Below are 65,153 nucleotides of genomic sequence, written 5' to 3'. Positions count from 1 at the left end.
GTAGCTGAGTGATTGAAGGTAGTTAAGAGACTCCGTAAAGTTTAAGAGCAATTAAAAATTAATTTTTTGTTTGTAAACTCTACATTCACAGTTATTAATGATGCAAAATTTGTTTTTGTTTGGTTAATGGGTATGAATTACCAAAATTTCAGTGTTGATACAAAACTGGACTCAATGTATCTTCAGTCACCTAATGAGAGAGGTACTCATGTAAACGTGCGTGTGTGTGTGAGAGAGAGAATATTTATACAATTCTAGGTTTGACTTAATCAGTTAACAAAGAACATTATGTCACAAATCAGCTTTACAAAAATCCCAAATACGGCTTTAATTTTAGATCACTATTGTGCTTATTGACCCTTTATAATCTGATCTATACTACATGATTAAATATTACATCAGTAATTAAGAACACTATTTCTCCACCTTCACTCATGTGTTTCCAGCTGCTGCCACCTGCAGGACATTCCAAACAACTGGAACTGACTGAGAAACATACATAGAAAGTTGAATTGTATGCTGTAGACTTGATGTAAATGTTTCTGACTTTAAACAATCTTTCTTACTTTATTTACCTGAACTTGTTGTCGGTTTACTCCATTTGATTCTACTGGCAGAAAACCTAAAACAGGAACCATCTAGCAATGTAACCAAAAAAGAGGCTTAATATAAAAGTTATGTTTAATGGTATACAATATAGTAAATTGTTCACCAGCAGATTGACCTGTGGCTGATGCTTAGGAGCTCCAGACTGCTGCTGCTGCTGAACAACATTATAAACCACAGGAAGTCCCACTCCCTCTATTTTATTTGCACCAGTAAGTGCAGGGACTTGCTGAATAAGCACTAACTGAAATCAAGCATAAGGACAATATATTTTAAAAAATCAACTGAGATGTGTTAGAGTATTGTTTCATTTAGTACATCTGAAGAGTACTATGCACACAAGTTAAAAACCAAATCATTAAGTACTTACACTAAGTACTGTTTATCAGGAGAATTGTTTAATGTCAGGTATCCTGACAACATTCTCCTGGTTACCATGAACACATTTACAAAAAAACACATTCTGCTTTAGTGTTAATTATTTATTTATAAAATCTTTTTAAATAAAAAAAAGTGTCTTCTGATGCAGTCCACACACACACACACACACACACACACACACACACACACACCTGTGAAAGAACCATGCTGTTCATTGCTCCAGCTGCATTTTGTCCTGCAGCACTATTCAGACTTGCAGCCTGAATTCACACACAATAATTAAACACTGTAGAATTCCTTAGATGCTTCTTTTTTAGAATAGAAAAAAAAAATAAATCAGGAAAAACATAATAAAGAAGCTATTAACAAATCTTTAACATGGTTCAACTAATATTAATACACCTTACTGCTCTCAGACTCAGTGCTCAAAGCCAAGGAGAACACACAATATTGTTAATGGCCAAGTAAAAGACACAATCCTACTCTCAGCCACTCAGAACATCCCATAGTCTTTATTAGTGTTTAATAAAACAGCACACTCGGACTGGAATTATCATTATTTTTTTACCTCTGCACTTTCAGATGAAGCACCTCCTCTCACCTAAACACAAACAAAAGTCATTAAGATGAAAACAAATAAACTGAAAAAACAGAGAGAGAGAGAGAAATCACTACAATGATTATATATATCATACAGAATTTCAGGATATAATGTAAACAAAAATGTAAATACTTCACCTACTGTGTGTATGTATCAGTCCTTAGAGCAGACTAACGGCTGTGAGTATGAGTTTGTGTATTTCTGTTTATGGCGGAGCTGCTTGAGGTTTATAAAGAATAACGCACACTGACGTTATCTTATGGCTTTAAGTAATTACATACCTTAACACAGGATGTGGTAAGTGACGACACTTAACTACCAATAGACAAAACAAAACAACAAGAACAGACCCAATCACAGACACACAAATATTTTGCAGATAGAGTATAAAATGCTTTAATAAATTACTGAGGATTTAATTCATGTAGCAAGTATAGGTTTCAATGGAGAGGTATTCACATATGAGCTTGGTGTGTAAATTGGCAAAGGTGATGTCAAATGCAAGAATAAGAAGAAAACAGCATGGTATTCAGGTTTTATTCATATTTTTATTCATATTTTTATTTTATTCATATTGATAGACTTCCACTTGATAGATTAGAACGGGGTGGGCAAACTTTTTGACTCGCGGGCCACAATGGTTTCTAAAATTTGACAGAGGGGCCAGGCCAGAATAGGAGATTGGTGTGTTTGTGTGAACTAATACAAATTAAATGTAAAAACCATTACATGAAAAGATGTGGCCTTTAACAGGCAGCAAAACACCATTGTGCTTAGTTTATTGTAAAAATTGTTTTACAAATGTATTGATTTAATAACGTAGTAATAAACTCCCATTTAGTTTCAGTGGGAACAGTGTTGTTGGTCTCCTTTTTTTTTGCAAGTGCATCAATGTCTGGTGTTATATTTGTTGTGGCAATTCTCAAGATAGATCCGAGGTGTTCGTCAGTTAACTTGGATCTGTGACGGGCTTTGTTGATGTTCATGAATGTCTTTCATCATGTTCATGATGACGCTGAATGTCTGTTCGCACACATAGGTTGAGCCAAACAACGTCAGCATCTTCTGTGCCATCCTCCGGAGGTTTGGAAAAGTGGCTTCGTTAAGTGAAGCATAAAAGTCGTTCAGTTTAAGAGAGTTGACCTTCTCCTTCAATACAGAGTCAGACTGAAGAAAACTTAGTACTTAGTACTTAGCCTTAGTACTTGACTCTTGAATCGCAGTTTGTCTGTGAAAAAGGTATTGCTGAGTCTGTAAATTAGCCGTCAATCTCTGAGCTGTAGCCGCCCGTTCTTGTGGAGACTGTTTACTAGCGTAGTTAGCATGTTTTTTGGCAAAATGACGGCTGATGTTGTATTCTTTAAAAACTGCTACAGTTTCTTGGTATATCAGACATACAGCTGTTGATCGGACTTCAGTGAAAAAATATTTTGTTGTCCACTCTTTATTGAACACTCGGCACTCAATGTCTACTTTTCTTTTCTTTGGTCCACTCATTTTTACTGAAGGGCTGAAAGTGCAAAGCGACAAAATAAAGTAGAGAGTAACCGTAATGCATCACACTCAAGGGTCAATGTCTTCGGGGTGCGACATCTGCTGGGGAAAGATGGGAATTACAGCTAGGTAAAATGATTGTGGTGTCTTTATAATAAAATTTAATTTAATAATATAACGTGGACGAGTTCAGCGGACCGGATTAAAAAGCCCAACGGGCCGTATATGGCCCGCGGGCCGTAGTTTGCCCATGTCTGGACTAGAACATGTTGTTGGTATTAAAGGGCCAGTCGTCTCCAGGCTCATGTCTTATTTGACTGATCGTTATCAGTTTGTGTGTATATAAATGGTGACCTCTATAAACAAAGTTATATTTGTTGTACCACAAGGTTTTAAACCCACTACTTTTATCCTTCTATATGCTACCTCTTGGTGTAATTATTTGTAAACATGGTATTAGCTTCCACTGTTATGCTGATGACACTGCTATATGTTTCAGCCAAGTCAAATGAAAGACACCAGCTTAATAAGATTGAAGAATGTGTGAAGGATATTAGACTGTGGAGGCTTACTAACTTCCTGCTTAACCTGTTCAAACCAAGCTCTATTTATGAGCCACTTGCTTGAAAAAGACATGATCGATGATTATCTCAAAAACTACAAGGTGTATTTGAATAACACATTTGAGATTGTATATTGTATAACATATCACCATTAACTGTTCTTCATTCTATTATGTATCAGAGTTATTAATCTTTTGTATCAGAGGTATTATAGAGAGGTTTTTGAAGAGGAACATTTAGGCAGACTCTCCAGTGCCAGGTTAGCACACCTGTGTATCTGAATTTTCTCAGGTACCAAAAATTATTTGTTTTATATGTCACTATAATTGTTCATTGCAACCAAATATAGCTATTTAGGATATATTTTGGAATCTCACTAAGGTTGTGAAAAATGTTAGGTATTCAAATTCATATTCAATTTATTTGTATAGCGTTTTTAACAATTCCCAGTCTCAAAGCAGCTTTACAAAAGTATGGAAACAAAAGAGAGAGAAAAAAGAAACAAATATATAATAATAATAAGAAGAAGAAAAAATAAGGATAAAAATAAAAAAATTAATATATACAATTAAATTTTAAAATGAATTTAAAAATATTAATTTATAATACAATATATCTATCCCTATCCCTAATGAGCAAGCCGGATGCGATGGCGGCAAGGGAAAAAACTCCCTGATATGATATGAGGAAGAAACCTTGAGAGGAACCAGGCTCAGAAGGGAACCCATCCTCATTTGGGTGACACTCTACAGAAAGCTGATTTTATCTCTGCTTTAACTTCCCATTACTCCTTTGATTTTATTGTGCTAACAGAAACCTGGATATCCCCACAGAACACTACTACTCCTGGTCCCCTAGGAAACTTCCTGGAAGAAATGGACACACTACTTAGTGTTTTCCCTTCCGATAGCTCCCCTCTGATGGTGCTTGGTGACTTCAACCTCTGCTCTGAAAGGCTTCCCTCCTGACTCTTCTCGACTCATTCGCCCTGACACTCAACAGCTACATCCCCACACACAAAGGAGGCAATGTCCTGGACCTGGTTTTCACCCGTCCTTCCCCAGATACAGACGTGACTGTTACCCCACTACACATCTCTGATCATCACCTGGTATCCTTCACCATCACTCTCCCTACCCTACCTAAAACTACCTCTCATCCCCTCGCTCTTACCTGCCGCAACCTTCACTCTGTCTCCCCTTCTTCTGTAGCTTCTGCCACTCTTTCTTCTCTTCCTGATCCTGAGTCTTTTTCCTCACTACCCTTGGACTCAGCCACAGATACTAAAAAAGTAGGAGACTAAAAACCTGGAGAGATGGTGCCAGGAGAACAATCTTCTCCTGAACGTCAGCAAGACTAAAGATAGTGGACTTCAGCGGTCATACCACCCTCTAAACATCAACAGGACCCCAGTGGAGAGAGTGGACAGTTTCCGGTACCTAGGTGTTCACATCATACAGGACCTGTCGGTCCTGTCACATTAACACCCTGGTGAAGAAGGCATGGCATCTGTACCATCTGAGATTCTTGAGGGACTTCAGACTACCCTCTCACGTGCTAAAGACCTTTTACACCTGCCTGCACCATTGAGAGCGTCCTGACGGGTAGCATCACTTCCTGGTATGGGAACAGCACCATGCATGACAGGTGAGCCCTCCAGAGGGTGGTGCGGTCAGCTGAGCATACCATCCACACTGAGCTCCCTGACCTGCAGGACATCTACAACACGCGGTGCCAGACCAGATCCAGGAAGATTGTAAAAGATCTCAGACATCCCAACAATGGACTCTTTTCTTTGTTGCGTTCAGGGAAACGCTTCCGCTCCCTGAAAGCAAACACAGAGAGGATGAGGAGAAGCTTCTTCCCACAGTCCATTCGGATCTTAAACCAGGAGACACCCAGGATCTAGCACTGGACCGCTCTCTCCATCCCCACTGTTCTATGCACCCCCCCCCCCCCTTTTTTTTTTTTTTTTGCAATGACACTTTAATTCTTGGCTGTCACTGTCACTTTAACTCTGGACTTGCACAGCACAGTGCCACTTTATACACTCCACATATTATTTACACACCATACTTCACCTGAACATTCTAAGGACACTTTAACTCTGGACTTGCACAGCACAGTGCCACTTTATACACTATTTACACACCATACTGCACCTGGTCACTTTAAGGACAATCTTTAAATACCATGCACATTTATGTATATGTATATTTATGCATATGTATATACTAGGGATGCCACAATTCTCAATATAATATTGAACTGTTTGGTACGACATCCACGGTTCAATACGTGCTTGTGAATTGCGTTTTTTTCGGTTTTACGTTTAAATAATTTATGTGCTTCAATTCTCTCCGAATTGACTGTTTGTGTGTGCCTGTAAGTCTACGAGCTGAGATGAGGAAACTCCTCCCCGCGAGTAAATGTTCAATCACTATGCTCTAAAGTTAGGGGGCGCTGAACCATCATTCCACACTTTAACCTGGCGAGCGGTGGTGAAGTGAGGCTACAGTACGATGAGGCGCCGGTGTCTTTTAAATCTGTGGTTTGGAGACATTTCGGTTTTGCTGTTGAGTATAATGCAGAGGAAGAAAAAAACGGTAAACAAAAAAAATGACTGTCTGCAAGCATTGTTTTACACGTGTAGCAACGGAAACACTTCCAATATGATTGCACATCTGCGGCGCCATCACCCAGCAATATCAATGTCTGAAGGCAGGATAGTAGAGCAGGTAATAAAGTCCTCCAAAAAACAACAGTCCCTCACTGAATACTTCCATCATACATACCCAACTGGTTCCGAGAGACACATGAAAATAACAAAGGCAGTGGGGGTGTTCTTTGCCAAAGATTTGCAGCTGTTTTCGGTGATTGGAGAGCCAGGCTTTTGTCATCTTATAAAAACACTCGATCCGCGTTACAGACTACCGTCTCGCACTTTTTTCAGCACCGAGATAATTCCCGACCTCTATGAAAAGACATGCAACAGTATTGTGTACGAATTGGCTCAAGCACAGATCCTTGCTCTGACCACAGATGGTTGGACCTCGCGGGCAACCGTGAGTTACCTCACTGTACTCCAAACCCATCCCCTGTATGAAAGTCATACAAGCGCTCATTTGGCAGAAGAGTTGACAAACGCAGGGAATATATGGAAGTTGAGAAGGCCAAATATGTTACTCCCAGTCACCACAGATAACGCTTACATTTTTTTTTAAATAAACATACATGTGAAGTTAGCAACCATTGTTTACTAGCTTCACATGTATGTTTATTTTCAAAATTTAGGAATTTATGTGTTCCCCAGTTTGTACATGGGCTACCAGCAGCTGTGAGATGTCAGTGTTAATTTGAAAATAAAAAATGTTTATATTATACAAGACACTAGGAACCAGTGGACTTTTCTTTGCTTTTAAGAAAAATAAAGGAGTATTGCAATAAATCGTTTTTATTTGTTTCTTCTTAACCTCTTACTGTTCCTATTGCCTAAGCATAGAATAACAAAAAAACACTTTTATGTGTTAAGCCTTCAGAACCGAACCGAAAACCGTGGTTAAAAAACCGAGGTATGTATTGAACCTTGGGTTATCTGTATTGTTGCATCCCTAGTATATACATTATTTTTTCATGTATATTTTCATATTTTTATATAGTGTTCTTATATAGATTTCTTATATAGTTCATACTTTTTATTATTTTATTCTTATTTTATTTCTTGCTTTTTTTATACTTTTTATATTTTTTCTATTCTTATACCGGACAGTTGCATAAAGCATTTTACTGCATATTGTACCCTGTATGTATGTGTATGTGACAAATAAACTAAGATTTGTTTTGTGATTCCTTCCTTATTGTCCTTTAGGACAAACTACCTGAGTAAAAATTACATTTTAGTTTAAATCAACACATATCTTAGAGTACTTAAAAAGTATCCTTCATCTGTTTGTGAATTACAGTCAAAGCAGAAGACAGATTTGGAGAGTAAATCAACATTTAATCTTCACATTCTCCAGTCAGCTTTCTCAGGATTCCTGGTGGACCTATAACTGTGTTCAATGGTCTGCCAAACATTATCTCAAGTGGGCTCAAATTTGCCCTTTCCCTTACTCTAGTTCTCAGGAGCATTAGCACAATATGAGGTGCTTTGCCCCATGACAAATCTGTCCCATCATAATATTTGGCCAATTTGTTTTTTAAAGTGGCATTTTTCCTTTCTACAGCTGTTTTAGATCAAATCCTAGATATATAATGTAATGACAGAGCATGCACCGCTGCCCAAGGCAGCCAAAATACGGCACCTTACCCCTGAAAGGCTAAAGCCGGACAAATAAGTTGGCGGTTCAGCACCAGAGTGAGCACTGCTTGTATGGAGTGCAAGGTGGGGCGGGTAATTCCTGCCGAATGCAGGAAACCAATCAGCAGTGCAGGATGTGGCACTTACACTTTGGCTAGGAGACACATCAAAGAGCCAGGTTCAGTAGCTAAAGGGAAGTAAGACGGATTAGGATGGGATTACTAATGTCTGGTCTTTGCCTCCATTTTTACCTCAGATTCACCAGAGGTGGAGATGAGTGGACCTATTTTTTGGGCTGCGCTGTTTCCTTCACTCCCCCTCTCACACTCTATACCACAAATTTTTTCAAATAAACCCTTAATATTGAGTTTTTCACCAAACTCCCGTCTCTTTCTGCCTCTTTCCTTGTCTGATTCCCTAGAGTGCCCTACTGTGGTGGAGAATGCGGGCATTCTCAGAAATGGAAGCTGTGCCGGCCCCGAGCATGTAGCAAATTCTGCAGCATTTGCTGCAATCCAGCCTACAACAGTCAATCCTTTCCCCAATCTCGGCCTTGACCCCCTCTCCAAGTTAATAGTGGACAATGGTGTTGAGGCCTTCTTAGACACCTTCAAGTACACCGCAGTCCACGAGGGCTGGTCCAAGCAGGATTGAGCCGATGCACTGATGACGCTACTCAGCGGGGAAGTGCAGCTGGCCTATTATGCCCTGGAAGCCAAGGAGGATGTGGATTATGAGCTCGTGAAGCAGGAGATTTTTATCCGGTGCAGCGCATCCCCTGTCAACACCACCAGCGACTTCCACAAGTGGCAATACTTCTGCAGCCCCAAGAGCACCACGACTCACTGTGGAGGTGAAGGGAGAGCCTGTTTCTGCACTGGTCATGCTTGCACGGCCGGGGCGCTAGTGGTAGGCTGTATCCATAGCGATGCCTGCTCCATCCTTGCCACACAGATCTGCAAGACAGCTCCCTGTCCCCCTTCTCCTTGGGTGCGACTGGCCAGGTTTCACCAGCATAAAGGCTTGGGCATAATGTCCAGGTGCAACAGGCATTTATAGCTCAGCTGGAACAGGACACCGATGGCTCCTCCAGAGAGGAGTTTAGACTGCTGTATCAGGAGAGCCTTGGGAGTTACTGGTTGTCCCCCGGTGACGCATCCCCTCCTTATACATCTGGCCAACATGCACACACTGGGGGGACACTTAGGCCCCCGGAATACCTTGGAGGAACTGCAGGATTGATTTATCTGGCCCGGCATGAACGCTGAGGTCCTGTCCTTCTGCAGAACCTGTGAGAAATGCCAGCGGACGTCCCCTGAAAAAACGGCTCAGGCTCCCCTCATCCCCCTTCTCGTCATCAGAGCATGCCCTGGTTAGAAGGGGAAAGGATCTCACACCGGCCCGACAGGACATGATGGAGATGTTTGTTCCTCTGTGCTGGGCCTCACACAGCTGTAGCGTCAGGAGATCAAAACCCCTCTGGGGATGCTGGCCGAATGGCGGCCATACCGGGTCCCAGAAGCCCACTCTCAGGCTATTGGTAGGTTGCTCTTGCACCAGATGCCAAGCCAAAAATGGCCACTAGCAGTACCAGGTTCTTCCTTTTGGCCTGCATGGGGTGCCGACTACCTTCCAGCGGGTCATGGACATCGTACTCCGCCACCCCACCGATCCTTCGCTGTGGCTTATTTGGACCTATTTGGATCATCATCCACTCCTCCACAGTAAGAGGCACAGTACCTGGGCTATTGCATCGGCCGGGGCCTCCTGAAAGTACAGGAGAAGAAGATTGAGGCAGTCAAGGAATATCCCCGGCCCACTACAAAAAACAGGTACATGCCTTTCTGGGTTTGGCAGGCTATTACAGAAGATTCATCCCTAACTTCTCCTCTGTAGCTTCCCCACTCTCATATTTAACAAAGAAGGGCCAGCCGGACCGGGTACAGTGGACAGATGACACCAAGGGCTCATTCCTTGAGCTCAAGGATGCCGATCTCCCACCCCATCCTGAGGAACCCTGATATCCCTGCAGACTGATGGAGGCCCCTTTGGGAACAATTGTTGCCAGGCGTGGGGGTCAGAGGTAAGGGTGGGGCCAGCCAAACAACCTGCTTCTCACCCCTGTAAGTCTAAAGCCCGAGAGAAAAGGCAGCAGTTCAGCACCACGGACAGCGTTGCTGACAGCTCCCCAAAAAGCTTCAGCACCAGAGTCAGCACCACTTGTTCAGAGTGCAAAGCAGGGTGGCTGAATTCTCACCGAAAGTGGGAAACCAATCAGCAGCACTGATGTGGCACTCACCCTCTAGCTAGGAGACACAGCAGAGAGCCAGACTCAGCAGCTAAAGGGTAGTAAAACAGATTAGGATGGGATTACTAATGTGCTATCTTTGCCTCCCTTTTTCCCACAGATTCACTAAAAGAGGATGTGCCGCCTGGCTGCTGAGCCTGAGCCACGCTCCTGGGTCTAAATCCTTCTCTTCTTTTATGCTATCCCCACCTGGGGATAATTTCGGTCAGCAGTCCCTTTGATACCACATCTTGTTTTGAGGATGGGAAAGTCTCTATCCATTTTGAAAACATGTTAATTTTAACCAAACCAGTAGCATTTCCCTTCACTAGATTTCAGTTCAATGAAGTCCATCTGTAGATGTTGAAATGGTCTTTCAGCTGGTGGATGTGCACTCTGGTGGGTTTTAACACCCCTGCATTTGTTGTTTGTAACACAGAATACACAGACACAAGCCTTTTGTCTGGTTTGAAAGTTGTTTGAAATACTTTTATGGCAACTGTGGGAATAGAAAGACACGTTAAATGTTTCAGGTATTGAACACTTTATCATTGCCTTTGCTGCAGCATCTGCTTTGGCATTTCCCTGTAAAATCAGAATGATTAGTTTGAGCTTCACATTTACAAATAGCAATAGTTTTTAGTAAGAGAATAGCATCCAAGAGATCAGATATCAGACCATGGTGCATGATGGGTCTGCCAGAAGATGTTAAAAACCCTCTGTGTTTCCACAGTGTACCACTGTCAGTGTAAATGTTGACTGATTTACCCCTTGCTATTCTACACACCTCAGTTAAGGCTACGGGTTAGGGTTCTGCTGCTTTAACAGGCCTAATTAATCAGTGACAATCTGGAGCCAGGTCCAGGGTGCAGACAAGCAGTCTACCCTGACCGTCTGCTAGCTGCATTGAGTTGTCACCCAGGGTTCACAATATAGAGCCTGTGTCTGTTTCCCGAGCTAAACAAAAAACTATAAACACTCAGAAAATTAGTTTTTTAAAAATTAATAAAATTAGATCAAAGTGAATGCACAGCCAGCACCTTTCAAGGGCTGCTTAATATAAGATCTCTTGCATCTAAAGCTCTTATGGTTAATGAAATGTTTACTGATCAGAAGTTTAGTGCTCTGTGTTTAACAGAAACATGGGTCAACAAGCTTGTCTGCCCGGTTATAGTTATATACTACAGATGTGGCCTTTAAAAAAGCCCGTCTCGGAGAGACGGCATTCTGCATTCTGGCATTCTGCGGCAGTCTATCGAAGGGGAGGTCGAATGTTCAGCGCAGGAAATACAAAACCTGTAGAGGGCAGTTGTGTTTCATGTAGGCTGTATGTAGGCTAGGCTTCATGTAGGCTGACTGCAACCTGCACGGTGCAGATCGATTGACACATGAGATCAATTTAACGTGCGAGTGATAAGCTTTTGATATTTGATGTCATAGATTGATTTGTCTGCACAGTGCTGCATGCAGTCAAATACATGTAAACAATACGCCTGTTTCATTACGTTCAGGCCGAATACAGATGCTAGGGGCTTGTAATATATTCATTTATAAAAAATTCAAAAAAAACAAACCACCGACTGTCGATGCTTGATTACAACTATTCATCTGTTCAAGAATCGGCTTCTACTATGTCCAACACATCACAGCAATGTCCCTCAGCAATGTCATCATTTTGTTTGAGCGATTAAGAAGCGATTAAGTTTTCCTCTTTTTAAAATGCTGTAAATATCTTTTTTAACTTGTGTGATACAACGTTGAACCAAATGGTGAATGGTAAACGGTTGGAAAGGGTCAATAAAATAAATGTTTTATGACATTGTAATTTGTGAATCATTCAGAAAAACATTTAAAAACTAATTTTATGAAAATACTTATATTTAAAATTTTAAAAATGTAATTGATTGAGTTAAATAGACACATGCAATTAAATCATCTTCGTACCTTCTTTCCCTTTTTCAAAACAAATGCCCTTTTGGTAAATATTTTAAACAGTCAGTGATATAATCAGAACAGAGAAACAAAAATGAAAATATGACAAATTAAGAGATTTTATTAAGTTACTTTAATCATTTATTCTAGAGATATTTATAGAAATATCTCTAAAATCATTTATTTTAGAGATATTTATTTTATATCATTTTTACATTTTTATATCATTTTTACAGCTGTTTATGATAATCAAAAAACAAACAGTATATCTCTATCTGTTGTATTAATGAAAAGCCTAAGATCAAAACTGTAGGTGTGTAGGTGTGTTTATATATATGTATATTAATATATACATATTACAAATATAATTTGGTATATACCAAATTAATGCAAGTTATACATGGTAGGGGAGACCGGGGCTGGTTGTCTCACGGGTTGGTTGTCACATTGCTTATTCCAGACACACTAGATGGCACTGTGGTAAAATTTTGATATCAATCTATCAGCCTTTGATAGCTTACTCATTTGCACTTGTAATTTTGCTGAGTAGACACAAAACATTGAGGTGAAGAGACAATTTTTTATTTTCATGGGTCAGAGTAAATTTTCATGTTGGTGTTGCTTTTGTGTTGAGAGCTTGTAGGATATTAGTCATTCAAAAACAAAACACTCATTAAAAAGCCAAAAGTATTAGCTTTATTTTGAGTCATATTTTAGCTATCAAGTAAAAGCCATTTGGCAGCTAGTTTAGCATGTTTGTCAAGAAGTCAGTTGGGGATGGTTGTCTCATAGCTTGCAGGGTTGGTTGTCACATGTGACAACCAACCCCTCAAGTATTAGAATTTTTTTTTTTTTTTCAACTGACAATGTGCAGACAGTGATATATTGTGTCTTTGTTGGTAGAATGGTCAGGAACAAGGGCAGAACACCAGCAGACATTATGCTTTTGGCTGTGAGGCATGTGAAGCTAGAAGGCAAAAGCATACGTAGCACAGCTAAAGAATTTGATATTAACTACAGGACATTGACCCGTTACTGCCAGAAAATGTCAAATGATGACATCCAGGGTGGAGCTACCACTTCCTCAGTGCCAGTTGGCTATAGAAAAAATCGCCAGATTTTCAACGGTCAGCAAGAACAGCAGCTGAGAGATTACATAATAAAGGCCTCTGAGATCTATTATGGTCTTGCTCCCAAAGAAGTGCGCAGTCTGGCTTACCAGTTTTCAGTGTCACAGCAAATTAAAATTCCACAGTCCTGGAGTGACACTAGTCAAGCCAGTGCTGACTGGTTCAGTGGCTTTATCAAGCGCCACCCTTCTCTCTCCATCCGATCACCTATGGCCACAAGCTTGGCACGGGCCTCAAGCTTCAACAGGGAGAATGTTGGCATGTTCTTCGACAATTTGGAGAGGGTCATGCAGAAGTACAAATTTGGGCCTAATGATATTTGGAACATGGATGAGACCGGTGTTACCACTGTACATAGGCCAAATAAAGTTGTGGCTCGGAAGGGCCACAAACAAGTGGGCAGCCTCACATCCGCTGAAAGGGGAACACTTGTCACAATCGCCGCTGCTGTTTCTGCCACTGGAAACAGCATCCCCCCCTTACTTTGTTTTCCCCAGAGTCTATTACAGGGATTATATGGAAGAAATGTTAATTTAAAAAATCCCATAGCCAACGGTGTTTCATACGTCTTTATAATTATATTTTATTGTGGATGTTTTCTCACAATTCTTATGTAATGTGAAGTAAAATAAAAAATCTAAATTTTTTTAAATGTAAATTAATAATATAAACATATTATACAATCTTAAAAAACCTTTGAGTGTTTAAGAGAAAAAGTGTTCTTATGCGTGGATATTCTGTGAAGCGAAACACATTAAGGTGATTGCTAAGATAGTCCCCCGAACAGAAGTGCAGAAAGCCGCGGCACGAATTGCCGAATGCCGCGGGAGAAGACGTTCGTTCTTAAAGGCCACATCTGTATATATAACTCAGTGTCAGGGTCAGTGCAAACTCTGAGTTCACCACAGATCAAACACTAAACGCTTCCTGTCAAAGTCTTCAAGTGATTGCTGATAAATACCAGACCATATAGCTGACGGATGCAACAAATAGTTTGACAACATAGCAGATTGTTTGTGTTGACATTGTACCAGGGTGCTAGTTTGTTCTCTTTAATTACTTTTCATTTAGGTGGAGCTACAATATCTGATTGGAATGTTATCCACACTCATGGTTAATGTTGGAAGGTTTGCAAAAACCTTGACTGTGTATGTATCTTATGTATCTTCAGGAAAATATCTTTATTGTAAAAATTCAATAGCAGAGTTAACTGTGTCTATATCTATCATTTTTGGGGCAGTCTTTGGCCCAGTCATTGTTTGCTCCACATGTAAAACACATCCTCGCTCTTGTTCTCCTCAATCTTTTCCTTTGCCTCTTCCTTGACCTCATCCGCGACCACAATAGAAACCACCACGACCAGATGAGCTCTAAATTGCCACCATTTGCAACAGTGCTTTCTGGGCAGCGTGTGTTTTGTCCTCGTGCTTCTTACATATTTTTGCTTTTCCAGATTCAGCAGTTTCTCGGTGTAGATTGCATGTTGCTTAATGAGGCTCAATTTTGCAAGTTTATCATTGAATCTGGGATGAGAATGCTTACTTCTAACATAACATATGAGAACATTTCTCATATGCAGACCAGTTCTTGTTCTTTACTTTACATCCTCTATCCTTCAATTTAATTTGTAAAACTTTCATTTGTATTTCACTAAAGCTTCCTTTCTCTGGAAACCCACACTCTTCCACCCATATAACAAACTGACAGAGAATCGTCACCATAATAAGATAAGTCTTCTTTTTGTGATACACATGGAAATTCAACTTACTCAGATTTTTTAGACTTCTGCACTGAACAGTATCAAGTCATCCAAGCTCCGTGGCATCAAATGCCAATCTAATTTCATATCAAATCAAGTGGTTTCTCTTTTCCTAACAGAAGGTGCTGAAATGCATTCCTTACAGAAGAAAAAATGACTACACAATTTATTAAGATTCTATATACAAGAATTACTGGTCTGTCATTTTTTTCTTTTGTGTAATTTGCACTCTGATTTAGCAGTGTGTTTAGTCTATCTACTTTAGTCTTTTTGCTTGCAATTTTATTCCCTAACACTCACAAATAATAAACAAAGATCATAAAAACAAACTGCTTTTTTTATTGATCTTTAACAGTTAGGAAGTAGTCCAACAGAAAGGAAACTAAATCAGTGTTTGTGTCTTTCTGGAGTCTGACATCATCACACCACAGAATGACATAGTGTCAGTGTGGTGGTCACATGATTTCACAGATAGTCTGAGGTCAGAAATTGTCTGTAATGATGTATCTGCAGTTATTTATATAGTCCTATTGGCTTATAGTCTCATAGTCCTGTAGTAGATTTACAGCATTTAGCAGACACCCCTTTCCAGAGTGACCTAGAACATAGTATTATTTCTTGTAGTTTTTATAAACATACAGTTTCATTTACAGTACCAGAGTGTACTTATGTTATTGATGATAAAACGCACTGATAAATGAATGAGTGTTTCAATGAGAACCAAGATAAATTGTTCACAGATATGTAACTGATCATCTCTCTGAATGTTCTGGAGTTTCCCCATAGAAGTAGACCCCCCTTATTATCACTAAGATAACTTGAGTCTTTAAACAGCTGATGTACTTAATTAAATACAAATTGCAGAACTTGACAAACAGCATTCCAGGTAACAATAGTACCCTTCTGAAAGTAAAGGCTTAGACATCTTTTTCTAACATTGTTACACATCAGATTTAAGGTTCTGCTCTTTCACTTGGATTAACAATAACATCTCTGTGGAATATTTTTGTTGTATGAATGACTGTCAGGCATTTATTTAACACCAATAACAGCACATGGGGGTACAGATGAAAGTCAACCTAACTGAGTTTGATAATCACAAAGCTTCAGACTTCTATCCAAATGTCACGCTAAAACAATGAAATAAGGAAAGTCCCATGTGTTTGCTCGGCTGAGTATTTGGATTTAGTTTTAGTTTTAATTTGAATTATCTTTGAGATTATACTTGAACTTTTTCCTTCTTACAAGGGGTGAACACACCGGTGATAGCATCTTAAAAAATATTTGCTCAAAATGCTTTTTGATATCACTATTTATTTTTTGTTTTCCTGAGCATTTGCTTCTAGTTGGTTAGCCTGTTACCATCACTAGCCTGCTAGCCCGGGTACTGCTAGTTCTTTACACCCTCTCACACCAATTAGCTTTGTTGTACTTGCCCTTAAACACTATGTCGGCCTGGCTGAGAACAGGTATACAACAGGTATCTCTTCTATGCAACAGGGGAACCCCAGGAGAAGAGGGACTGGAGTCGGGTGGGGTTTTGTCAGTGTGGGAGAGCCCTAAACTCCTGACGATGGTAATGGCTAAACTTCAGTGTTGCTAAGGGGTATTCAAAGGCTTGCAGCAGCTCACGGGGGCTTGTGTCATTCTTCAGCCCAAAAGCCCAGTGCTCTTTGGCTGTGAAGGCACAGATGAAGCAATCCATGGCCCCTTGCTCCAGCACCTCCTTTATGCTCAGCAGCTCAGGCTGTAGCCAGCTTCAGAGGATCTGGTACAGTTTCTCGAACTGGGACCATCCACTATGATCTGGCAAATATCTCCTATTGTGGAAGTCACTGGTGGCATGAAAAGGGGAATGGCTACTGTGAGAGAGGATTGCCCAACTCACATGTAAGTAGTCTGTAATATCGTCCTCCTCCATGGAGTGATACACCAGCTGAGATTTCCCCATGAGCAGTGGGGCCAGGATGTTAGCCCACTCAACCCTTTGCCTCGCTCAAACATCAGCAGAAACACTTCCACGTTGACATTGGCTGTTATCTTAGATAGCAAGTGCTGCATCATGGCCGGGGTATGGGAGAGGGACGGTGTCCACAATGGAGACCTTCTTCAGATCCAGCAGTTCCTCTGTGGCCACCTGGAGACCCTTGGCCATCTCCTGACTGATGGGCTGCTGGTGCAGTCTGGATGACATGACAGTGATCAAAATAATTAATTTAAAGTGACCTGTGAGAGAAGGGCCCCAAAGTGAATTGTGCGATGTGCAATGTATAGTGTGAAAAAGGTCCGTCTGAGGTAGTGTGTCCTGTGTGAGTGGGTGAGTCTACCACGCTATAGGTGTTCTGCCAATTGAGGGCTTGGATGTAGAATCCTCATTCTATCTGTGTTTGCCTTCAGGGAATGGAAATGCTTTCCTGACTGCAACAGAAAAAGAGTCCACTTTTGGGATGGCTGAGGTCCTTCACGATCTTCCTGGCTTTGGTCCAGCACCACTTGCTGTAGATAGACACCAGGACAGGGAGCTCAGTGCAGATGGTGGGTTCAACTTGACCACACCACCCTCTGGATAGCTCGTCTGACCGGCTTGGTGCTGTTCCCAAACAAGGCTGTGAGAATGCTCTCAATCCTGCAAGTGTAGAAGGTCCTTAGTACCTTAGATGGCAGTTTAAAGTAATTTAATCACACAATCATGAGTGTATAGTGAGAGTATAGCGGGGGCTCAGTACACAACCCTGGGGGGCTCCAGTGCTGAGCATGAGGGGAGTGAGACGTTTGCTCACCTGAACTGATTGTGGTCTGTCTGACAGGAAGTGTCAACTTCATCCAGTGAAACTATGACGGGGTGAGTCCCAGGACCTCCAACTTTGAGGTGAGTGTGATGGGAATTACAGTGTTAAATGCTGACCTGTAGTCAATAAAAAGCAGTTTCACATAATTCCCATTTCTGCTGTCCTTTTGCTGAAATTTTTCTGCACCTTCATAGGTTTTTGTGCATAGAGCAGTCTCTTTTGTATGTTTTGTTATGTTATGTTTTGGAGGTCTGGCTTTTTGGCCACAATTTTTCTATAAAGACCAATTCTGACCTCTGGACAGTAGATGGGTGTACTTGGTTTCCACTGGTTTCTACCTGATGGCACTTCTGGACATCTTCCTATGTGGAAGGGAAGTAAGCATGAAGTGACTTTTATTGGCTGCATTAAGTTTCCTTGGCCCACTGTATCTACAGTCCTCAACATTAGCTGTTTCTTTGTCCTTCTTCAAAATGGCTGCTTTGAATTATTGGGCTGGGATAGACCATGCTGTCGCAAGGTAACTATTTTGTTTATTGTTGCTGTGTTCAGTCTTGCCATGGTGTATGCCCTGTGAACATCCTCACTGTAGTAGCAGAGTTTAGCTGTTCCTCACCTAGATTTAAGCTCCTACACAGCTGTTTCTGTTTAGGTTAATGACTGTGTTTCAACCTACATATGAAATTCATGATTATTAGCACCTGCTGGTACTGTATAAATGGTTAATCATACACCTCACTCTGATCCTACATATACATATAATCCTACATATAATATAATAATACAGAATACAATACAATGCAGTTCAATACAATACATTAAAATATACTAAATTTGTACAAGGAAGACATTAATATATGTATAATGCCAATACAGCATAAATGTTGAAGATCTAAGCCCTTTGTCTGAGTGGTGCCAATATGTTCAATTCCGAGATGTCAATTTTTTTCATTGCTATTTAAATTTATTACAGGATCCTCCCACTTGGAGAGATCACCTAGTATTCATAAGTTGTCTCTTATGCCTTATTTCAGCCTGTTGTATCTTGTCCAGCATCGGTCAATAATTAATTGGAAATAAGAATTTCAATGCATGGAGAATCAGTCAGTTCCACTGCATGTCTCATTAGCTCTGCTCATTATTTAAAACCATTTTCTTCTTTTTAATCCTCATAATTAAACAAAATATTTAGTTTGGTGATTGTATAGTGAATGTTTTTCAAATTTAGCCGTTATAATAAATATTTTCAGTGAAATATTAATAATTCAATCAAATTCAAATGTTAAGGGAAAACATTCCACCTAGTGGTGAACTTGCACAATTCGACACTAATAAAACAATTAATTCATTAAACATTGTCCTATTCAACCTGCATAACTCAAAACCCTAGAGATGATGAGTAAGCTACCAGGGTGTGGTTTTTGGCACCTGTAGTTAATGCAATGCAGCAGTTTGGGAGTGGTGGTGTATCATCTCACTTCTATGCAACTATTTTATAACAAGGCTTTAATATAAAAGTTGTTTTGCTTGCTGTGGAACTTTGGCTGACACTCCCATGTCAGATGCTCAAATGCTGATGTGTGTACAAGCTCAAAGTACTGTAAATGGATTATCAGTAAGTGCTTAATAAACTACAGTATGTATAATATGTGTCGTTCTTCTTCATTATACCTAGTCTCAAGTATGGCAATATAAATCCTGCTTTTAAATCTCTGATAAGATTACTTAAAGTACGAGTCTGTCAAATTGACCCGGTGACTTAAAATCAAAACAAATGAAATGACTTTTATTTGAGCATTGTTTTTAAACCAAAAATGAACACAACAGCCAACCACAATATAATATTGACAATATGAACACATATAGTTATATGTGGGTCGCCACAGCGCACATGTGATGTGTCTTTACACTGTCACCATACACACTATGCACATGACACATGTACATAAATACAAACATTTATAGATAGAAATGAAGAAGGTGCATATGTGGGCATCTACACAGTATATGAGGGACATGGTATCACAGTGTGGTCCCTGTGAATGGTCATTTGTACAGACCACACTGTGATGTGGTTCACATGTTAGTCTTGCCATCATCAGATGGCTGCAGACCTGGCTGCTTCTTCCTCTTTCTTTTCCCCCAGTAACAACCTGGAAAGAAGAGGATGATGATTAGTGTGTTTTATTGCTGATCCCAAGACACAAACAACATACATTCATAAACGTACTCCACTGTACACATGCTCAGAGATGCTTACCTGGCATGCTGGCACACAAGGTGACATCCTGTCCTGGATCCCTCACTGTACAGCAGCTGGGTCCTTGGTACATGTTCCATGTACATGTGGTATCACATGTGTCTTCCCCAGATCCTTAGAGAAGATGTGGCTCTTGTACCGCTTTGACACGTTGAACTTACAGTAGGAAACATCTCCGTCCAACAAACCTCAGTTTCTGGTTCTCGCATGTGCTGCTTTCAGCATTTTTGTGCAAAGTGCTCATGAGAATAAAGTTTTTCCCTTGTTGGGGCAGTAAGACATTATTGTTACTGGCTGTTCTGAACAGTACTGTATGTGAAGACAAACATGGGCTGTCTCTTTAGAAGCTCCTGGCCCAGGTTGTAGTTTGTGAACAAATTGTTACAGGTTATGTTGTCATAACAAAAGTCATAACAAAACTGCATTTTTGCACCTTTTAGATGATGTCAAGACAATATAGGAGAGTGTGAGACTTAAATATGTCTCACAGCTGCAAACAAAAAAGTCCTACAGTATATGACATTTAACCCTACAGTACTCTAACCCTACGACTGTAGGGAGGGTTGCAAATATGTGATGTTCACCAATTTTATTTTACATGCTGAGGAAGTTTTAAGCAGAAAAAATACTTTTAAATATTTGTTTAATTTTTTTAAAAACTTTTAGGTCAATTTGACCTGCAACATACTGTAATAAGAGGGTTAAAGTCTAAACAGGTCCTAGATGCATGTCCTGAAAATATCTTGTCCTCGGTTCAAATCACGCTCTTGGCATACATTATATTTGTCTTAGTTTTCATTTTGGTAAGTAAAAATGAAATGAAAAATGAAAAAAAAAATCTGAGGATTCCTATTAAAACTGATGTCTCTAATAGTGCTTGGTGATGCATGTTTTAATACTGTATATATATATATAATAAAAACTGACTTTAATTTGCACAGGTTCAAAACCCACAGTGTCACCAAATACAACATCCATCTGTCTGTCTGTCTCTCGCCGGTGTGTGATAATGACATTAAAGTTTCAGGTCCTTCCTATTATCTTCCTGCTGGACAGGTAAATGTGAAAGAGAAAACTGCTTCTATACTCTTAAAAAATGTTGTCTCTGACCTGTAAAGTCAGGGTCAGAAAGTGTTTGTGAGCAAAGCCCCATCTTCTGGTTTTGCCCTGGAATTGCATTACAACAGCTAAAAATGGGGGTGGCTACATTAGAATATTCACACATCCTTAATTGCCTGTAGAGAAGGGGGCTCATGACAACCGCCTGATAACCGTGTGATAAACATGTGATGAATGCCTGACTAGCGCCTGTCACACGTTGCAAAAGAACAATTTTGAGCCACTACATCCGTATGTTATTCTTTAGGATTTACTCTAATTCAGCTTATTATGCAGGTGTGATTTGTTTCTCAAATCAAATTCCATGAAGGAAGATACATTATCTTCCTATTAAGAATGGTTTTAGCACCAGTCCATGCTGATCAATTTACTTAATTGATCAGATGCAGTTGTAAAGTTACTTTAAAAATGCTTTATTTTATGTTAAGAGATAGAAAACTAGATATAGTTTGAGTCACAATAATGTGCTGATCTCAAATGACCTTCATATTATATAATATTTCAATTCACTTCAAATTTATTTGTATAGCTCTTTTGACAATAAATATAGTAGCAAAAGTGTAATAATATACAAAGTTTAACATTATACAAAAGTTAAAGATTAATAATAGACATTTAAATGTATTTATGTAATTTATATTCATCCCAATGAACAAGCCTGAGGCGTGAGTGTGTGATTATAAAATGTTATAAACACAGGTGAGTGATATTATGAATAATGTACTTTCTACAGTAATAAACATTTCAACAATTGTGTATTGACTGATAATAGTTGCATAGAACTATTAAACAAAATACTTTCATAAATAATTAAGGATATGTCACTTATATCTGTTAAAAATATAAAACTCTATATTTATTTCAACGCATATTTTGGTTTGTTTTAGATTTCATGGTCTTCCCTAAAATATTTCTGTACTTTATCCATCCATCCATTCAACCTTGGAATTTACATTCATGGCATTTAGTCCTTATATAGAGCAGTCTACAGAGGTTCTCTGAAATCTTTGTCAGTAAATACATTGATACTGGTTCCTTAGGTCAAAAACTAAAAATACAGACTAAGAATTAACTGCTAGTTCTTCAGGAAGTGGTAGGTCTTTAGACTTCATTTGAAGACAGTCAGTGACTCAGCACTTCAGACATCCTGAATGAAGTTCTGCCGTCATTACAGTTGACAAATATAGCCACAAGGCAACATTAGGTTTCCACCATCATGTTTCACATGTTTAGGTGATGGGCCACATTTTCTAAATTTAGTAGAATCTACTGATTACTGAATCTACTGATTCTACTGTAGTTTCGTCTGATCACAAATCCTATTGCTATCTTCTTGAACATAATTGAGTTGTTTTGTTCAAACAAGATCACTGGAGTAGAATGTCTATCTTGACAGTAAGATAGAAAGAGAGAGAGAATATTAGGATTAGTCTTGAAAATCTTTTTATATCAACACCTAATTTGTTGCAAGGTTGTTTTGTGTGGAGCTGTACTTTCATATGAGTGCTTTTATTAAGTCAATTGCTATGATTTTACTAAGATATTAAAAATTACTATATTTCCTTGAAGGGATGTTATTGGTTATGGATAGTAAAGAGAATATATGCGTATTAAACCAGATTCTGATTCTACAGTATTTGCCAAGGTTGTGTAATGCATTTTCTTTTCTGTAGCTGTTACTTCATGTAGAAGATCATATTTGTCTTTTTGTAAAGGTGTGCGTATGTGATATGCATAGTTATTCTCAGACTCACCTTCAAATATTAATAAACCCACGTCCCTGTACTGGATGAATCATACTCAGCTTTGTTGTAATCTTTTTACCATAGTAATGTAAACACGATTAGTGAAATAGTGACGCGGTTGAATAACATTTACATGAACATGGACATTTTTGGATATACCAAAGGTTTTAATAACTATTCTTTTGGTATTTCTTATTTTCTTTCATGTTGCTAATTGTCATCACATTTGTCACCATTGGTACTGAATACAGTTAATCAAAATCTGTTACTACATTTTCATAACAATTATTTTTTTTGTAAATTATCAATAATTTTTCTTTTTTATTAAAAATGAAAAAGGAAAATATTTCTATTTCTATATGACCAAAAGGTGCAGGTTTGGTAGGCTTAGTCATTAAGGATACATTTATAAATGAATGACATATCTAGAATTTATAAACACATTTCTGCTAAGGTGCTTAAATTTGCCAATGTTTACTGAATTGAGCTGAGTTTGTGACATATTTCACAATAAAAACCTTTTACAGAATTTAAATTGCTATAAAACATAAATTTTATTGGTATCAAGCTTTTAAATATTTTCATTGTCAAAAAGAATTAATGCGTAACAAAATACAGTCTATGAATAATTTAAAATAGCATCCACTGATGGACATTTGTAAAAGTTGCACATTAAATAAAACTCATATATCACTATGCTGTAGCACTTTAGAGATGGAGGAATCACCAGCTACTATCCTACACACACACACACACACACACACACACACACACAGTTCCCTAATTAGTGCACTGGACTAAAATACCTGTAAAGTAAACACAAGTAGTGCACAGTAGAGTACACTACATATAATTTAACATTAGAATACATCAAATGTGTTCTCTTAAGATTTATGCCAATGTTGAAAAACTGATGACCCTTTTCCCTAATTCTATTTCTGATAATCAGGAATATGAGTATGAGCATGAGTATGAAGAAACACCCATTATTGTTAAGATGTGTAAAAATAGACATGTCATTCATGTGGCAATTCCACTTGTGTTACACCTTCTTATAAAGGCACTCGTTATAAAGCCAACCTTTAAGTCAATTGTCTTCCAGGACAGCCCCAAATGTCATTTAGGGGAATTGCTCAGAGTTACAGGGAAAAGACAATTTTCAATCATATGGTTATGGCTTTGACAAATAAAATAAGGTAATGACATCTTTTTATTCTCAGTTTAAAGTTTAGCTTTTTATAATCTTACTTATCAGTGTTAATTTGTTCTTTATTTGACCACATGCAGTGCATTACAACAGTAGTTACATTAAAAAATAGACAATGTTAAGTTCTTTTCAAAGTATCAAATGCATTAATGTATCAATAGCATTTGAATGCATGTATTATTATTATTATTATTATTATTTTGTTGTTGTTGTTTGTTTTTGTAGACTTAACAATAGCAATAATTGCAACAGATGAAAAAAGGTTAAGCCCATTTAATTTATTCAATATCACTGAATATCAACAGGTTTGCTTTTTTAAAAAATGATGGCACCAGAAGCACTACTCGGTTCACAATATGTAAGTAACAGTTTACATTACAGTGTTATTGTTATACGTATTACAGTGATACCTCAAGATACGAGTGCTTTGACATACAAATTTTTTGAGATACAAGCTGTGGTTAGACCAAATTTTTGCCGTGAGATGCGAGCAAATTTTTGAGATACGAGCATCCGAGCCACTGCCGCTGAAACAAAGATCCCCAACAACCACGTGTGCTCTGTTTCCCCCGCCTCAGCTTCCCGAGTCTCACTCAGTTAAAGCCGCATTTCCACTGCACACGACAAATGACGGTCGATAAACCGGAAGTCATTCATTTCCTATGGAGAGTCGCAAAGGTGCTGCGTGAGGTGCCGACCATCTGCGGATCCATAATTTTTGGATCCGTTAAAAAATTTTAATTTGTGCGACTACACCGCATCTGATATGCCGACTGGACAGGTTTTTATTAAAATGACCGGCAGATGTTAGTGAGGAAAGAGTGACAAAAAAGGCAAAAACAAGTGAAGAGAAAAGCAATGAAGAAAATTAAGCAAAATTAATGTAAAGAAAACAGAAATTGTAGCAATTAAGTTCGGTTAAGTTAAGAGAATTTCAGTTAAGTTTGTTAATTTTAGAGAAGTTTAGTTAAGTTCCATTTAAGTGTAAAGTAGCATTAAGAGTGTACAGTAGTGAGTAAGTGAACAAGTGAAAGTGTAATTCCTCCTAAATCCTCCGCCTGTTTACTCCTCCCTCAACCTCCGTGCGCATCTTCTGTAAAGTAAAACCAGTTTATTTTTTTTAACATTCTCTTTTATTACTGTATGTTTTTATACAATATTTGTCATTTATAAATACAGGTACTGTACATTTATCATATTTAAAACACAAACAAAACAACTGGAGTGGAATTTTGTGAGCTGGAACGGATTAATGTGATTTCAATTAATTTAAATGGGGAAAATTGCTTTGAGATACGAGCAATTTGAGATACGAGCAAGGTCACGGAACGAATTAAAACTCATATCTCGAGGTATTACTGTACATGTATTATTGTCTGCACAAAAAAAATCTATCTGGCTTTTATGCTATAATGATAAATAAATTACATTTGAATGACATTTAACCACACACAGTAAAATAATATATAAATGGCTTCCTTTTTGAATTTTAATGTACGTAAGTTTTGATCTGAATGTATTAGAAGGGAATCTTCTTTCAAAATTTTACATATGATTTAATGACTGCCAGAGAGACCCAAGAGAATGATCAAAAATTGTATGTAAATAATAGTCTGTGTTTGTAACAGTGTGTCTGTGGCTGGTGCTTATTGGAACTGGAGCCAATATTACACCAACATTTGCAACAGCTACTACAGCTCCAACAACTTCAAATGACAATATAACAGAGGGCACAACAAAAACTTCAACTGTACCATCAACTCCAACTCCAACAATGGGCCCAACCAGTACCACTGTATACACAACTGTGCCATCAACTACAGCAACAGAAGTTACTATTAACAGTGTATCAACATCACAAGCTTCAACAACCACAGCACCAGAAACAGCTAGTTCTGTAGCTACTACAGCTCCAACGAATACAAATGGGGAAATAACAACAGAGGGCACAACAAAAACTTCAACTGTACCATCAACTCCAATTCCAACAATGGGCCCATCCAGTACCACTGTATACACAACTGTACCATCAACTACAGCAACAGAAGTTACTATTAACAGTGTATCAACATCACAAGCTTCAACAACCACAGCACCACCAACAGCAGAATCATCTGCCTCTGCAGCTACTACAGCTCTAGCAACTGCAAATGAGGAAATAACAACAACAGGCACAACAAAAAATTCAACTGTACCATCAACTCCAACTCCAGCAATGGGACCAACCAGTACCACTGTATACACAACACAGGCTACAAAAACCACAGAGCCAACAACAGGTGGAACATCTGAATCTAATTCTACTCCAGGTCCAAGTATTACAACTAAAGAAACAGCAAGCACAATTGTAGCATCAACTACTACTGCAACAAGAACCATGAACACTATATCCACAACGCAGGCTACAACAATCACAATGACAATAACAGCAGAATCAACCACATCTTCTTCTGCTTTAGCTTCAACTATTACAACTGAGGAGCAAACAACCACAGTTACAACCATACCATCAACTACAGCATCAGAAGATACTATTACAAGTATATCAGCATCACAAGCTTCAACAACAACAGCTGCCTCTGAAGCTACTACAGCTCCAATGACTACAAATCAGGAAATGACAACAAAGGGAACAACCACAACAACGGAAACAGAACCAACAAATTTCACTGACTCATCAACACAGACTTCAATTACGGCACCATCAAATGTAGAAACAACTACATCTACACCAAGTTCAGGCTTACCTATTGCAACCATTGCAACTGAGGAGCCAACAACTACAGAAGAAGCAACCAAAGGTACAACTTTACCACAAACTACAGCAACAGAAGTGAGCACCAACAATGTGTCAACACAACAAACTTCAACATCAACAGAAGCAAACATAGAAAAACAAATTGTTTCCACAACAACTTTAGCTCCAACCACTACATTTGAGCAAAAAACAACTACAAATGAAATAACAAGAGCTACAATTTTGTTGTCAACTACAAAACCAACAGAATCAAGCAGTACCAGTGAATTCACAACACAGCTACCAGTAACCACAGAACAAGCAACAGCACAGACAATTGTGCTCAACACTACTCCAGCTCTGACCACTATAAGTGCACCATCAGCAACCATAATGCAAACAATCAAACTTTTAACTTTACAATCAATTACACTGCCAACAGAACTTACTCCAGCTACAAACAGTACAAATGAAGCATCAAAAACTACAGAGGATACTTCAACACCACCTGCGTCTGTACTAACTACAGCAGAACCAGAACTGACCATTAACACTGTATCAAAATCACAGGGTTTAACAACCACAGATGTAACAACAGGAAACTACTCATTTGTAAATACTCCGGCTTCAAATATAGGGGAAACAACCACACCTATATCTTCAGATTCCATACATTCAACTTCTACTGAAGATCTAAGCAATTCCACAATGCTAACATTGTCCACAACTGTGCCATCAACTACAGCAACAGAAGTTACTATTAACAGTGTATCAACATCACAAGCTTCAACAACCACAGCACCAGAAACAGCTAGTTCTGTAGCTACTACAGCGCCAACGAATACAAATGGGGAAATAACAACAGAGGGCACAACAAAAACTTCAACTGTACCATCAACTCCAATTCCAACAATTGGCCCATCCAGTACCACTGTATACACAACTGTACCATCAACTGCAGCAACAGAAGTTACTATTAACAGTGTATCAACATCACAAGCTTCAACAACCACAGCACCACCAACAGCAGAATCATCTGCCTCTGCAGCTACTACAGCTCTAGCAACTGCAAATGAGGAAATAACAACAACAGGCACAACAAAAAATTCAACTGTACTATCAACTCCAACTCCAGCAATGGGACCAACCAGTACCACTGTATACACAACACAGGCTACAAAAAACACAGAACCAACAACAGATGGAACATCTGAATCTAATTCTACTCCAGTTCCAAGTACTACAACTAAAGAAACAGCAAATACAATTGTAGCATTAACTACTACTGCAAGAGAACTGACCACCAACACGGTATCCACAACACAGGCTACCACAACCACAATGACAATAACAGCAGAATCAACCACACCTTATTCTGCTTTAGCTTCAAACATTACAGCTGAGAAACCAGCAACCACAGGTACAACCGTACCAACAACCACAGCACCACAAACAGCAGAAACAGCTACTACTGCAGCTACTACAGCTCCAACAACTTCAAATGACAATATAACAGAGGGCACAACAAAAACTTCAACTGTACCATCAACTCCAACTCCAGCAATGGGACCAACCAGTACCACTGTATACACAACACAGGCTACAAAAACCACAGAGCCAACAACAGGTGGAACATCTGAATCTAATTCTACTCCAGGTCCAAGTATTACAACTAAAGAAACAGCAAGCACAATTGTAGCATCAACTACTACTGCAACAAGAACCATGAACACTATATCCACAACGCAGGCTACAACAATCACAATGACAATAACAGCAGAATCAACCACAACAACGGAAACAGAACCAACAAATTTCATTGACTCATCAACACAGACTTCAATTACGGCACCATCAAATGTAGAAACAACTACATCTACACCAAGTTCAGGCTTACCTATTGCAACCATTGCAACTGAGGAGCCAACAACTACAGAAGAAGCAACCAAAGGTACAACTTTACCACAAACTACAGCAACAGAAGTGAGCACCAGCAATGTGTCAACACAACAAACTTCAACATCAACAGAAGCAAACATAGAAAAACAAATTGTTTCCACAACAACTTTAGCACCAACCACTACATTTGAGCAAAAAACAACTACAAATGAAATAACAAGAGCTACAATTTTGTTGTCAACTACAAAACCAACAGAATCAAGCAGTACCAGTGAATTCACAACACAGCTACCAGTAACCACAGAACAAGCAACAGCACAGACAATTGTGCTCAACACTACTCCAGCTCTGACCACTATAAGTGCACCATCAGCAACCATAATGCAAACAATCAAACTTTTAACTTTACAATCAATTACACTGCCAACAGAACTTACTCCAGCTACAAACAGTACAAATGAAGCATCAAAAACTACAGAGGATACTTCAACACCACCTGCGTCTGTACTAACTACAGCAGAACCAGAACTGACCATTAACACTGTATCAAAATCACAGGGTTTAACAACCACAGATGTAACAACAGGAAACTACTCATTTGTAAATACTCCGGCTTCAAATATAGGGGAAACAACCACACCTATATCTTCAGATTCCATACATTCAACTTCTACTGAAGATCTAAGCAATTCCACAATGCTAACATTGTCAACTACCTCTCCAATTTCTACAACAGAATTAAATACAAGTACAGATCTACCACAAATGACTACACAGATATTAACACCATCAACAGCCCCCACATTATATTTAAATTCCACAGCTGGTTCCATGCATGAGGCATATAATATAGCAGGGTCCTACACTACAACTAAAGCACCAACAACTGAGTTTATTAAAAAAAATACAATTTCAAATGTAACCACAGGAAAGACAGTAGAAGTAGTTGAATTCGCTGCAATTACATACCCAACTGCAAGTTTATCAACCACAGAATCAAGAGCTATGAACCCAGAAACACCCACTGTACCTATGGCTGCACTACCATCAACAATGTATGTTATCTGACATATAAAAAAGCTATATTTATTATTAATAAGAATAATAGAATAATAATAAATTCTATATTTCTATAGAATTTATTATTAATTCTAATAGCAAATAAATATTGATTGCTTTATTTCTCCAGATCAGTTGAGTTATGGTTCTGTATTGGATGTCTGAACATTTATGTAAAATCTATGATATAGTTGCTAACAGTTATATTTAATGGAGAATTCTATTTTCATTTGTATTGTAAAAAATATTCACCATAATGCTTTATTTCATCAGATCCGGTTCAGTTCTGGTTCAGACCACAATGTTCTTCAATACCTCCTCCCCTGTTCCCAGTGAGAGTTTGGTCCTCAGTGTAATCCAGACTCTTCTGAGTGCTCGACTCACAAACCTCACTGACTCTGTAAAAGTGCTGAACTTCACCTATGAGAGTATGATTGTTTTACCTATAACACAATTACGTACTACACAAATCATTGTCACATCTCTATGACTTCTTTATCAGCATTTCAAAGTTATCTGATTTGTTCCACAGAAATTTCAGACACTTGCTATGCTGTAAAATTAAGATTCAATGTCAGTAATATCAGCATGTCACAGAACCCTGATATCAGGAATGATACCTACAACACAGTGATAAGCATCATCAACAATGCTGTAAGTGTACACCACCATGTGCTTAATGATATTCTCACAAATGTCCAGAAATAATGTTCGATCCTGTTGCACAGATTAATAAAAACAGTTTAAAAATCAAATAGACTAAAAGTCAACAGATCAACCCAGGGTTATCTGAGGAAGTACAGAATCACAGTGGGGTAAATCAAGGAAAGGTCAAAATACAACAAAATGTAGATACAATAATTAAAACTGCACAGAAATCTGCAACAGGATCATAAACAATGAATTCCCTCATCGGTGCAAAGCAGTTCAGAACTCAGGTGACAGTGACTCCTGTGGTCAGTGGGAGAAGTACAGGTAGTGACTCTAACCTTTCTGTGTTTAAAATGTATGGTGTATGAAAGAGACAGGGAGGTGTTGGTCTCTCTGCTCACTCTGGTGATGGATCACGCAGTTTAGTTAATGAAGGGATGGTTAGATCATGTCTGTATATTCAGTTGAAAAAAAAAAGGAAAAATTTTCATCTAAAACAATACATAGTTACAGAAACAGTACAAAGGAATCTTCTCTGATGACATAAAAACTGATAAATTATCTTTCCTTCTCCAGTCAAACACACTTCTAAATGAACCTGGTGCAGAACCATTCGTACCCCACAGCTCTTTATGCACGTAAGATCATCGCAATGTTCTTTCCATTCCTAAATTACTGTGTTTTAATTCTTATTGTACAGTCATTTTCATTCTGTCTTTTGTCTTCTACTAACAGGAGTTCAGGAAATCAGGTTAATGGTGACATGACATACCACTTCCAAGATGGAGACACTAAAACACCAGCATCTTTCCTGAATGAGCTTAAAGCACAAAACACACCTATGTAAGTGTCCTGATATTAATTTCAGAAGTTTGCATTTGGTCAGTGTGTTCTTACCCTCTGTTTGTGAAGTCTGTTCATTTATAAATAATTAATAATATTCTTTCGAACATTTGAATTTAACAGAGAATTAAATTTGCAGTCTGACTGTAAAAAATAATCACCATAATGCTTTATTTTTATCAGATCTGGTTCAGCTGTGGTTCAGACCACGATGGTCTTCAATTCCTCCTCTCCTGTTCCCAGTGAGAGTTTGGTCCTCAGTGTAATCCAGACTCTTCTGAGTGCTCGACTCACAAACCTCACTGACTCTGTAAAAGTGCTGAACTTCACCTATGAGAGTATGATTGTTTCACCTATAACACAAATATGTACTACACAAATCATGGTCACATCTCTATGACTTCTTTATCAGCATTTCAAAGTTATCTGATTTGTTCCACAGAAATTTCAGACACTTGCTATGCTGTAAAATTCAGATTCAATGTCAGTAACATCAGCATGTCACAGAACCCTGATATCAGGAATGATACCTACAACACAGTGATAAGCATCATCAACAATGCTGTAAGTGTACATCACCATGTGCTTAATGACATTCTGACATATGTCTAGAAATAATGTTTGATCCTGTTGCACAGAAATCCATGACACGAGAATCACAGTGGTGTAAATCAAGGAAAGGTCAAAATACAACAAAATGTAGATACAATAATTAAAACTGCACAGAAATCTGCAACAGGATCATAAACAATAATCGAAAAGAGGACTGCAATGGGGGAATTTAAAAGCATCAGATATGTCTCACAGAAATATTAGAAAGACTTTGCAATAGCAGACGTCAAACATATTCCATAAGTACTGTAGGGACATAAATGAAGTGAATTCCCTCATCGGTGCAAAGCAGTTCAGAACTCAGGTGACAGTGACTCCTGTGGTCAGTGGGAGAAGTACAGGTAGTGACTCTAACCTTTCTGTGTTTAAAATGTATGGTGTATGAAAGAGACAGGGAGGTGTTGGTCTCTCTGCTCACTCTGGTGATGGATCACGCAGTTTAGTTAATGAAGGGATGGTTAGATCATGTCTGTATATTCAGTTGAAAAAAAAAAGGAAAAATTTTCATCTAAAACAATACATAGTTACAGAAACAGTACAAAGGAATCTTCTCTGATGACATAAAAACTGATAAATTATCTTTCCTTCTCCAGTCAAACACACTTCTAAATGAACCTGGTGCAGAACCATTCGTACCCCACAGCTCTTTATGCACGTAAGATCATCGCAATGTTCTTTCCATTCCTAAATTACTGTGTTTTAATTCTTATTGTACAGTCATTTTCATTCTGTCTTTTGTCTTCTACTAACAGGAGTTCAGGAAATCAGGTTAATGGTGACATGACATACCACTTCCAAGATGGAGACACTAAAACACCAGCATCTTTCCTGAATGAGCTTAAAGCACAAAACACACCTATGTAAGTGTCCTGATATTAATTTCAGAAGTTTGCATTTGGTCAGTGTGTTCTTACCCTCTGTTTGTGAAGTCTGTTCATTTATAAATAATTAATAATATTCTTTCGAACATTTGAATTTAACAGAGAATTAAATTTGCAGTCTGACTGTAAAAAATAATCACCATAATGCTTTATTTTTATCAGATCTGGTTCAGCTGTGGTTCAGACCACGATGGTCTTCAATTCCTCCTCTCCTGTTCCCAGTGAGAGTTTGGTCCTCAGTGTAATCCAGACTCTTCTGAGTGCTCGACTCACAAACCTCACTGACTCTGTAAAAGTGCTGAACTTCACCTATGAGAGTATGATTGTTTCACCTATAACACAAATATGTACTACACAAATCATGGTCACATCTCTATGACTTCTTTATCAGCATTTCAAAGTTATCTGATTTGTTCCACAGAAATTTCAGACACTTGCTATGCTGTAAAATTCAGATTCAATGTCAGTAACATCAGCATGTCACAGAACCCTGATATCAGGAATGATACCTACAACACAGTGATAAGCATCATCAACAATGCTGTAAGTGTACATCACCATGTGCTTAATGACATTCTGACATATGTCTAGAAATAATGTTTGATCCTGTTGCACAGAAATCCATGACACGAGAATCACAGTGGTGTAAATCAAGGAAAGGTCAAAATACAACAAAATGTAGATACAATAATTAAAACTGCACAGAAATCTGCAACAGGATCATAAACAATAATCGAAAAGAGGACTGCAATGGGGGAATTTAAAAGCATCAGATATGTCTCACAGAAATATTAGAAAGACTTTGCAATAGCAGACGTCAAACATATTCCATAAGTACTGTAGGGACATAAATGAAGTGAATTCCCTCATCGGTGCAAAGCAGTTCAGAACTCAGGTGACAGTGACTCCTGTGGTCAGTGGGAGAAGTACAGGTAGTGACTCTAACCTTTCTGTGTTTAAAATGTATGGTGTATGAAAGAGACAGGGAGGTGTTGGTCTCTCTGCTCACTCTGGTGATGGATCACGCAGTTTAGTTAATGAAGGGATGGTTAGATCATGTCTGTATATTCAGTTGAAAAAAAAAAGGAAAAATTTTCATCTAAAACAATACATAGTTACAGAAACAGTACAAAGGAATCTTCTCTGATGACATAAAAACTGATAAATTATCTTTCCTTCTCCAGTCAAACACACTTCTAAATGAACCTGGTGCAGAACCATTCGTACCCCACAGCTCTTTATGCACGTAAGATCATCGCAATGTTCTTTCCATTCCTAAATTACTGTGTTTTAATTCTTATTGTACAGTCATTTTCATTCTGTCTTTTGTCTTCTACTAACAGGAGTTCAGGAAATCAGGTTAATGGTGACATGACATACCACTTCCAAGATGGAGACACTAAAACACCAGCATCTTTCCTGAATGAGCTTAAAGCACAAAACACACCTATGTAAGTGTCCTGATATTAATTTCAGAAGTTTGCATTTGGTCAGTGTGTTCTTACCCTCTGTTTGTGAAGTCTGTTCATTTATAAATAATTAATAATATTCTTTCGAACATTTGAATTTAACAGAGAATTAAATTTGCAGTCTGACTGTAAAAAATAATCACCATAATGCTTTATTTTTATCAGATCTGGTTCAGCTGTGGTTCAGACCACGATGGTCTTCAATTCCTCCTCTCCTGTTCCCAGTGAGAGTTTGGTCCTCAGTGTAATCCAGACTCTTCTGAGTGCTCGACTCACAAACCTCACTGACTCTGTAAAAGTGCTGAACTTCACCTATGAGAGTATGATTGTTTCACCTATAACACAAATATGTACTACACAAATCATGGTCACATCTCTATGACTTCTTTATCAGCATTTCAAAGTTATCTGATTTGTTCCACAGAAATTTCAGACACTTGCTATGCTGTAAAATTCAGATTCAATGTCAGTAACATCAGCATGTCACAGAACCCTGATATCAGGAATGATACCTACAACACAGTGATAAGCATCATCAACAATGCTGTAAGTGTACATCACCATGTGCTTAATGACATTCTGACATATGTCTAGAAATAATGTTTGATCCTGTTGCACAGAAATCCATGACACGAGAATCACAGTGGTGTAAATCAAGGAAAGGTCAAAATACAACAAAATGTAGATACAATAATTAAAACTGCACAGAAATCTGCAACAGGATCATAAACAATAATCGAAAAGAGGACTGCAATGGGGGAATTTAAAAGCATCAGATATGTCTCACAGAAATATTAGAAAGACTTTGCAATAGCAGACGTCAAACATATTCCATAAGTACTGTAGGGACATAAATGAAGTGAATTCCCTCATCGGTGCAAAGCAGTTCAGAACTCAGGTGACAGTGACTCCTGTGGTCAGTGGGAGAAGTACAGGTAGTGACTCTAACCTTTCTGTGTTTAAAATGTATGGTGTATGAAAGAGACAGGGAGGTGTTGGTCTCTCTGCTCACTCTGGTGATGGATCACGCAGTTTAGTTAATGAAGGGATGGTTAGATCATGTCTGTATATTCAGTTGAAAAAAAAAAGGAAAAATTTTCATCTAAAACAATACATAGTTACAGAAACAGTACAAAGGAATCTTCTCTGATGACATAAAAACTGATAAATTATCTTTCCTTCTCCAGTCAAACACACTTCTAAATGAACCTGGTGCAGAACCATTCGTACCCCACAGCTCTTTATGCACGTAAGATCATCGCAATGTTCTTTCCATTCCTAAATTACTGTGTTTTAATTCTTATTGTACAGTCATTTTCATTCTGTCTTTTGTCTTCTACTAACAGGAGTTCAGGAAATCAGGTTAATGGTGACATGACATACCACTTCCAAGATGGAGACACTAAAACACCAGCATCTTTCCTGAATGAGCTTAAAGCACAAAACACACCTATGTAAGTGTCCTGATATTAATTTCAGAAGTTTGCATTTGGTCAGTGTGTTCTTACCCTCTGTTTGTGAAGTCTGTTCATTTATAAATAATTAATAATATTCTTTCGAACATTTGAATTTAACAGAGAATTAAATTTGCAGTCTGACTGTAAAAAATAATCACCATAATGCTTTATTTTTATCAGATCTGGTTCAGCTGTGGTTCAGACCACGATGGTCTTCAATTCCTCCTCTCCTGTTCCCAGTGAGAGTTTGGTCCTCAGTGTAATCCAGACTCTTCTGAGTGCTCGACTCACAAACCTCACTGACTCTGTAAAAGTGCTGAACTTCACCTATGAGAGTATGATTGTTTCACCTATAACACAAATATGTACTACACAAATCATGGTCACATCTCTATGACTTCTTTATCAGCATTTCAAAGTTATCTGATTTGTTCCACAGAAATTTCAGACACTTGCTATGCTGTAAAATTCAGATTCAATGTCAGTAACATCAGCATGTCACAGAACCCTGATATCAGGAATGATACCTACAACACAGTGATAAGCATCATCAACAATGCTGTAAGTGTACATCACCATGTGCTTAATGACATTCTGACATATGTCTAGAAATAATGTTTGATCCTGTTGCACAGAAATCCATGACACGAGAATCACAGTGGTGTAAATCAAGGAAAGGTCAAAATACAACAAAATGTAGATACAATAATTAAAACTGCACAGAAATCTGCAACAGGATCATAAACAATAATCGAAAAGAGGACTGCAATGGGGGAATTTAAAAGCATCAGATATGTCTCACAGAAATATTAGAAAGACTTTGCAATAGCAGACGTCAAACATATTCCATAAGTACTGTAGGGACATAAATGAAGTGAATTCCCTCATCGGTGCAAAGCAGTTCAGAACTCAGGTGACAGTGACTCCTGTGGTCAGTGGGAGAAGTACAGGTAGTGACTCTAACCTTTCTGTGTTTAAAATGTATGGTGTATGAAAGAGACAGGGAGGTGTTGGTCTCTCTGCTCACTCTGGTGATGGATCACGCAGTTTAGTTAATGAAGGGATGGTTAGATCATGTCTGTATATTCAGTTGAAAAAAAAAAGGAAAAATTTTCATCTAAAACAATACATAGTTACAGAAACAGTACAAAGGAATCTTCTCTGATGACATAAAAACTGATAAATTATCTTTCCTTCTCCAGTCAAACACACTTCTAAATGAACCTGGTGCAGAACCATTCGTACCCCACAGCTCTTTATGCACGTAAGATCATCGCAATGTTCTTTCCATTCCTAAATTACTGTGTTTTAATTCTTATTGTACAGTCATTTTCATTCTGTCTTTTGTCTTCTACTAACAGGAGTTCAGGAAATCAGGTTAATGGTGACATGACATACCACTTCCAAGATGGAGACACTAAAACACCAGCATCTTTCCTGAATGAGCTTAAAGCACAAAACACACCTATGTAAGTGTCCTGATATTAATTTCAGAAGTTTGCATTTGGTCAGTGTGTTCTTACCCTCTGTTTGTGAAGTCTGTTCATTTATAAATAATTAATAATATTCTTTCGAACATTTGAATTTAACAGAGAATTAAATTTGCAGTCTGACTGTAAAAAATAATCACCATAATGCTTTATTTTTATCAGATCTGGTTCAGCTGTGGTTCAGACCACGATGGTCTTCAATTCCTCCTCTCCTGTTCCCAGTGAGAGTTTGGTCCTCAGTGTAATCCAGACTCTTCTGAGTGCTCGACTCACAAACCTCACTGACTCTGTAAAAGTGCTGAACTTCACCTATGAGAGTATGATTGTTTCACCTATAACACAAATATGTACTACACAAATCATGGTCACATCTCTATGACTTCTTTATCAGCATTTCAAAGTTATCTGATTTGTTCCACAGAAATTTCAGACACTTGCTATGCTGTAAAATTCAGATTCAATGTCAGTAACATCAGCATGTCACAGAACCCTGATATCAGGAATGATACCTACAACACAGTGATAAGCATCATCAACAATGCTGTAAGTGTACATCACCATGTGCTTAATGACATTCTGACATATGTCTAGAAATAATGTTTGATCCTGTTGCACAGAAATCCATGACACGAGAATCACAGTGGTGTAAATCAAGGAAAGGTCAAAATACAACAAAATGTAGATACAATAATTAAAACTGCACAGAAATCTGCAACAGGATCATAAACAATAATCGAAAAGAGGACTGCAATGGGGGAATTTAAAAGCATCAGATATGTCTCACAGAAATATTAGAAAGACTTTGCAATAGCAGACGTCAAACATATTCCATAAGTACTGTAGGGACATAAATGAAGTGAATTCCCTCATCGGTGCAAAGCAGTTCAGAACTCAGGTGACAGTGACTCCTGTGGTCAGTGGGAGAAGTACAGGTAGTGACTCTAACCTTTCTGTGTTTAAAATGTATGGTGTATGAAAGAGACAGGGAGGTGTTGGTCTCTCTGCTCACTCTGGTGATGGATCACGCAGTTTAGTTAATGAAGGGATGGTTAGATCATGTCTGTATATTCAGTTGAAAAAAAAAAGGAAAAATTTTCATCTAAAACAATACATAGTTACAGAAACAGTACAAAGGAATCTTCTCTGATGACATAAAAACTGATAAATTATCTTTCCTTCTCCAGTCAAACACACTTCTAAATGAACCTGGTGCAGAACCATTCGTACCCCACAGCTCTTTATGCACGTAAGATCATCGCAATGTTCTTTCCATTCCTAAATTACTGTGTTTTAATTCTTATTGTACAGTCATTTTCATTCTGTCTTTTGTCTTCTACTAACAGGAGTTCAGGAAATCAGGTTAATGGTGACATGACATACCACTTCCAAGATGGAGACACTAAAACACCAGCATCTTTCCTGAATGAGCTTAAAGCACAAAACACACCTATGTAAGTGTCCTGATATTAATTTCAGAAGTTTGCATTTGGTCAGTGTGTTCTTACCCTCTGTTTGTGAAGTCTGTTCATTTATAAATAATTAATAATATTCTTTCGAACATTTGAATTTAACAGAGAATTAAATTTGCAGTCTGACTGTAAAAAATAATCACCATAATGCTTTATTTTTATCAGATCTGGTTCAGCTGTGGTTCAGACCACGATGGTCTTCAATTCCTCCTCTCCTGTTCCCAGTGAGAGTTTGGTCCTCAGTGTAATCCAGACTCTTCTGAGTGCTCGACTCACAAACCTCACTGACTCTGTAAAAGTGCTGAACTTCACCTATGAGAGTATGATTGTTTCACCTATAACACAAATATGTACTACACAAATCATGGTCACATCTCTATGACTTCTTTATCAGCATTTCAAAGTTATCTGATTTGTTCCACAGAAATTTCAGACACTTGCTATGCTGTAAAATTCAGATTCAATGTCAGTAACATCAGCATGTCACAGAACCCTGATATCAGGAATGATACCTACAACACAGTGATAAGCATCATCAACAATGCTGTAAGTGTACATCACCATGTGCTTAATGACATTCTGACATATGTCTAGAAATAATGTTTGATCCTGTTGCACAGAAATCCATGACACGAGAATCACAGTGGTGTAAATCAAGGAAAGGTCAAAATACAACAAAATGTAGATACAATAATTAAAACTGCACAGAAATCTGCAACAGGATCATAAACAATAATCGAAAAGAGGACTGCAATGGGGGAATTTAAAAGCATCAGATATGTCTCACAGAAATATTAGAAAGACTTTGCAATAGCAGACGTCAAACATATTCCATAAGTACTGTAGGGACATAAATGAAGTGAATTCCCTCATCGGTGCAAAGCAGTTCAGAACTCAGGTGACAGTGACTCCTGTGGTCAGTGGGAGAAGTACAGGTAGTGACTCTAACCTTTCTGTGTTTAAAATGTATGGTGTATGAAAGAGACAGGGAGGTGTTGGTCTCTCTGCTCACTCTGGTGATGGATCACGCAGTTTAGTTAATGAAGGGATGGTTAGATCATGTCTGTATATTCAGTTGAAAAAAAAAAGGAAAAATTTTCATCTAAAACAATACATAGTTACAGAAACAGTACAAAGGAATCTTCTCTGATGACATAAAAACTGATAAATTATCTTTCCTTCTCCAGTCAAACACACTTCTAAATGAACCTGGTGCAGAACCATTCGTACCCCACAGCTCTTTATGCACGTAAGATCATCGCAATGTTCTTTCCATTCCTAAATTACTGTGTTTTAATTCTTATTGTACAGTCATTTTCATTCTGTCTTTTGTCTTCTACTAACAGGAGTTCAGGAAATCAGGTTAATGGTGACATGACATACCACTTCCAAGATGGAGACACTAAAACACCAGCATCTTTCCTGAATGAGCTTAAAGCACAAAACACACCTATGTAAGTGTCCTGATATTAATTTCAGAAGTTTGCATTTGGTCAGTGTGTTCTTACCCTCTGTTTGTGAAGTCTGTTCATTTATAAATAATTAATAATATTCTTTCGAACATTTGAATTTAACAGAGAATTAAATTTGCAGTCTGACTGTAAAAAATAATCACCATAATGCTTTATTTTTATCAGATCTGGTTCAGCTGTGGTTCAGACCACGATGGTCTTCAATTCCTCCTCTCCTGTTCCCAGTGAGAGTTTGGTCCTCAGTGTAATCCAGACTCTTCTGAGTGCTCGACTCACAAACCTCACTGACTCTGTAAAAGTGCTGAACTTCACCTATGAGAGTATGATTGTTTCACCTATAACACAAATATGTACTACACAAATCATGGTCACATCTCTATGACTTCTTTATCAGCATTTCAAAGTTATCTGATTTGTTCCACAGAAATTTCAGACACTTGCTATGCTGTAAAATTCAGATTCAATGTCAGTAACATCAGCATGTCACAGAACCCTGATATCAGGAATGATACCTACAACACAGTGATAAGCATCATCAACAATGCTGTAAGTGTACATCACCATGTGCTTAATGACATTCTGACATATGTCTAGAAATAATGTTTGATCCTGTTGCACAGATGAATAAAAACAGTTTAAAAATCAAATAGACTAAAAGCCAACAGATCAACCCAGGGTTAACTAAGGAAGTACAGACTCACAGTGGGGTAAGTAATCAGGGAAAGGTCAAAATACAACAAAATGTAGATACAATAATTAAAACTGCACAGAAATCTGCAACAGGATAATAAACAATAATCGAATAGAGGACTGCAATGGGGGAATTTAAAAGCATCAGATATGTCTCACAGAAACATTAGAAAGACTTTGCAATAGCAGACGTTAAACATATTCCATAAGTAGGGACATAAATTAAGTGAATTCCCTCAGGGATGCAAAGCAGTTCAGATCTCAGGTGACAGTGACTCCTGTGGTCAGTGGGAGAAGTACAGGTAGTGACTCTAACCTTTCTGTGTTTAAAATGTATGATGTATGAAAGAGACAGGGAGGTGTTGGTCTCTCTGCTCACTCTGGTGCTGGATCAAGCAGTTTAGGGAATGAAGGGATGGTTAGATCATGTCTGTATATTCACTTGAAAAAAAAAGGAAAAAAAAAATCATCTAAAACAATACATGGTTACAGAAACAGTACAAAGGTATCTTCTCTGATGACACATAAAAAATGATAAATTATCTTTCCTTCTCCAGTCAAACACACTTCTAAATGAACCTGCTGCCAAACCGTTCGAACCCCAGAGCTCTCTCTTCACGTAAGATCACAGCAGTGTTCTTTCCACTCTTACAGAACAGTGTGTTAATTCTTATTGTAAAGTCAATTGTATTGTGACTTTTGTCTTCTACTGCTAATAGGAGTTCAGGAAACCAGGTTAATAGTGACATGACATATCACTTCCAAGATGGAGACACTAAAATACCAGCATCTTTCCTGAATGAGCTTAAAGCACAAAGCACACCTATGTAAGTGTCCTGGTATTAATTTTAATCAGTGTCCTTTCACAATTCATGTTAGCCCCCTGCTTATTTTCTTATAAGTGAGGATTATTTTATTGTGTGTTTTAACTACTGTTTTTATGTTCTTTCCAATCTTCGTGTATTATTACATTTTTTCTGTTTCATCAGGTTGGGGAATGTCCTGATATACATTCGTCTAGTATTTAAGAACTTGTCCAGAGTGCCCAGTGAGGCTGATGTTCTCAGTGCTGCTAATGCTTTTTTGGCCTCAAATGTCAGAACAGTGCGACACATCTTAGAACCGAAACTGAATGATCCTGTGAGCATTCAGAATATAACCTATCAGAGTGAGTCTCCTTTTAATTAATTTGTATTTAAATTGAAGTAAAAATGTACTGTATTCTATTTTCTATAATTAGTTTTCTATGAAAGCCCATTGGGTAATCTTCCCAAACATAATATTTCTAAAATATTTAATACAAAATCAGAAGTCATGGATTTTTATCATGGATTATTTTGCTTTCAGAAATTGACAACAACTCATACATCATTAGCTTTGCATTTGAAATTACCAATGTAACCATCTACCAGGATATTCAGCTGAGAAATGAGACAAATAATTTAATCCAAAACACAATCAACAGCTTGGTATGTGTAGGCCATTTTTCTTTGTCCCAAAATTACATTGTACAGTAAAATAAAATTGACTTTGACCATGTTCATTTTATGACCCCATTTTACGTTTTTAGCTGAACAATATTTTGAGTGATAAAAATGCTACTCCTTTTGTCTTCCCACAAGCAAACTACACGTAAGTAACTTTTTTTTTTTTTTTTTACAACTACCTTATTTTTGAACCAGAATTATTCATTGTGAACATTGTCTTTAAGTTACCTCTATAATACTGCTTTAGGAAATTATTATGTGCTGGACCCATTACATGAAGCTGTGTTAAAACTGTGTAAGGTTTTAGAGGATTTCTTACAAGCAGTTTGAATTGAGTATGGATTTGAGGATCATGGATTTAAGGATTTCATGGTTTCAGCAGTGGTATTAGTGAGAAAATAAATTCAAATAATTGCCTGATTCTATTTTTACATGGTTTCTGATTATATTGCAAGATGCAGGAATGGCACCTGGGAATAATACTGCCCAAGATAAAAAAAAAAAAAGATCTTTTATCTCTGATCTGTGTACTCAGATATCAGCACTGCAAACACTGGCAACTATTTCAATTACTGTATTATTTGAATTACAACATTTTCACCATGACAGCTGGAATACACTAGGAGGTAGATGTTTGGGTCATCCTTGTAATTGTAAACTGGTTTGTAGAATCATAGATGAGTCAAGTCAAGGCAGATGAGTCAGATGCATGAGTCACAGTGCCCTCAAGGCACTGTCAGAAAGGACATGTTAAAGTTTTTCTCGAAGATCATCGAAAGGTACATCGGAGGTGCTTTATCAGTGGAAGTCAGTGTAGAGGTGTAAATTTTAAACACTTCAGTAAATCAGCCAGTACGTTTTGACTGCTAAAGCCACATTGCACAGGACACCAGAGTTAATTTATTTAGAACTGATTGGGACATTTGGACATTTGAGACACAAATCAGAATGGGTTTCTTTTTCTTCAGGTATAATGGTACAGAAATTGAGGCTAATTCAGTATACGTCTTTGTGGAAGGTGACACCAAGTGGACACCAAGTGGATTTCTAGATGCAGTACTCAACATTAGCGGTCTGTCGACCCTCACTACTCCTGCTGCTCAAACAGACCCCCCTGTCCACGTAGTCCTGAGGCCCACAGTCCAAGCACAGAACACCACCACTGGTGGAAATTCTGCATGGATCCTGGGCATCATTATCCCCTGCAGTATAGTCATTATTCTCATACCCTGCTGGATTCTACTCTGTGTAAGTGTCACCAAGATCTCTTATAAACACTAAATTTAGGATATATATATATATATATATATATATATATATATATATATATATATATATATATATATACATATACATATACATATGTGTATATATACTTCTATACTTCTTATATGTAGTTTCATGTAATTTAATTATAGGTACATACACCGACTAATATAGTCATTTCTAAAATTTAAACCATTTTCATTTAACTGTACATCAATTCATGAAGAATGAATCAAAATCTCTCCTGTATTCCCCTTTTTTCATTTACCCCCTTATCTCTGTATCTCAGTGTCTGCTGTGTGGCTGCTGTGCTGGTTTAAGGAGGCGCTACAACAGAAGACAGTCCTACAATACACACAACACAATACACAATGAATACACAACACACAACACACTTTATTAAGAACAGTTTGATTGTAATTTAAGCTTATGAAAATATGATTTGTTACCACGCCTGTTTTGGTATACATTTTTTACCAGTTTTTATTTTTCAATTCATTACACTTTTTAAATTACAGTAATACCTCGAGATACGAGTTTAATTCGTTCCGTGACCTTGCTCGTATCTCAAATTGCTCGTTTCTCAAAGCAATTTTCCCCATTTAAATTAATTGAAATCCCATTAATCCGTTCCAGCTCGCAAAATTCCACTCCAGTTGTTTTAATTATGTGTTTTGAATATGAAAAATGTACAGTACCTGTATTTATAAATGACAAATATTGTATAAAAACATACTGTAATAAAAGAGAATGTTAAAAAAAATAAACTGGTTTTACTTTACGGAAGATGCGCACGGAGGTCGAGGGAGGATTAAACAGGCGTTAGGAGGAATTACACTTTCACTTTCGTTCACTTACTCGCTACTGTACACTCTTAATGCTACTTTACAATTAAATGGAACTTAACTAAACTTCACTAAAATTAACGAAATTAACTGAAATTCTCTTAACTGAACTTAAATGCTACGATTTCTGTTTTCTTTACATTAATTTTGCTTAATTTTCTTCATCGCTTTTCTCTTCACTTGTTTTTGCCTTTTTTGTCACTGTTTCCTCACTAACATCTGCCGGTCGTTTTAATAAAAACCTTTTGGCATATCAGATGTGGTGTAGTCACACAAAGGACTTTAAATTAGGGAAGAATTTAGCACATACACTCAAAAAATAAAAAGAAACAAACAAACAAACAAACAAGTTTCACTGAATCATTGTGAGTGCTTGGTTATTGGTGAACCATTATTTACTCAAGTAATGGCTGTTAGTCTAGTTAATATAATCAGTGTCTAGGAATGATCTGGTCCTCGTCAGACTACCAGACGTGTAAAAGCTAATACATAGCTTCCTATATGTGTATGTGAAAATTAGTTGGTTGCTACGTGAGTAGAATGACAGAAGCAGAGACTTTAGCATGCACACTGTTCAATTTTTCATTTATTGCTTGAGTGAAATCACTGACAATCAACTCCAGGTTATCTGAATAGGAAACACCAGGATTAGCTTTAGTCCAAGTGGTTGGAAAAACGTCAAATGTTTGTTTATGTTCTTAATCACCTCTCATCATGTGGCATTTGAATTATCATGAAAGTGATGCAAGGGAAATGTAAAGATAGAGCAGTGGAGTGCAATGTGGCCTTGAGGACAGAGAATCATTCTGTCCTTGTATTAGGATAAACAGATCTCAGAAGACCAAAACAAAGGTCTTGTTTCATAGCCTGTGTTTGGAGAAGAGTGTTGTCAAAATCTAGTGGAGTCAAAGTGTGTGTAAATAGACAAACAGACTGTGGCTGTTTTTGTGCACAAATGGCAAAGGTGTGCAATTTTTGGCAGCCCATTTGTCTGCTCCATCAACTAGAGTGTTACCATATGCTTTTTCAGGATCACCTGGTTTGTGACCTTTGACCTTAATGACAGCTTGATATTTAGGTAGCACTGAGGCTTCAAAAAGATCAGAAACCAGTTTAGCATGTGACATGGGCTTAGAATCAGCAGATTTAAAACCATGTGCAAAATTAAAAAAAAATATTTACCATGATACTAAAATGTGAGCTACAGATGTGGCCTTTAAGAACGAACGTCTTTTCCCGCGGCATTCTGCAATTCTTGCCGCAGTTTGCCGCGGCTTCCCGCACTTCTGTTCGGGGGGACTATCTTAGCAGTCACCTTAATGTGTTTCGCTTCACAGAATATCCACCAGGTGGCGCATAAGAACCCTGTTTCTCTTAAACACTCAAAAGTTTTTTAAGATTGTATAATATGTTTATATTATTAATTTACATTTTAAAAAATTAGATTTTTTATTTTACTTCACATTACATCAGAATTGTGAGAAAACATCCACAATAAAATATAATTATAAAGACGTATGAAACACCGTTGGATATGGGATTTTTTAAATTAACATTTGTTCTTCTTCTTATTATTATTATATGTTGCCTACATTTACTCAAATAATAGCAATGTAAAATATAAAGGAAATCACAGTTCAAGTTAGGCATAACATAACATAAGTGACATTAAGAGATTTTATTAAGTTACTTTAATCATTTATTTTAGAGATATTTATAGAAATATCTCTAAAATCATTTATTTGCATTGCCTTCTGTATTGCATTCGTTTTGTACATTTACAGGTGCACAAAAACTGGCTAATTTTAATTTCATTAAGACACTGCTGTGTTCTGTATTGATCGATGTTCTGTAAATTTGTACTTAACAAGCCTAAACCATGTTATTCAATTTGTTATTATTATTATTATTATTATTATTATTATTATTATTTATTATTTACTGACATTAAAAATGGTCAAAATGGTTTCAAAACAATCTCCTGGCTTTGAAATATACCAGCCTGTAATTATGCATTAACTTTTGTGCCTCTACTGAAAATAATTCAAAATTTCTGGGGGTTTTTTTTACTAGAAAATGAGGAATTTTTGCATATTAATGAGGTTTATTATACCAAATATTACAATTTTTATTGCAAAATATATGTTAATATGTTGTAAACAAGTTAGACAAAAAAGGTGAAAAAAAGGCTATCATATGGATATACTTCATTTTTTATAAGCAGTCAAAACAGACAAGGTCAAGTTGACTCAGCGCTCCTAATTTGTATAGGAATTCAGACGAGGTCTGCAGGAGGGTTCTTCTTCTTCTTCTTTCGGCTTTTCCCTTCAGGGGTCGCCACAGCGAATCATCTCTCTCCACCTAACCCTATCTTCTGCATCCTCAACACTTGCACCCACTAGCTTCAAATCCTCATTAATTACATCCATATACCTCCTCTTTTGCCTTCCTCTTTGCCTCCTGCCTGGCAGCTCCATGTCCAACATTCTCCTACCAATATACTCACTCTCCCTCCTCTGAACATGTCCAAACCATCTTAATCTTGCCTCCCTAACTTTGTCCCCCAAACGTCCAACATGGGCTGTCCCTCTGATGTACTCGTTCCTAATCCTGTCCAATCTTGTCACTCCCAAAGAAAACCTCAACATCTTCAGTTCGGCTACCTCTAGCTCCGACTCCTGTCTCTTCTTCAGTGACACTGTCTCTAAACCATACAGCATGGCCGGTCTCACCACTGTCCTGTACACCTTCCCCTTGATTCTTGCTGATATTTTCCTATCACACAGAACTCCTGACACCTTTCTCCACCCACTCCAACCTGCCTGCACTCGCTTCTTTACTTCTTTCCCACTCTCTCCATTACTCTGGACTGTTGACCCCAAGTACTTAAACTCCTGTACCTTCTTCACCTCTTCACCCTGTAACCTTACTGTTCCACTTCCCTCCCTTTCATTCACACACATGTACTCAGTCTTACTACGACTGACTTTCATTCCTCTTCTCTCCAGCGCAAACCTCCACCTCTCCAGGTTTTCCTCCACCTGCTCCCTGTTCTCACTACAGATCACAATGTCATCTGCAAACATCATCGTCCAAGGAGACTCCTGTCTGACCTCCTCTGACAACTGGTCCATCACTATAGCAAACAGGAAGGGGCTCAGAGCCGATCCCTGATGCAGTCCCACCTCCACTGTGAACTCCTCTGTCTGACCTACAGCACACCTCACCACTGTCCTGCTCCTCTCATACATGTCCTGCACCACTCTGACATACTTCTCTGCTACTCCTGACTTCCTCATACAGTACCACAACTCTTCTCTTGGCACCCTGTCATACGCTTTCTCTAAGTCTACAAACACACAGTGCAACTCCCTCTGACCATCCCTATACTTCTCCATCAACATTCTCAGAGCAAAAATTGCATCTGTTGTGCTCTTTCTGGGCATGAAGCCATACTGCTGCTCACAAATTTCCACCACCTTCCTTAACCTAGCTTCCACTACTCTTTCCCACAACTTCATTGTATGGCTCATCAACTTTATCCCCCTATAGTTGCTGCAACTCTGCACGTCACCCTTATTCTTAAAGATCGGCACTAACACACTCCTTCTCCATTCCTCAGGCATCCTCTCACTTTCTAAAACCCTGTTGAACAAACTAGTTAAAAATTTCACTGCTGCCTCTCCAAGACACTTCCAGACCTCTACCGGGATGTCGTCAGGACCAACTGCCTTTCCACTTTTCATCCTCTTCAAAGCCTTCCTGACTTCATCCTTTCTAATCTTATCTACTTCCTGTTCCACAGAGTTCACCCCTTCTACTCTTTTTTCCCTCTGATTTTCCTCATTCATCAGCTCCTCAAAGTATTCCTTCCATCTCCTCTGTACACTCTCCTCACTTGTGAGCACTCTTCCATCTCTATCCTTAATAATTCTAACTTGCTGCACATCCTTCCCATCCCGATCCCTCTGTCTAGTTAACCTGTACAAGTCCTTCTCTCCTTCTCTAGTGTCTAACCTAGTGTACAACTCGTCATATGCCTTCTGCTTGGCCTTAGACACCTCCCTCTTCACTCTGTGCTGTAACTCCTTGTATTCGTGTCTATTCTCTTCAGTCCTGTCCATATCAAACTTCTTCTTGGCTAATCTCTTCCTCTGGATACTATCCTGAACTTCCTCATTCCACCACCAAGTCTCCTTATCGTCTTTCCTCCTTCCAGATGACACACCCAGCACCTTTCTCCCTGTCTCCCTGATCACTTCTGCTGTAGTTTCCCAGTCATCTGGCAGCACTACCTGACCACCCAGAGCCTGCCTCAACTTCTGTCTAAAATCCTCACAACATTCCTCCTTTTTCAGCTTCCACCACTTAGTTTTCTTCTCTATCTTTGACCTCTTCCTCTTACAGACCATCAGAGTCATCCTACACACCACCATCCTATGCTGTCTGGCTACACTCTCTCCCACTACCACTTTACAGTCACTAATCTCTTTCAGATTGCCTCTTCTACAAAGGATGTAGTCTACCTGTGTTCTCCTACCTCCACTCTTGTAAGTCACTCTATGTTCCTCCCTCTTCTGAAAATAAGTGTTAACCACAGCCATGTCCATCCTCTTAGCAAAGTCTACTACCATCTGTCCTTCAAGGTTCCTTTCCTTAACTCCAAACTTGCCCATCACCTCCTCATCACCTGTGTTCCCCTCACCAACATGTCCATTAAAATCCGCTCCTATCACCACTCTCTCACCCTTGGGAATACTCTCAATCACCTCATCGAATTCACACCAGAATCTCTCTTTCTCCTCTAACTCACAACCTACCTGCGGGGCATAACCACTAACAACATTCAACCTCACCCCTTCAATCTCTAACTTCAGACTCAACACCCTGTCTGACACTCTCTTCACCTCCAGAACATTCCTCACAAACTCCTCCTTCAGGACCACACCTACCCCATTTCTCTTACTATCCACACCATAATAAAACAGCTTGAATCCTGCTCCTATACTACGAGCCTTGCTACCCTTCCACTTGGTCTCCTGTACACACAGTATATCCACCTTCCTTCTCTCCATCATATCAGCCAGCTCTCTACCTTTCCCTGTCATAGTACCAACATTCAGAGTCCCTATTCTCAGTCCTACACTCTTACCTTTCCTCTTCTCTCTCTGTCTGTGCACTCTCCTCCCTCCTCTACTTCTTCGACCAACAGTAGCCCAATTTCCACCGGCGCCCTGTAGGTCAACGGCGCCGATGGCGGTTGTTGTTAACCCGGGCCTCGACCGATCCGGTATGAAATTCTTACTGACAATTCGCATGGTTAGATTTGGCAATGTTTTATGCCGATGCCCTTCCTGACGCAACCCTCTCTATTTATCCGGGCTTGGGACCGGCACAGAAGTCACTGGACTGTGACCCCCATGGCTAGATTCTGCAGGAGGGTTAAGTATGCAACTTATATGCAATATCGACCCATTCAGAGCCGATCGGCCCTATACGCAAGTTGCGTAGGGCCCCGCAAATTACGAAGGCCCCGCCTCCCCTGCCTCGTTTTACAGCGTGTGTTAATGTTTACTGTGTAGCATGGGCGAGGCTAAAAAGGAGCTCAGCACCCCTAAAATGTTTATTATTTTTATTAATATTTTAGTCCAACGGGTTGCCGCCACTGTGGAGTAGCACAGGACGTGAGTGACTCGTCCATAGTCATAAACGGAGAGAAGTAGCGCCGGAAAGACGCATGCAGTTCTGTTTATTAACTGCTAGAGCGTGAAACAAAAACAGCAGCGCGACAAATAAACTGCGTACCTGTGTAGTGTGTACGTGTGTCTCTGTTGGTAAAGTTTATCGTTAATTTGATACTCATTTTAACAATCGGGAGTCATGTAAACATGACGTCACGTGCGTCTTTTGGAAACATGGAAGCCGGCGTTTGGACCAGAGTGAAAATAAACGAAATATCACTGTATACCACCAGTATGTGTGAAAACACTCACTTTGCTGTATTTATTCATTCCTCACACACAGAGGATTTAACCTGAACCAGGCTTAACTCCTGAACTCCTAGCATTACTCTCTCTCTCTCTCTCTCTCTCTCTTTCTCTCTGTGTGTGTGTGTGTGTCTGTGTGTGTGGCCTGCCAGTGAGCAACAGACATACGACAGTTCTTTAAAAGAAAAAAGACAGAATCAGGTGAGAGACAGTCCATAATGATCTTGTGAAAGGAATTTGTCATTTAATAAAAAGTTAAAAGCCCAATAATAATAATAAAAATAATAATAATAATAATAATAATAATAATAATAATAATAATAATAAAGACAGCTCCGGTTTCCTCCCCGGTCCAAAGACATGCATGGTAGGTTGATTGGCATCTCTGGAAAATTGTCCCTAGTGTGTGATTGTGTGAGTGAATGAGAGTGTGTGTGTGCCCTGCGATGGGTTGGCACTCCGTCCAGGGTGTATCCTGCCTTGATGCCCGATGACGCCTGAGATAGGCACAGGCTCCCCGTGACCCGAGGTAGTTCGGATAAGCGGTAGAAAATGAATGAATGAATGAATAATAAAGACATTTAAAATGACACGCCTCGGTGTGCCTTTTGATCATAACCTTAGCTTCAGCACCCCTGAAAAGGAGCTCAGCACCCCTAATGCTCTGACCCTAGAATCGCCCCTGCTGTGTAGATGACAATATGAAGTGGAGTTATCCATCTGGCCATGAAAAGTGAAAAAAAAAGTGGACCAGTACAAAAAGTAGCGTGATAGCACTCCTAAATGACAATGTTTAAAGTCTCTCAAGGTTACAACAACGTTAATGCAATATGGAAACCAATGGATTTACATTGGAATGAGCATAATGCCAGGTCAATATGAATGCACATTCCTCAGTAAATAATAACCATCAGGGATCAAGTATTGCTCTAATGCATACTATAAAAGCATTTTAGCTTTTATACATTCACATGATATGGATTTTTGATATCAAGTATTCAGTTTTCAATACTTAAAATGTAAATATTAAGAGTGTGATTTCTAGTAGTAACCATATTTTTGATATCAGGAACTTTCCACTTATTGCTGTAAATTTAAGTTGGTTAGATCAACATATGTCAAATTAAGTTATGCAACATCGACCCATTTTTTATGTTATAGGGTATTTCAGATGAATGTTTATAAGTTATGCAGTAAATAGCATTTAAACGTGCACACATGGACATGAGGGTGATGCCTTTTTTTTATATAAATGAATATATTACGAGTGTAGGGCAGGGGCGGTTCTAGGATTTCATCTTTAGGGGGTTTTAGCCCTCAGAGAGAATTTAAAAGAAGAGTTTTATATTATATATTATATGACAACTCTGGTAATAAGAATAGTGAAATTTCACTGCTTTTGGTTGCCGTCTTTGCATCTTTGCGTCTTTGCCGCCGATTAACGTTATAGATAAACGCCTCCAGCTCTGACTGCGCGTGCACGCTGCGCGTACCTGTACTTCTCCGTTCAAATAAAGCAGACAGCTGAAGACGCACTTTTGAAAGACTACAACGCACGCGCGTAAAAGCAAAGTAAAAAAAATCGCTCTTGGATCAAACTGATAAATAATTTTCTTTCCCATCGAAGACATGTCCTGCATTTTAACGTAATTTTTATTGTTTATTTATGAAAGTAAAAATTATCCTTATAGTTTTAGGGTGGCTGAGATCACACACAGGGGAGCTGAAGCCACCCTAAAAAAGGTCTAGAACCGTGTAGGGGCATCTGTATTCGGCCTGAACGTAATGAAACAGGCGTATTGTTTACATGTATTTTACTGCATGCAGCACTGCGCAGACAAATCAATCTATGACATCAAAGTTCCGCTAGAGCCATTCCAAAGCTTATCACTCTCGCGTTACATTGATCTCATGTGTCAATCGATCTGTGCCGCGCAGGTTGCTAATCTCTCTATTGTGATATGCCTCAATGGCAAATAATCAGATAGAAAATGCTAAATTAGTACATAACTACATAAGAACAACCTCTATATTGCGATATGCTCAATGCAAATAATCAGATTAAAAGTCATGTGTTAAACAGTGTTTATTGTTTAGAGAACATGAACTGGAGCTTATTTTTAATAAAAGAAATACCTCAGCATCACATATTGGATTTAGATAACATTGTATTTTATAAAATATATAAATAATGACTTAAACACGATATAGAAAACTAAAACAGATATGTATTGACTGATAACACTTTACAGATCTTACAACACACACTGAAAAAAATTATTCATTCAATTTACTAAATTTATTTAAGGTAAGTGGTCGCAATCAATTTATTTTAGCTACATTTAAACAAAAAATTATAAAAAACATTTTTTTAACAAATGTTTTGTTTAAATGTAGCTAATTAAATTAAATCAATTAGCTTATTATTCATATATAATAAGAATAACAATATGATACATTTATATTGCGCTCAAAATGCTTTAGATATGGAATGAGGGATTTCATTCAGGATGAGCTGTTTGCCATATCCTCTACTACACCATAATATATAAAAAACAAACCACTAATTACACCAAATAACACTCTTTATTCATATTTAAAAGCGATTTGGAAATACAAAACAAACTATTTGCTGCAATACTGATAAACTATCGCTAATAACCCCATCAACAATGATGTTTACCATCAACAAACCAACAGAAGCATTTTTTTCGTAACACACCACACATAACACACCTGAGGTAATCCAAAGTTGCATTGAGCGGTACCAAAAAGCCAGCCGTGACAGCGGAGATAGTTGCAGATGTGACTGTTTATGTAACCGGCAAAAGAAAATAATATTGTCGACTCGTCAGCCTACATGAAACCCGACTGCCCTCTACAGGTTTTGTATTTCCTGCGCTGAACAATTTGACCCCCCTTCGATAGAGTCTCGCAGAATGCCGGCGGTCTTTTTAAAAGGCCACATCTGTACACCAAAAGCATATTGTAAATCAGTACAAATAGTTATGACTCGATCTTTAAACAGACTTAAAATTGCCCTTGTTGAGCTTGAAGAACTGAATAGATTAAGCTTAATGCTTAATTTGTCAGTCAAAGAACAGACTGAATATTGTCGTGGAAGTTTTGAGGTTTGAGAGATTTAAAGTATAAAGTATAACACTGGTAGACACAGGCAAAAGTAAAAAAGGTTTCACAATTTATTATACACTCCGCATATAGCATGAGAGATGAAGGGCCACAATCATTGATTATATCAAGATTTTATAGACAGAACTCAAGTAAAGAAGATATGTAAAAGCAAAACATCATCAATCATTGGCTCAAAATCACTGCATGCTTGTCTCCTGATCAAGCTTATCACAATCTTGTCTCCTGATCACAGCTCTCTATTTACCAGTCGATCTACATTCCTACTCCAATCTATGGTCATGAGCTTTGGGTCATGACCGAAAGGACAAGATCCCCGATACAGGCGGCCAAAATGAGTTTCCTCCTTGGGTGGCTGGGCGCTCCCTTAGAGATAGGGTGAGGAGCTCAGAGTAGAGTCCCTGCTCCTCCACATCGAGAGGAGTCAGCTGAGGTGGCTCGGGCATCTGTTCCAGATGCCTCCTGGACACCTCCCTGGGGAGGTGTTCCAGGCATGTCCAACCGGGAGGAGGCCCCGGGGAAGACCTAGGACACGCTGGAGGGACTATGTCTCTCGGCTGGCCTGGGAACGCCTCGGTATTCCCCCGGAAAAGCTGGAGGAAGTGTCTGGGGAGACTGAAGTCTGGGCGTCCCTGCTTAGACTGCTGCCCCCGCAACCCGGTTCCGGATAAGCGGAAGAAAATGGATGGATGGATGAATATAGGCAATTTGTATGTACAAATGTGCAAACATGAAAATGTGCAATTGAAGTATACTATATATACAATTTGTATGTACAAATGTGCAATTGGGAAATGTGCAATTGAAGTAAACAGTATAGAAAATTTGTATGTACAAATGTGCAAGTATGAAATGTGCAATTGAAGTATACATAGTACAAAATGTGCAAGTTTGAAATGTGCAATGAAGTGTTGTCTGTTCCATGTGTGTTAAGTGTTCATCAGATGGATTGCCTGAGGGAAGAATCTGTTCCTATGTCTGGTCGTTCTGGTTCTCAGGGCTCTGTAGCGTCGACCAGATGGCAACAGTTTAAAGAGTGAGTCTGCTGGATGTGAGGGGTCCAGAGTGATTGACTTTGCCTTTTTGATTACTCTGGAGAAGTACAGATCTTGTAGAGTGGGGAGAGTTGTGCCAATGGTTCACTCAGCAGTCAATGGTTCAATGGTTCACTTTGCAGCAGAGGTCAAATTTGGTGGCTGAGCTGAACCAAACAGCCACTGAAGTGCAGAGGATGGATTCAATGATTGCAGTGTAGAACTGTTTCAGAAGAGGTTGAACTTCCTCAGCTGGTGAAGGAAGTACAACCTCTGCTGGGCCTTTTTCACAATGGAGTCAATGTGAATGTCCCACTTCAGGCCCTGGGAGATTGTGGTTCCCAGGAATCTGAATGACTCCACTGCTCTGGATGATGGTATGTGGGGGGATCCATGATCCATGATGGTAAGTGGGGGGAGAGCAGGGGGGTTTCTCCTGAAGTTCACTTTCATCTCACTGTCTTGAGTTTGTTCAGCTCCAGGTTGTTAAGACTGCACCAGACAGCCAGCTGTTCAACCTCCAGTCTGTAAGCAGATTCGTCACCGTCCTGGATGAGGCCGATCAGTGTGGTGTCATCTGCAAACTTCAGGAGCTTGACAGAGGGGTCATTAGAGGCGCAGTCATTCGTGTACAGGGAGTGGAGCAGTGGGGAGAGGACACAGCCCTGGGGGGCGCCAGTGCTGATGGTGCGGGTTTTGAGTTTCCCCAGTCGCACTAGCTGATGCCTGTCTGTCAGAAAGCTGGTGATCCACATACAGACAGAGGAGGGCACAGAGAGCTGGGTTAATTTGGGCTGAAGGAGTGATGGGATGATGGTGTTAAAGGCAGAGCTAAAGTCCACAAACAGGATCCTCACATAAGTCCCTGGTCTGTCCAGATGCTGCAGAACATAATGCAGTCCCATATTGACTGCATCATTCACAGACCTGTTTGCTCTGTAGGCAAACTGCAGAGGGTCCAGTAAGGGTCCAGTGATGTCCTTCAGGTAAGCCAAAACCAGTCTTTCAAATGATATCATGGCCACAGATGTTAGAGCCAAAGGTCTGTAGTCATTAAGTCCAGTAATTTTGGATTTCTTTAGGACGGGAATGATAGTGGAGTTTTTGAAGCATGAGGGGACTTCACAAGCTCCAGTGATGCGTTGAAGATCTGTGTGAAGATGGGGGCCAGCTGATCAGCACAGGCTTTCAGACAGGCTGGTGAAACGCCGTCTGGGCCTTCTTGATCTTCCTGAAGACCTGACACAATTGTAGGAGTGGGTGCGTAGGGGGTTACAGATGGTGAGAATTGGGCTTTTTCAATCCTGCAGTAGAACTCATTCAGGTCGTCTGCCAGTTGTTGATTCACCACAGAACGGGGGGGATGGTGTCGTGTAGTTGGTGATGGCTTTCAGACCTTTCCACACTGAAGCTGAGTCATTAGAGGAAACCTGAATCCATAGTTTTTCGGAATAATTCCTCTTTGCCACTCTGATCTCCTTTTCCAGTGTGTATTTGGCCACGCGAGCTCACGTGCGCTTGCGGAGGGATGTAAACACTCACCATGATGAACGAGCAAAACTCCCGCGTCGAATAGAACAATTTGCAGTTAACAAAGAGTGTTTCAAGATCTGGACAGCACATCTTCTTTAACACAGTTACATCAGAACACCACCTTTCATTGATGTAAAAACACGTCCAGCCGCCACGCGATATCATGTAGTGCATCAGAGATAGACCCATGGTCGTCATCATTAGAGGGAATGAAGGTGCAACGTCGATCTATCATGGCACATACCCCTCCCTCTTTAGCTAATAGAATATCTAAGGCCATTCTATTTTGTGTTGTAGTCAATTTAAGGGCAGCAAGTTCTTGTTTGATACCTTCGGCTGCCCAATTAGTGGAGTTAATATAAGTGGCAAGCCGATAATGTGTGACTTCTAGTTGATTCCATACCTGAGTCATCCCATATTGTGGGAAGAAGGAATCAAAGAATTTACTTTTTAGTCTATGCTCTGACAGGGGAAAATCATCATCAGAAACATCACTTTTGGGTCGCTTTATTGGTGAGTGTGAGTGAAGTATGACCACACCAGGGTACTTAAACCTTGTTAAAGTACATACTCCTTTCCAGTTATGGGGTAAGGCCAAATACAGGTTTTGACCACAGACCCAGTACCAATCATCAGCCCCGAGTAGTGTGCCAGTGTCAGATGGATGAGTAAGGGAACACTCTGCCTATGGGCAGGTCCTGTCATCCGAATATGGGTAATATAAGTGAGTGCATCTCTGGCTGGCGATATTACCTAATGGTATGTTTCCTGTTCCTACAAAACAGTGTGTGTAGTTTAATTTAGGAGGAGGCTGTGCAATGAATGTGTTAATTCTTGTTTGATTTACCTCAGAGAGGTTTCCTGGTAATGATTAAGCTTTCACTATTTCATATTGTGCGACTGCTGCATATCTTAAACAGCTACGGCCTGTTTTCTAGTTTCTGAAGGCTGATCCATTTAAAAACAGCTCAAGGTCTGGATTCAATGATGGTGTCTCCTGCAAATCAGACCTGCAAATTTGATTTACAACTGTTACACGGTTGTGATGTTCTCCATCAACTTCTTTGAAAGAAGAGTTGCAGAGTTTAGTACAATACTGTGTCGTACAACATTTGGCAGTTCAAATAAAATAGTGTGAATAGGGTAATTTAGCTGTATTCTACAATGTCATTGATGTACATTGAAGCATTGATTGCTTTTTAGCTGTTCCTACAGATCTTAAATACTTAGGCAGTCCCACTGCATCCAGTTTAGTTAAAAAAATAGTCTACTGGTCTTTATTTTCCTTAATGATTTTTCCATAATACTGATGTCATACACCCCCTTTTTCCCCATCTACTATGTGTGAATAACTTAGTTTGGACCTGGTGTATCTAATCTGGGTGTGGATTGTAAGGCTAGTTTCACCTCTGACAAAGGCCTTTTCTTTTTCAGATGTCCTACTAAGTGCACTGTGGGCCTGTATAGACCCTTCCCATGAGCTATTGCACTCAAGGGAGCCTTGAGGACTGCATAATTATGTATTATGTCCTACAATAAGAACACATGCCTAAACATGACATTAGTTGTTTCTTTATTTTAGGCTTTGGATTGTTTTGTATATCTGCAACTCTGTTTTCTTCTATACTTTTAGCTTGTTCTGATATCAGCTGTCATAGGAATTTCACCTGCTATTTTATAATTTTGCTATTTTGCAACTTTCAAGCTTTATTATAAATGGTTGTATATTCACAATGTGATTTTCCATTAATATATAATGCAAACCAAAATTAAGGATACTGCACTTTACAAGGCCTGTAATCAAATTTGGGGTTCTACTTGCACCGGTGCACAATCCCACATCATGTTTGCTCAGAGTTCCTTAAGAACTGCGTTTTAATGGGGATCATCTACAGAAATGCGTGGTAACTGCCATTGCTTTTAGCACATCTGTGTTTGCTTGTGGCGTTATCTCAAATTATTATTCTGTCAGCCAAGGCTATACAGCTCGAAGACATTACAATAGGCTTTAGTTTATTCACTGTACAACACCGTGGGATCTGAACTGGGTTTCCAATCACCAGTTTTCACACATTTTAGTGTCCACTTTCCTAAATCGTCCCACTTCTCTTTTTCAGCTTTTGATAGAGACTCAGAAATTTTCCATAGTGAATGGGTGTGTCTTCCCTGGCCTTACATGTATTCTACAAAGACTCACTTCTATAGTAATCTGTCCTAATACAAATTCTTCAACAATAAAACATCTGCTTTGCTTGCGGTTCTCAAACCCTTTTTTTCCAAGTCCCTTATTTGTGTGTGAGCTGTGCAGTGCAGATCATGTGTGTTCATGTATTGTGTGTGTGTAGTGTTAGTAGCAGCATTGGCCTTATCTATGAGAGCTTGATTCACTGAATTCACAGAGGAGGTGCTGAGTTTCCACTCATACACATACAGAGTTCTGGGGTCCCACTTACCGCCCTGAAGTTCAACTGTTTGACTTGTACACACTTTCAATTCGTTTGGGGTGCTAATTAGGTTTATTCCCAAATTACAAATCAAATCCCTGCCCATCAGATTAATCAGGCAGCATTCAGATAGCAGAAAAGAAAATGTCAACGACTGTTGGTTATCCCCAACACACCTTAAGGGTGCTGGAAATGTTTCTTTCACGATAATCCCAGACGCTCCAACTGAATTCAGGGATCTAACACTCATTTTATGCATCTCACTCAACTCATGTAATTTGATCACAGAGATTCCTGCAGCAGAATCTACTAAAACACAAGGTCTGTCCCGTCTACATTCAATGTGTGCACTGTGTCATGTGCTTATAGGCATCTAAACTGTACTTTGCATATGTGCCCTGTGGAGAATGTTTCTTTTCAAGAAAATCAATAGCATTCAAAACTTTAACATTTAAGTCGGAATCAGAAGTTAGCTGAAGCATTTCTTTTTCATTGCAAAGCATCAAAGATTTTGACTAACCCATCCCTTCAGGACTGACCTCCTCGACCTGAGATATTGATGGTCATGCACTTTCCTCATCATGTCTCTTAGGGCATTCCTTTGCCCAGTGATCTTGTCCGCAAATAAAACATCCACTGTCTCCCCCTTTTCCTCTTCTGCCACTTTCTCGATATCACCCTCTTCCTCGATGTGTTCGAGACCTCACCACAGCTTGCATCACTGTCAGCTGAACTTTGTGTGTTTGTGCTTCTTTCTTCTTTTCCTGCTCCTGCTTGTTTTGCATGAGCAGCTTTTCTGCATGCAGAGCATGTTGTTTGATTAGGCTCAGCTTTCCAGTGTCCCAAGTGATGCATAGGTTTTTAACCTTGTCAGATATTCCTGGGATCAGTCCATTCATGAAACTGTTTCTCAAGTGTGCCTCGTACGTGGTCACTACCCCCTCACAAATATCAGTTGGGGGAATGAGGCCGCTGTGCATGTTGTGTATTTTAGTGAGGCGATGGAGATATTGCGCAACTGTCTCGCTGTCCTCCTGTTTGCACAGTGCAATCTTTGTCATATCTATTGTTGTGAAAATCTTAGTAAAAATAATTAAAGTATCACTCCTTACAATACTATAACCACAGTAAAGTATTAAGCCTTGCAAAATATTACAATTGGTGTCATAAGACATACGTAGGCGAGGTTGTAGGCCCCAGATGTTGTAATAGTTTTAGGGTAATATATGACTAACATATAAATGGCCACACCTGAGTCAAAGTGTAAACAAGAAAAGAAGTTTATTGTAATCATAAACTTAGTAAAAGTAACCGGACTCAGTGCTATCAGGCCTAGTCAGTCTGAGCTCTCTGATCAACAATGTGTGAGGAAGTGAAAGTGAGCGGCAACAGGACTACGTTCATCCCCTGTTCTAATAGTACTTCTGTGCTCACTAATTCTAGTCCGAAGTGCTCTTGTTGTTTTGCCCACATATGCTAAGCCACACGGGCAGCAAATTAAATAAATAACGTGTGGTGCTACATGTAATAACACCACGAATAGATAATGTCTTGCAAGTGTGTGGATGATTAAAGTTTTTGCACTTATGGGTATACGAGCACTGGGCACAACTGCCACATCTATAGTTACCATCTGGCATACTAACAAAAGCCGTTATGGATTGCGGACGTATATCATTTTTAACAAAGGAGGTCTTTTAAGTTAGGGGCACGCTTAAAAATAAGGTTAGTTTTTTCTGGGAATATTCTGATTAGTTTAGGGTCCAAATCAATAATGTGCCAATGTTTGTAAACAGATTTTCTAAATTCTGATACAAGTGGGGAATATTTCATGAAACATAAAGGGGACTTGTTTGGATTTCTAGTGTGCTTATTTGATCGAAGACACTCATCTTGTGTTAACTGATCAAAATGTTTTTTGGCCAAATCAACCCAATCTTGTTTATACCCTCTATTGAGGAATCTTTTTGTCAAGTCTGCAGCCTGCTTTGAATAAGATGTATTATCGCTGCATATTCTACATACACGATTAAACCGACTGATCGGAAGTCAGCGAAAAAGGTCGCAGACAGCCTCGTATTCAGACCAGCAGGAGAGTACGGTAATTAATCTTACTGAAAAAACTTTGTCTGAGGCTTGTACGCCCGCCTTAAGTAAAGGACTGAATTTTGTCCCAACCACCCACACTAATGACTTTGAGACTCTTGATTTCCAGAAGTTTTTTCATAATCTCAGATTGAGGGAGTTTTTCCATTCTGATATAAGAGAGAGTTTAACAAGGAGTGTTTCCTCTTTGGACCAAATCCATTCATCTGCTACTTCTGCCCTTAGTGACTTGTCCCATAGCCGTTTTAAGAAAAGATCGACATTTATTCCTCCTAAGCAGTAGTAGTAGCCTTTATTGTCACTGGTCACAGGTACCGTGAAATTAGCCATCAACCTGTCCATACATACAGTACACACACAATATGACAAGGGGGGACAGGACAGGAAGACTGGGAATTGAAAAGAAATACAGCATAACATGAGGGAAGGGAGGAGAAAAAAACAACCCCCAGACTATGCTCCGGTGGGGAGTACAGTGTGGGAACAGGAAAAACACCCCAGCAACATAAGCACGCCATAAACACACGTTTATGTAATAAGTGTGTACGCCTGGAGAGTCGTTGCTCCCGGTATCAAATCTCGGTGCCTCAGGCCGCAAGTTTGTCATAGCGATACACAGCAAGTTGCCATGGAGACAGCCTTGATCGGGTCCCAGACAGAGTCAACAATCAGCAGGTGTCTGTGGAAATGGGGGAAGGAACGCAAGATGCTCGCTGCAGTGCTCTTCCAGGGGAATTGTTGTTCCAGCAGCGGCCTTGAGGGGAGCCGAAAGCAGATAACATTGGGATTGTTTGGTCTTGGGGCGAGTAGATGCATTCCAATTTACACGACTACTCTATTAGTCCGTTCTGGTCTCCAAATCGATCCATTTTTCTTTCCAAAGCAGTGAGCTTCTCCATGATGTTAACAGTATCCAAAGCAGTGAGCCTCACCGTGATGTATTCCATATTGCAGTTAATAGTCCCAGCCTCAGTGCTGACCGCTCGCCCACTGCGTCAATCATGACGGGCAGCCTTAGGAGGTTTTGGACAGCTGTCACCGTTTTCTGATTTTCTCGATAAACCAGGGCAATGCCTAATCCAATCAGCAGAACTCCTGTTATCATGTTCCAAATAGGTAGATATCTTCAATGTCCTCCACAGAAAGAGCCGCCAGACACATGACCCGCCACCTCTCCCACGCTTCCATCGTATATCCAGCTGCGAACGTTCCGGCAGGGCAGTCAGGTTCCCCCGAACCCAAGCTTCTCGTCGAGAAGATGGTGTCAATTGCGTTGAGAGACCAGTTTATCAAATCCATGATGTTTTTTAGTTTGGAGAGCAGTGCGGAGAGAGTCTCTCAAAGTATAAGACAATAGACGAGCCGCCTGCCCTGACTTTCTGCCTGTATTCTGACTACAATTTCTGTCTCTCCTACATTGCTGTGTTTGCTGGTTTTGACCCTTGCCTGTTGTACTACGAGTTTGTTCATACATGGATCCTAGGCATCACGAGCCATCATTACAGAAGACTTTGCCGTCTACCGATCCAGCAGCTACTCGCTACGGAGCTATCCGCCCAAGCCCAGCAGATCGCCGGCCAGTACCAGCATTTAACTCGGCTTACCTCACTCACGAGAGAACTCATTGCAGTGCTGCACATGTTGCAAAGCATCTCTGCGGCACCAAACCCAATGCTGCCGCTGTCGTCACCTACAACCGCCTATGCGATCTCCTCGGCCGCTAACCCATGGCTCGCCTTCCCGGACAAGTTCAACGGAGACCCGGAGAAGTGCAAGGGCTTCCTGATGCAGTGTGTGCTCTTTGTCACACAACAACCCTCTCTCTACCCTAGCCGAATAGCCTTGGTGTGCTCGCTCCTTACCGGGAGGGCTTTAGAGTGGGCCACTGCGGTATGGAAGGAGGATGGGACCGCGTTTCCTTCCTTCAGCCACTTCCTCATCCAGATGCACAGCATGTTCAAGCACCCCGCTGGAGGAGAGAGTGCAGAGGAGCGATTACTGAATATTTCCCAGGGAGATCACACCGCGGCGGATTATGCCCTCACCTTTCGAACCCTTGCAGCTCAGGCAAGCTGGGAAGAGAGACCCCTCAATCTCCCATACCGCAAGGGACTGAACCGTGAGCTACAGACCGAACTCGCCTGTCATGACGAGGGGAGGGACCTATCTGCGTTCATAGAACTGTCCATCCAGATAGACAACTTGAAGAGAGCCCATCGAACGCCCACGCGAAGGCCACCGACTGAGAATACAGAGCCCATGCCACTCGGATCCGCTCACCTCACATCAGAGGAGAAAGCGAGACGCTTCCGTCGCCAACTCTGCCTGTACTGTGGTGAACCCGGACATCTGCTGGCTACCTGTCCCACCAGACCACCCAACAAGCGAAACACTCTGGTGAGTTTGAAAGTCTTCTCCTCTCGTTCTTAAAACTGCACTAAGTTTGATGTTCGGCTAAAGGTGCAGGGAAGAGACATTAATCTTGTGGTGCTTGTTGACTTCCTCTTTCATTCCAGAGGAGTTTGTTAAACGGAACGCGATCCCACTGATCAAATGTATTCCCCCCTTGGCAGTGGAAGCAATATTTGGCCGACCTCTCGGAAAAGGGTGCATAAGATTCAGCACCGGGGATGTCACATTACAAGTGGGTGCACGACACAGTGAGCTTATCCGGTTCCACGTTGTAACCTCTCCTCGCCACCCCCTCATCTTAGGACTGCCATGGCTGAAACTCCATAATCCGGTCATCTCATGGAGAGAGCCATGAATCATTAACTGGGACGAAGCCTGCTCTCAACACTACCAGCCCTCTAAGACATGCCTCCAAATTAACTCAGCGGTTACCACTCCTGTTGGTCCAGGTCTCCCTGCTGGATATCACGACCTCGCAGAAGCCTTCAGCAAGGTCAAAGCCACCGAGCTTCCACCACATCGACCTGGGGACTGCTGTATTGAGCTCCTGCCCAATACCACTCCACCTAAGGCGAGGATTTTCCCACTGTCACAACCTGAATCCAAGGCTATCAATAAGTATATTGAGGAGGAGTTAAAGAAGGGCTTCATCCGACATTCTGTGTCTCCAGCATCGTTGGGGTTCTTCTTTGTGAAAAAAAAGGACGGAGGGCTTCGACCATGCATTGACTATCGCGCTTTGAATGACATCACCGTGAAGTTTCGCTACCCTCTCCCCCTTGTGCCATCGGCCCTAGAACAACTTTGCAAAGCCAAGTACTTCACGAAGCTGGATCTGTGCCATAAGACCTCAACATCATCCTTGGGCTACGTCATCTCCACCGAGGGGGTCGCCATGGACGATTCAAAGATACAAGCGGTGGTGAACTGGCCGCAACCTCAAACCATCAAGGAATTGCAACGTTTCCTGGGTTTGCGAACTTTTACCGCCGCTTCATCCGTGGGTTCAGCACTATAGCTGCACCTCTCATGTCCATGACCAAAAAGGCACCGTCTCATCTCACCTGGTCACCTGAGGCCATCAGGGCCTTCCAGCTACTGAAGGAGAGGTTCACCACGGCTCCCATTCTCCATCACCCTGATCCTACCCGGCCGTTTATCGTCGACGTTGATGCCTCCAATACCGGAATCGGGGCAGTTCTTTCTCAGCATCAGGGTCCGGCTAATAAGATGTATCCGTGTGCGTACTTTTCCAGAAAACTCTCGCCCATGGAGCGCAACTATGATGTGGGGAACAGCGAATTATTGGCCATGAAGTCAGTGGCGGCACTGGCTAGAGGGCACTCAACACCCGTTTATAGTCCTCACTGACACCAAAAATCTGGAATATTTACGCTCCGCCAAACGAATGAACCCCCGCCAAGCACGATGGGCCATGTTTTTTACCCATTTCCAGTTTACTGTCACTTACAGACCAGGATCCAAAAACACTAAAGCTGACGCACTGTCTCGTCTGTACAATGAGCTGAACCAGGACACTATTACGGAAACCATCATCCCTGAAACCCAGGTCGTCGCCCCTGTTCAGTGGGACATTATGACAGAGATCTCCCAAGCTAATGCACTGTCTCTGCCTCCTGGGGACTGTCCTCCCACCAAGACGTATGTGCCCGAAGACCTACGTTCCGCCCTCCTTGAACTGCTGCACACCTCGCCGAGCTCCGGTCATCCCGGCACTACAGCCACCATTCACCTTGCACAGAATAAATTTTGCTGGCCCTCGCTAGCTGAAGATGCAAGGAACTTCGTCAAGAACTGTGCCGTATGTAACGCCTCCAAAACCTCACATCTCCCGGCGGGCCTGCTGCAGCCCTTACCTATCCCACAATGACCCTGGTTCCACATAGCCGTCGACTTTGTCACCGACCTGCCTAAATCCGACGGCTGCACCGTGATCCTCACCGTGATGACCATTTCTCCAAAGCTT

General features: G+C 39.6%; 1 protein-coding gene across 1 annotated transcript; it reads left to right on the top strand.

Annotated features, from left to right (window-relative positions):
* Nucleotides 1-30,124: 30,124 nt before the first annotated feature.
* LOC132847773 (uncharacterized) lies at nt 30,125-64,184 on the top strand. Its single transcript, XM_060873311.1, has 31 exons — nt 30,125-30,296; nt 30,401-30,522; nt 31,553-31,700; nt 31,805-31,926; nt 33,025-33,172; nt 33,277-33,398; nt 34,040-34,078; nt 34,497-34,644; nt 34,749-34,870; nt 35,512-35,550; nt 35,969-36,116; nt 36,221-36,342; nt 36,984-37,022; nt 37,441-37,588; nt 37,693-37,814; nt 38,456-38,494; nt 38,913-39,060; nt 39,165-39,286; nt 39,928-39,989; nt 40,087-40,177; nt 40,385-40,532; nt 40,637-40,758; nt 41,460-41,521; nt 41,622-41,729; nt 41,892-42,070; nt 42,250-42,371; nt 42,473-42,534; nt 43,358-43,637; nt 43,945-44,038; nt 62,238-63,151; nt 63,561-64,184. Exons 1-31 carry the CDS (start codon nt 30,125-30,127, stop codon nt 64,182-64,184), a joined length of 4,938 nt encoding a protein of 1,645 aa, XP_060729294.1.
* Nucleotides 64,185-65,153: the final 969 nt, after the last annotated feature.

The sequence above is a fragment of the Tachysurus vachellii genome, chromosome 6, assembly GCF_030014155.1.
Source record: "Tachysurus vachellii isolate PV-2020 chromosome 6, HZAU_Pvac_v1, whole genome shotgun sequence".
In the NCBI taxonomy this organism is placed as follows: domain Eukaryota; kingdom Metazoa; phylum Chordata; class Actinopteri; order Siluriformes; family Bagridae; genus Tachysurus; species Tachysurus vachellii.
Note: the sequence above shows the minus strand (reverse complement) of the source record. Positions and strands in the feature narration are given on the sequence as shown.

Excerpts from the sequence above, each read along its gene's own strand:
- LOC132847773 (XM_060873311.1), top strand. The coding sequence starts at position 30,125 with ATGCTTTATTTCATCAGATCCGGTTCAGTTCTGGTTCAGACCACAATG. Across the intron at positions 31,701-31,804 it reads GCTGAACTTCACCTATGAGA|AAATTTCAGACACTTGCTAT; the intron begins GTATGATTGTTT and ends TTTGTTCCACAG. Across the intron at positions 41,522-41,621 it reads CCCCAGAGCTCTCTCTTCAC|GAGTTCAGGAAACCAGGTTA; the intron begins GTAAGATCACAG and ends TACTGCTAATAG.